This window comes from Pristis pectinata, chromosome 6 (assembly GCF_009764475.1).
Source record: "Pristis pectinata isolate sPriPec2 chromosome 6, sPriPec2.1.pri, whole genome shotgun sequence".
In the NCBI taxonomy this organism is placed as follows: domain Eukaryota; kingdom Metazoa; phylum Chordata; class Chondrichthyes; order Rhinopristiformes; family Pristidae; genus Pristis; species Pristis pectinata.
This window is the reverse complement of record NC_067410.1, coordinates 60307107-60379195: the sequence shown is the minus strand read 5'-3', so window position 1 is coordinate 60379195 and position 72089 is coordinate 60307107. Positions and strand designations below refer to the sequence as shown.

General features: G+C 42.6%; 2 protein-coding genes across 2 annotated transcripts; one reads left to right on the top strand and one right to left on the bottom strand.

Annotated features, from left to right (window-relative positions):
- Nucleotides 1-4045: 4045 nt before the first annotated feature.
- On the top strand, nt 4046-8411 carry dusp28 (dual specificity phosphatase 28). Its single transcript, XM_052018580.1, has 2 exons — nt 4046-4396; nt 8292-8411. Exons 1-2 carry the CDS (start codon nt 4052-4054, stop codon nt 8409-8411), a joined length of 465 nt encoding a protein of 154 aa, XP_051874540.1. The 5' UTR covers nt 4046-4051.
- A 10867-nt stretch (nt 8412-19278) lies between these two features.
- On the bottom strand, nt 19279-42987 carry LOC127571546 (claudin-15-like). The gene is made up of 5 exons (XM_052018019.1): nt 42543-42987; nt 31467-31631; nt 27892-27973; nt 24828-24932; nt 19279-23420 (listed from the first exon to the last, which is right to left on the bottom strand). The coding sequence occupies exons 1-5, from the start codon at nt 42757-42759 to the stop codon at nt 23339-23341; spliced, it is 651 nt and encodes a 216-aa protein (XP_051873979.1). The 5' UTR covers nt 42760-42987; the 3' UTR covers nt 19279-23338.
- Between the last annotated feature and the right edge of the window lie 29102 nt (nt 42988-72089).

The window sequence follows — 72089 nt, the reverse complement described above, 5'->3', positions numbered from 1 at the left end:
CTGCGAGAAATTACAGAGAGTTGTGGAGCCCAGTCCATCACACAAACCAGCCTCTCCTCCATTGACTCTGTCTTCACTTCCTGCTGCCTTGAGAAAGCAGCTAACATTATCAAAGATCCTTCCTACCTCGATCATTCTCTCTTCCCTCCCTTCCACCCAGCAGAAGATACAAAAGCTTGAAAACATGTACCACCAGGCTCAAGGACAGCTTCTATCCTGCTATTACAAGATTCTTGAACAGATCTCTCATATGATATGGATGAACTCTTAGTCTCTCAGTCTACATCGTCTTGGCCCTTACACTTTGTTTGTCTACCTGCCCTGCACTTTCTCTGTAACCGTAACACTATATTCTACAATCTATTATTGTTTTCCTTTTGTACTACCTCAATGTACTTACAGTATGTACGGAATGATCTGTATGGATGGCATGCAACCAAAAGCTTTTCATTATATCTCGGTACATGTGACAATAGTAAACCAATTATCAATTGGTCCCAACAAAGCAATCTTATAAGTTCCATTCCCCTATCCTACAGACCTGAAACTTAATCTCTCTCACTTCCATTTGACTCTTACCTGCATAACAGAGCAGATAATTAACCTACCAGCACATCTTTGAGACGTGGGAAGAAAACTGGAGCACCAAAAGGAAGCTGGCAAAGTCATAGAGTCACAGCACGGAAAACAGGCCCTTCAGCCCAACTTGTCCATGCCGACTGAGATGACTAACTAAGCTAGTCCCATTTACCTGTGTTTGGCCCATATCCCTCTAAACCTTTCCCATCCATGTATCTGTCCAAATGTCTTTCAAATGTCATAATTGTACCTGCATCTACTACTTCCTCTGGCAGCTCATTGCATATACCCACCACCCTCTGTGTGAAAAAGTTACCCCTCAGGTCCCTTTTAAATCTTTCCCCTCTCACTTTGGACCTATGCCCTCTAGCTTTGGACTCCCCTACCCTGGGGTTAAGGCTGTGGCTATTCACCTTAAATATGCCCCTTATGATTTTATAAACCTCTATAAGATCACCCCTCAGCCTCATATGCTCCAGGGAAAAAAGTCCCAGCCTATCCAGTCTCTCCTCATAAATCAAACCCTCTAGTCTCAGTAACATCCTCATAAATCTTTTTGTACCCTTTCCAGCTTAATGATATCCTTCCTATAGCAGGCTAACCAGAACTGTGCTCAATACTTCAAATGTGACCTTACCAACATCTTGTACAGCTGTAACGTGATGTCCCAACTCCTGTACTCAATGCCCTGACCAATGAAGACAAAATTGCCTAATGCCTTCTTCACCACAGGGAGAATGCACAAGCTCCATACAGACAGCATCCAAGGTCAGGATCGAACCCAGCACCACCATGTTGCCCTTTCAAAATTGCAAACATCAGGCTTCTTTCCTCTCCTTCAAATGGTCTTCTTAAACTCCTTTTCCACTGGAGGTCACATAGGGGAGGAGTTTCATGGATTTTTTTGTCACCAAGATTGAGGGTGTCCAGTCCTCTTGCTGTATGTAATTGCTGATGATCCCCCCCCAACTCAAGCTTGAGCTTGCATCTTTCTTTACATCATTTCCCATGCCTTCTCCAATCTCATCAATCTCATCAAGCTACTTCAACCCTAACTCTTGACTACCCAGTTTTTCTTCCACCAACCCATGGTGATATCATTAATGGCTCTCTCCACGTACTGTTGCTTTCACCCTCAAACCTGCTGTTATTACCCCTCTCCAACAAAAGTACTGACCAATCCCTCCTCTTCCACATTTGCAAACTTCCATTCCCCTTCATTGTCCTTGATTGTGTTGCAACTTGCTACAATCATGCTGATTGTACACAGAATTCATTGACTGAATTACCCCAACCATGCTTTTGTCCCGGTTGCATTACCAGAATGGCTTGTGTCCAAGCCACTAATGACATCCTGTGGGATTGTGAAGCTTATGTGCTCTTTGCTCATCCTTCTCAACTGCTCTACGACCTTTGGCATGGACAACCAACCCAGTTTTCTAGTTGGTTGGGAGCACACTCACTGGTTCTCCTCTTACCCTTTGAGAACAGTTTCTATCCCACGCTGTTACCTCTGATATCTGCTGATGAGCTATCCTGGCTCCCCAGTTACATGCTACCTTGTAGCAACTGGAAGTACAGCCTCACTTTCTACACATTTGCTGATGATAGCCAAATCTACCTCATCTTGTTTCCAGATTTCCAGACAGCTTATCCAATGTGCAGTACTGGAAGAGCAGAAATTTGAATAACTGAATGTTGCAAAGGCCGAGGCTGCCATGGATTCCTACTCTATCCCTCAGCTTTGTCTCCACCCTTATTCCGGGTACCTGTCTGAAAATGAAACAGAATGGTTGCAACCTTGGTGTTATCTTGGACCACACATTCACATCATTGCTCATATCTCCTATTCCACCTCCTTAGCAACCCGCATGGTGGTAGCCCTGCCTTGACTCATAAACTGCTGAAAACCTTATCTATTCTTTTGCTACATCTAGATTATTTCAACAGATTCCTCAGTGCCCTCCCTTATTCCAAGCCCAGTAATATCTAGGACAACCAGTACTCTGCTGCCTTATCCTAACTTGTATCATCCCATCACCCCTAGGTTTGGTAATTGGTCAATGGTTTATTATTGCCACATGTACTGAGATACAGTGAAAAGCTTTTGTTTTGCATGCCATCCAGACAGATCATTCCATATATAAGTAGATCAATGTAGTACAAATAGGAAAAACAGAATGCAGAATATAGTGTTAGTTACAGGGAAAGTGCAGTGCAAGTAGACAAATAAAGTGCAAGGGCCTTGACGAGGTCTACTAGGAGATCAAGAGTTCATCTTTATCATATAAGGGGTCCATTCAGGAGTCTTATAACAGTGGGAAAGAATCTGTCCTTGAGCTTGGTGGGTACGTATTCTTAAACTTATTAAAGAAAAATTTTTAAGACTAAAAATTCTATTACACTCAAAGCGGTGTGCAGGTTGGGCAATGATGGTCTTGCTCGTGGATCCTCAATGAAAGCTTTAGCTGTGCTCAAGGCTCACAGCCTCAGCACAGTGAGTGGCCCTTGTCCATCATTGGGATGTCGAGTACTCTCTAGGGAGGCTGGGATTAAAAATGGGGGGGGGGGGGTGGGAGTCAGTTGGCCAGTGGCTTGATTGGATCCTTACTGTGATCGAGGTGGTTAAAAGTCTGACAGGTAGGAAGGTGGGCGGGGTGGGGATAGGTTGGGACTGGCAGCTGGCAGGCTGGAGGGGATTGGAGGACCATTATTAGGGAGGGGGATTGGCAGTCCAACAGTTGAGCAGTTGTGTGTATGGACTGAGGACAGTATTTTCAATGCAGGGGGATTGTGGGTTGGGGATGGCAGATCGGGAGCTGTGGCTGGTTGGAGATCAAGGACTGTTGTGAAGATTGTGGATGAACTACAGGATGAAGGTAACTAATCCACTTGGGAAGACCAGGTTGTCCTGGGAATGCCCTACAACATGGTCTCCCAGGACAATGTGCTCCAAGTCCCCCTGAAATGTTCCAAAATTACATGGTGAATGACATCTTCCTGTGCAGAGGTCCCGTCTATGGTTAAAGGGAAGTACCAGGTCAAATGCATAGAGTGACATGCAATTAGCTGTCATTTATATCCCAGTCTCAGGAATATAAATAACAGCCAATTTTCAGTTGAACAACATAGAAAAAGAAAAGGTATCACGCAATTCAATTCCTCAGCAGCAACTTTTCTACCAATGCAATTTACTGTCCTGTCTGGAACACAGGAGGGGCATTAGGACCTGGTGGAATCCTTCCAAGCCATGACTTTGCTGTAAATATAGCAGCTTCATTACACATACTCACTTCAGTGGGAGTTCAAGGCAGCCTGCACAGTGAGGTACTTCAAGTGCAAGGAATGCCCTTGTTATTTGCTTGCTTGCCACAACATGGAGCATTGTTGGGACTGAGTCCTCCCTCAGGTAGACCCACCATTCTACGAGGCTTCACTTGTTATTGGTGGAGCCCGTGGGCTCTTTCTTCCAATGCTTCATCTGTGCAAGCTCACTGACTCATTGTTCATCAGCAACTCGCGGTCGGCTTGCGATGACAACCTCCTCTCAAGAGAGGGGGTGACGTTTTGCATCAACGTGTCGAAGCAGCAGCCCTTCCCGGGGCTGAAGGTGGGCACACTGCGCGTCCCCGTCTTCGACGACCCGGCCGAGAACCTCTACAAGTACTTCGACAGGTGCGCCGATGCGATTGAAGATGTCAGCCGGACTGGCGGCAGGACCCTGGTATACTGCAAGAATGGCCGCAGCCGCTCAGCGTCCATCTGCACTGCCTACCTCATGAAGTACAGGTGCCTCTCCCTCCGGGAAGCTTTCGAGGTGAGTCATGAAAATGGACAAGCGTCATTGAGTGAGGTCAGCTGGGAAATCCCAACAGATAAATCCGTTACTTAAATGGCTGGCGCAGCCTCCTATGTTCTGTTATCAAGGGTAACTGTGGGCCATTCAGCCTCTTACCCTCATGCTAATCCTCTGGGTAAGCTATCCAATTACCCATTGTTTCCCCATTCCTTTTCAACTATATATTCAATGCCTAAAGAATCTGTGATTCTATAGAATATAGAACAGTAAGCACAGGAACAGGCCCTTCAGCCTACAATATTATGTTGAACTGATTAAACTAATGATGCCTAATTTACAATAATCCTTTCTGCCTACATGTAGTCCATACTCCTCCATTCTCTGCACATTCATGTGCCTATCTAAGAGCCTCTTAAGCGCCTCTATTGTATTTGCCCCCACTACCACACCTGGCAGCACATTCCAGGCACCAACCACTCTCTGTGTTAAAAAACTTGCCCTGCACCTCTCCTTTGAACTTTCCCCCTCTCACCTTAAATGCATGCCCTCTAGTATTAGACATTTTGATTCTGGAAAAAAGATACTGGCTGTCTACAGCAATGCCTCTCATAACTTTATAAACTTCTATCAGGTCTTCTATCAGGTCTCCCCTCAGCCTCCATCACTCCAGAGAAAACAACCCAAGTTTGTCCAACCTCTCCTTAGAGCACCTGCCCTATAATCCAGACAGCATCTTGGTGAAACCTCTTCCATAATTCTATGAATCTATGATCTCCCCATTTGAAAGTTACTGCTGAATACATTTCCAAAAGTGCATTCCTAATCATAACACCTATGCAGAAAATAATCTCCTCATTTACTTCCCCTTGGTTCCTTTGTTAATTGTCTTTCTTTGCTGACCTTCCTGCCAAAAAAAGTAGTTTCTTTCCAAGTATTGGTATTGGTATTGGTTTATTATTGTCCCTTTTACCGAGGTACCATGAAAAACTTGTCTTGCGTACCAATTGTACAGGTCAATTCATTACACAATGCAGTTACATTGAGTTAGTACAGAGTGCATGGAGTACTTTATTAAGTCCCTGTATGATTGTGAATACTTTGATTAAGTTAATCTTTAACCTTCTCATTCTAAGGAGAACAATCCTATCTTTGCTTGTGTCTCCATAAGTTGCTTACACCTGGTACACACACATTCAAACACCAGCAATAGTCCTTGGATAATAATTAGGAGTGCAAACTCAGCTCTCCCACCCAACCCTGGGGCAGGGCAGCCAATCACAGAAGCCATGGGTGATCAACTTCATCGGCGTGTGCTGGCTTGCGGATGGTTGCTCTTCCCTCCTGTTAGCCTTGAGGACCGAAGATCAGTGGGTGATCTGACCCAGCTATTAAAAACTTCCACAGTGTAGTTTCTTTGGTGGGCATTCCAGGAGCAAAGGGACACGGTCTTAAAGTTGGAGTCAGGAAGCAGGAAAGTTTCTTTCTTGTCGAAGTGAAAGTGGCACCTTTTCCTCTAAAGGAGGGAGTTGACGGGCATGTGAGAGACAATGGACTACAGAGAAATAAATTGGCAAATTGGATTGATGGGATTGCTCTGAGAGTTGGCATAGACTCGAAAGCCAAATGGCCTCATCTGTGCAAGGAATTATGAAATATAAAAGCAAATGGGTGCTGGGAGCCAACCGGAGACAGCATAGAATCAGGCCCTTCAGCCCACTGAGTCTGAGCCAACCCTCAATGACCCACTTACACTAATTCAACAATAGCCCACTTTATTCTCCACACATTCCCACTGACTCCCTGCCAGATTCTACCACTCATCTACTCACAAGGGGCAATTTACAGTGGCCAATTAACCTACCATGTCTTTGGGATGTGGGAGGAATCCTGTGCACCCAAGGAATCACAGGGAGAGCATGCAAACTTCACACAGACAGCATTGGAGTTCAGGATTGAACCTGGGTCTCTGGAGTGGGAGGCAGCAGCTGCACCACTGTGCCTCTCTTATGGGGTAAAGATAGCAAGGGATGTGGAATGGACAGAGATGATGTACAAGTAGGTTACATTTTAAATTATTTATGGGTCTAAATGACCTCTTCCTATTCCAAGTACTCTAACATCTGCTGTCTAGGCCTGCTCATGAAAAAGGGGTGCTCGAGTGAGATGCTAATACAAGAGCAAGTTAATGGCAACTAGAAGCCAACATCTTTGAGACAGCTGGAGAAGATGTTAGTGAGGAACAATGGCAGCTGAGGAAACTCTCCCACAATGTAAATGTCACAGTTTCTACAGCAACAGGTAGTGACAGGTGTGATTGGTTTTGCTTCTGCATTATGGATAATGGACATCTGTCCTTCGCTATTTCAGAGTTTAATGTTTTCAGACATTATGTACTGAAGGGATGTAATGATATTGACTAAGGAGCTTTAACAGAAATCAATAAGGGTGAGTGATGACTGGTAAAATGGAAAAGTAGGAGGTTCCTCAATTAGTCCCATTAAACAAATTAAATCACTGCAAGGCTAGGTCTGACCTTTTCTTTCCTTATTGATGATTTATTTTATGTGCTGTTTTAAACTGTGATTACTGTGAACATGTCCATAGCGGTTAACACAAGGCTCTTTTTTTTAAATTTTGGTTTGTTGCTGATTGATGCTTAAATAAATCCTTTACCCTGATTAGACTCTGCTAACCAAACTATTGAGAAATCAGAAATAGCATTCTCTATCACGCTCTAAGAACGTATCACTTGATGAAGCGCAAAAAATCTAGGTAAGGTTGTCAAGAAGAAAAGCTTAATGATATCCAGCCAGGTTACCTGAATGAAGTAGTTCTCTGGTGCAGAGCAACGGCAAGATTATTGCCAACCCTCCAGCTCAGATTTAAGCCCTAAATTCTTGCAGCACTGGTTTTCAGTCTTCTCTGAGTCTGTAAGGTAGGTTCCCACTCCATTTAGATGGACATATACCTCCAGATTACATCCATTAATCAGTATGAATAATTAGTTTCAAGCAGTGCTCCTGTAGTTCAGTTAACCTGCAGGGCACCCTTGCAATTGTGAAATGCGGTGCACAGATGGCATAGGCTCCAGTTGGAAGAATAAGACCTGGGCCACTGTCAGGATGTGGGTGCTGAAGACCCATTGAGGTTAGGTCATTTCTGCTTCAGGTGAAATCATTCATACTCTCTCTTGGGTTCCAAGGGGACTCCAATCATCAGTAGCCCTGCTCTGGAAACCTATACCTGAGTGTCCACATCTCATTGACCTCTGGCCATAGTGTATATGCCTATGCCCATGACCTTCCCCTATCCCAAATGGTGCCCAGGTGGTCAAGTGGTGGATTTTGAAGGAGGGAGATAACTGAGGCAAAATTGTGTTTTGCAACAATGGGCCCACTGCACTGTTAGCATACACAAGACCCTCGTCATTGATGTAAATGAGAATGACATTTGGAACATTATATCATCATTCCCCTGAAATCTTACTTCCCAGCTTCACGTGCCACTTTGTGTGTTTTTCACAAACTGAAGAGCTTCCAAGTCCCTATCTCTTCCTGGTGATCCACAAAGCGATAGATTGAAAGACCAATGAAAACTAATGGAAAAGCTGTGAGAGGGTTAAACCACAAGCCATTCCTAATAAAAGTTCTTTTTACTTAAACAATAGGCTTTTAACAATCCTAATGTACATGCCGTGGTGATGTACGCAAACCTATTTAACAGCTGATAATGTTTATTGGATGTGGGCATCACAAACAGAATAAAGCACTGACTTTCCAATTCAAACAGAGTCAAACAAACAGATGGAAATTGAAAATCAGCCAATCCAGGTACCTTTCTGGTTGGAAAATCTCTGGTCACTTTCTGGTTGAACTAACTTATTTAACTGAGTTGCTGCATTTTATTTTTGCAGCATGTGAAGTCAGTAAGACCAACTGTGGAGCCTAATGAAGGTTTCTGGGTCCAACTTCAAAGGTACGAAGGTGAGCTTCAGTCTAGGCAAATCGGGACTAATTCTTCAGCCAGTGGATGAATACTTCAAGATGGACACCTGCCTCTGGATTGAGATAGTTTTTTGAGATCTGCTTTACTGATATAGCAAGTGTACACTAAGTTCCCAGTACTGCAAGGTAGTCAATTATGCAGCCTTATTTTGTTCACAGGTTCACTGTTTAAAAAAAATGTTAAGACTGTATCTGGCCATAGTAAGCCATGGTATTGTGGTTCTACCATTGTTTGTGGTCAGACCCCGTGGCCAACACAGAGCTATAGTAATGGAACATTTTTGTGGTTGGAAAGTTTGGACTAAAGGCTTGTCTTCAAAAAGTTGCAGAGCAAGAGAAGCAATGTATTTTTTTTTAATCACTATAAGTGCCACTCATGGGTACCTATATGGAACAATGGTTATCTTAGCAACCATTTGTTATGGTTCATTAATCATGAAAATAAAACTCAGGAAACACCCACTGTTACTTCCAGCTTCCAATTTTTATGTCTCCCTGTTGGAACCTTTCTTGTGTCTCTGCATTTGATCCATGTTAGTCAGCAGCAATGCTCTCTAAAGATTTTAATATACAGTACTCTAACCTTTTCCTCATTCATACATTGTCATGTGTTGTTTGTTCTTTAATACACAATCTTTTTGTGGGTTCCTAAACAGTTTGATCTCCATATCTTCTTTATTAGGTACAGTCCACAAGTATTTAAAACTCACACATTGTATTAATTAATCATTGCTTGTTGATCTAACCTCTGGTGAATTTTACCAGTCTCCTGCACTATGTACCTTGGCCTTTAGTTAGGTTCCACAATTAACATGACCTGCCTTTCTTAGAGAAGAAATGGCAACATTATTAAGGATCTATCTACCTTTCCTACTATGATCTGAGTTTTAAATGTAATTCTAGAATTATGGAAAGTTACAGCTTAGAAGGAGGCCATTTGACCCATCCTACTTGTGCTAGCTCTTTAGTATGGCTGTCTAAATAATTCTATCCTCTTGTTCTTTAACTCATGGCTTTGAAATTTTCTCTCCTTTAAGTACTTATTGATTTGTGTTTGGAAAATCTTTTAGGTAATGTGTTCCAGTGATACTAACTCCCTGTGTGAACAAAGTTTCCTCATCTTTTGTTTTTTTTTGCCAATTAAATCTATGTTCTCTATTCTCTGACCTGCCTGTTAATGTAAACTTTATTTTCTCTGCTAAAACCCTTCATGATCTTCTAATAATTTTTCTGTATCTGCTAAGGAGAAGAACCTCACCTTTTCTGCTTTTTCCACATTACTTAAATTCCTTACCCCTGATTTAATTGCAGTAAATGTCCATTGCACTCTCTTCAGTGCTTTGACATCATTCACAATTGGCATTGCCCCAAAAAGGCTTCAACTCTGGCAAGGTCCTAACCAGACTTAAACAGAGTGATGACAAGAGGGACTTCCAATGTTTAACCTCAAAAACTAGTCAACCAACAGACCTGGATCCACTTCCTTGCATAAATTATTATTCAAGTTGGCTTTTAAGTGGAGGCCCAGGAGAATAAATCAGACAGGTTTTTAAAATAGTTCAGAAGACTAAGAGAATGCTGGTCTTTATTACAAGGGCTGTGGCTTTATAAAAGTAGGGAAGCTTTTACACTACTAGTTTTGGTTTCCATCTTTAAGGAGTGACATGCTTCCATCAGAGGCAATGAAGAGAATGTTCACCGGGATGATTTCTGGGAAGAAGAGTTTGGTGCATGAAGAAAGATTGAGCAGGTCAGGTCTACACTCATTGAAGGTTAGGAAAATGAGCGGTGATCTTATTGAAACATATGAGATTCTGAGGGGGATTGACAGGGTGGATTTTGAGAGAATATTTCCCTAGAACTAAAGGGCAGAGTTTCACTCATTTCAGAAGAGATGAGGAGGGATTTCTCCTCTGAGAGAGTCAAGATTCTTTGGAATTCTGTATCCCGGAGAACTGTAGATGCTGTCAGTGGATACATTCAAGGTTGAGATCGACAGGTGTTAGAACTACATGGAAGTCAAGGAGTATGGGGGAAGTGAGAGAAAGTGGTGTTGAGGCCAAGACTGGATCAACAATGACCTCATTGAATGGCGGAGAAGGCTCGTGGGGCTGGCTGGCCTACTCCTGCTTCTAATGTTCTTATTTGCAAATTGGAACTCTTTTGACAAGGTTATGGGTGCAGATTTGTGATTGTGCCTTTGGTAAGCATGGAGAAGCTTAACAGATGATAATTAACAGGACCACCAGATGCCTGTCCGAAAAGGGATGATTTCTGCTCTTCATAAGGAAATTTATGGCATAAGGAGGTGCCAGCTTTGTGAAAGGTGGGTGGCACAGTGGGGCAGCTGGTAGAGATGCTGCCATACAGTGCCAGAGACCCCGGTTCAATCCTGACCTCAAGTGCTGTCTATGTGGAATTTACACATTTTCCCTGTGGGTTTCCCCCGGGTGCTCTGGTTTCCTCCCGCATCACAAAGAGGTGTGGGTTGCTGGGTTAGTTATCTGCTATAAATTGCCCGAGTATGTGGATGAGTGATGGAACCTGGGAGAATTTGATGAGGATATAGGGAGAATAGAATATGGGATTAATGTAGGATTATTGTAAATGGGTGGTTGATGGTTGCCATGGACTCAGTGGGCCAAAGGGCCTGTTTCTGCATTGTTTCTCTCTTGGACTATGAAACTCAAACCTTCTAGCCCATTCTTATCACCAACCAGACCCAATGGCATTGCCTCCCACAGCCCCTGTTATAGGCTACTGTCGGATAACATTCTATCAAAAGAAGAGTTGTCCAGTGGGCAGGAACATGCTGTCATTGGACACTTGCCACTGTAGCATTATTAATATTAAGCTTGTTTGGCACCGCAGTTGAAAGCCCGCTGTTTGTGGTGTCCAATGCGAGGGCATTGCAGAACGTAGTTAACAGGTGGCCCAGTCGAGTACAAGGAGAACGTGGAATGTGAGGGTGATTGACAGGCAAAAGCTGTGTGCTGCATCTCACTGGAAACATTCCTGAATAATCAGGCATTCAGAATAGTTACAAACTGGGGATTCAGGATGGCAGCTTTGTTAACGTGAGCCAGACCGAGTTCGCTGAGTGCCATGTCTTTGCTCTACACAGAATGCAGAGCTCAATGTCATTGGCTCGATCGGCTATTTTTAGCATATGAAGGACCCATGCCAAACATCCCATGATCCCAGAAGCAGAGCCAAATGCAGCAATGAAGGAATCATGGGATGTTTGGCCATGGGCCCTTTCTCTTCTAAAAATAGCCAATCAAGCCAATATCATTGAGCTCTGTAAGGATCCAAGTACTAAAGGAAGTGTGCCTTTCTGGTGGTGTTATGAATCCTTTATGGCCAGATAATCACAACATCATCCTCAGGTTTATATAAAAAGTCCATCACAGGGTCAGTCCTCCCCACCATTGACAGTATCTACAGGAGGCGCTACCTCAGGAAGATGGCATCTATCATCAAGGATCCCCACCATCTGGGTCAGGCCCTCATCTTGCTGCTATCATCGAGCAGGAGGTACAGGAGCCTGAGGTCCCACACCACCAGGTTCAGGAACAGCTACTTCCCTTCAACTATCAAGTTCTTGAACCAACTTGCACAACCTAATCCTACCTCAGTAATGGAACACTATGGAGCACCTCTTGCACTACCATGGACTTGTCTCTGATTATATTTCTTGCATTGATGTCTTGTTTTGCAGTCTGTTTTTTCTTCACTTTCTTGCATAATGTATATATAATTTATGTATAACATTTCTGTGTGCTGTTTTTTGAATCTATGTACCTGTGATGCTGCTGCAAGCAAAGTTTTTGTTGTACCTGAACCTCACCATACTTGTACAGATGACAATAAACTTGACGAAGTGAAAATGTTGGTGCCGTCACCCACCAGCCCTAGAAAGACAACTTTGCAGTTGTTTATGCTGCATTAGTCATCGCCAATAATGACCTGGGTTGGGGACTGGGTGATGAACTTGTGCCAGCAGACTGACTGCATGTTTCACTCTGTACCCTGCTTGCCCTTGCAGCAGTGGTAGGGCCAGTTTAAGAGCTGTGAACCATACACCATCCCTGTAACAAACATCACTCTTCAGGGGAATGTGAGTAAGTCAACAGGCTCTGTTGAAGCTCCAGGGACTTCCTTTTATGGGTGCTCAGCTGTTTCGATTTGTTGCCACTCATTGAGTTTCAGTAATAAGACAGACTGACACTTACTGCACTCAGTCCTAATGAGTGCAAGATTTACACCAGCTTAACTTGGCAGCAAAGTAATATCAGTTATCTGCTGGCACAAGTTCACCACCCAGCCCCCCAACCCAGGCTGTTATTGACAATGACCAATGCAGTGCAGGCAGCTGCAAAGTCATCTTTCCAGCGCTTGTGGGTGATGGCACCAACATTTTATATAAGTTGGGGAATGATGATGTTGTGATTACCTGGCGAGCTGGTGCTTAGATCCTGTGTCAGCACCTTTATTTCTGAGGCTTTTACCTTATTTCAGAAGACGGATCTAAGGCTCTATTAGGCTGGCAAATCTCGGGAATGTGCTGAAATGTTCCAATCAGTAATCCCACTCTGGTAACACAATGTAAAGGAGCAATGCTAATGTTACTGGTGGTATGTGCTGCCATTTTTAAAGCAGTTTTATAACCACATTGCTGAAGATGGATATACCAGCTAAGTTACTGAACTAGTAACTAGAGTTTGGGATTGGAGATACAAGATTGAATCCCAGTGCGGCACATGGGGAAATTAAATTAAAATAATTACATAAATCTAGAATTAATGCTATATTCAGTAAAATAACCATGGGACCACTGGATTAAAAACCCATCTTGTTCATCTATGACCTTCCTTCAGGGAAGGAAATCTGCCATCCTTATCCTGTTTGTCCCATATGTGACTCCAGACCCACTAATATGATTGACTCTTACCTGTCTCCTCGGTTCAGAGGCAATTAGGGATGGGCAATAAATGCTGGCGTCGTTAGCAAAGGCCTCATGCTGTGCATTGTTAAATAGAAATGAAATCTGCACATAGCTGTGTTACGAGTTGTTAAAGCTCGTACCTCGCAGATGGGAATGGACTGGACTCTGATCCACTTTGTACAACTGGCTTTGCCTACTCTGATTGGAGGATTCATCAGATGACTTGCTGCCTCTACCTCTGGCCAATCTCATACCAGCTGGAAAGCCAATAGGCTCTTTACTACACAAGTAGATGACTGCTATTCAAAAAGTGTTTAGACCATATCCAATGATTTTATAATTACAACACAAAAGTGCTTGAAGGAAATGGAAACATTTTTTTATTTGTGATTGCACATCTATCCAATTGCCAGTACATGAGCTCCCAGGATGATCTGAGAAAGTTAATAGCCCTAATAGTTGGTGGAAGCAAATCTTTCATACATACTGTGTGAGTCACCGTTTACAGTGTTGCAATTGCTTCCTACTAACAAACCCTGTTCACACTACTGAGAGATTCTAGGTGCATTGTAGAACCAGCAGCCCTGACTCAATGTAAGCCCTTTCATTTCTGAGTCATACTGTTATAGATTCCAGTCCTTCTCTGAGATGCAAACACGTTATCCAGCCTGGAATCTCCGGTGCAGTACTGAGTGAGTGTTGCACTGCCAGAATCTGTATATCTGAGAAAATAATAGACCAAGTGCACTTTTGCTCCCTTACAAGGGCATAAGTTTCTCAAGCCACAAATTCTCAGGAGCCAACAATTCTCACATGCATCCTGGTTGATATTTATTCTCTCCATCCAATATCATTAATGGATTTTCCTATTATTGTGGAGGAACATTTGCACCAATTCCTACCATCACAGCTGTGATAATACTTCAAAAGTATTTCATTGTTTGGACATTTGCTTTGGCAGGTCATGAGATCATGCAAATTCTTTCTTTCTTCAAGTGGGAAGAGTTCTGAAGCATGAAGTGGCAGAAAATCCATGAGCCAAAAGACTTATTAATGTGTTGTTATACAGAAATGGTCATGGGTGTACATTGGAACATTCAAAATATGTGCTCATATGCCCTTTGAGCCTCAACTAGCATTCAATTAGGTCATGAACATTGCTCTATTGCTAAATCAGATTACTCTGGTCTTCAAAACATATGAGGCCTATATTCTTGTTCTCACAATGGCAATGGATCTTTGGCAGATCACTACCTCCATCTGCCAATGAACCTTTGATTATATCTAAAATTGGTATATTTAAGTATTTCTAGCAGATTCGAGGAGCACAGCGGTGTTTAGTTGCACAGAGACCACCTGGCCAGATTGTGTTCCCAGGAAACCATCTGTAGAAGTTCTGAAAATAGATCAGTTGTTAAGAACAACACTTCCCAAAAACTGTCCATGTAGAAGTTACACTATATCCAAACCAGTAGTGCCCCCCCACACCACCACCAACCCCACCCTCTCTATAACGACCTTACATCTTCAAGGATGCAGATAGCAGGAAGTGTGTGGGGCTTGATATTTAATTGGAACTGAAGAGAAACTTGGGGAAGGTTTCCTGTATGAAGGAAAACAAGAGGCTGCAAGGAGTAATGGATACAGCCTCGTCCATCATGGGCACAGCCCTCCCCACCATTGACAGTATCTACATGAGACACTGCCTCAAGAAGGCAATATCTATCATCAAGGATACCTACCATCTGGCTCATGCCATCTTCTCACTGTTACCATCGGGCAGGAAGTGCAGAAACCTGAAGTCCCACACCACCACGTTCAGGAACAGCTACTTTCCTACAACCATTGGGTTCTTGCAACCATTGGGTTCTTGAACCGACCTGCACAACCTAATCCTACCTCAGCAATGGAACATTACAGACCACTATGTGCACTACCATGGACTTGTCTCTGATTGTGTTTTTTTGCACTAATGTCTTGTTTTGCACAGTCTTTTTTATGTACTACTTAGTATGTTCTGTGTGCTGTTCTTTGAATCTATGTGCCTGTGATGCTGCTGCAAGTTTTTCATTGTATCTGTACTTCACCGTCCTCATGCACATGACAATAAACTCAATGATTTGAAATTTAACACTTTAAAAGAGATAGGCTGATGGGTAGATTGGGCGGATTTCATGCAGAAAGCAGCCAGAGATTGGATGGTAGATCCAGAGATCAGGGGACAGCTTGGCCATTGGACATGATATTGGGCAATGGGAGTAATTGCTTAGTTCCTTCAAAGTGCTGGAGCTTTATGGCTGTTTTAAAGGAGTAGAGAAACTGATTTTAAAAAAATGTGTCCTTGGAAATAATCCCAACAGATAAGAATGAGGAGCCCTGTTTAGGTTAAAAGTTAATGGAGTAGGATTGTAAAGTACAGCACATTGAGTATGTGTTTAGACTGAGCCTTGATATGAAAGAATGTAAATGTTTCCAGCACCAAAAACGAAGGGGTCACATGGACAGAAGCTCATAGTGTCATATACCACAGAAACAGGCCCGTTAGCCCACCATGTCCATGCTCACCATCAAGTATCTATCTATGGAGGCACAAGAGACTGCAGATGCTGGTATCTGGAGCAGCAAACAATTTGCTGGATTACCTCCGTGGGTTGAGCAGCATCTGTGGTGAGGAAGGAATTGACGACATTTTGGGTCAAAACCCTGCATCAGGACCTACCTACAGATAAGTACCTATCTCCGTCAGTACTTGGGCTGTAGCCTACTATGCTTTGATGGTTCAAGTGCTCACCCAGAAGCTTCTTAAATGTTGTGAGATACCTGCCTCCACCACATTCTCAAGCACTGCATTCCAGATTCTAACCACCCTCTGGGTGAAAAATTTCCCTTTCAGATCCCCTCTAAAACTCCCACTTCTCACCGTAAACCTATGCACTCTAGCCTGACATTTGACAGTGAGCTGGAGCAGAGTGTCATGGGCTCTGTTTGACCTCTGAACGTTGTATTTACCCATGTATCCCCAAATCTACTGTAGTGCAGTGAGATTCAGCATTAGATTTCTTCTCCTCTATATCAACAAATGTGCTTTAAAACCAACCTGAGGTTAACCTTCTAAGGCTTCAATATGCTTGGTATACTTTCTACAATAAGCACCAGTTGTCTATAAATTAGGGTCAATAAGATTATGGGCAGGCATGGTAGCATAGGAGGGCAGGCACGGTAGCGTAGCGGTTAGCATAACGCTTTACGGTGCCAGCGACCCGGGTTCAAATCCGGCCACTGTCTGTAAGGAGTTTGTATGTTCTTCCCATGTCTGCATGGGTTTCCTCCAGGTGCTCTGGTTTCCTCCCACATTCCAAAAGACGTACAGGTTAGGAAGTTTTGGGCATGCTATGTTGGTGCCGGAAGCGTGGCGACACTTGGGGGCTGCCCCCAGAACACTGTGCAAATAGATGTATTTCACTGTGTGTTTTGATGTACATGTGACTAATAAAGATATCTTACCTTGTCTCTTATCTTATAACAATACTGCCTAGAAATTCATCCCAGTCAGTGGTGCTGATGTATTATGCAGCTGCATCTGTCCATTATATTCTGCTGACAAAATTAATTTAATTGAAGCCAGAATACAAATACATTGATACAACTCAAGAGGGCATGTGTGTTGGGTAAGGGGGAAGAGGTTTAGAGGAGATCTGAGTAAGCAATGATACGTGGAACACACACTCTGAGTGGATGCTGGGGGTAGGTACTCTCATAATAACTAAGAAGTATCTGGACAAGCACTGGAATTGCCAAGGCATAGAGGGCCAAGGACCAAGTGCAGGTAAATGGGATGAGTGAGGTAACTGATGGTCTGCATGAACATGGTGGGCTGAAGGGCCCATTTCTCTGTTGTATGACTCTATAGATGCATGATGCATTTAGTGCTATGTAAGAGGGATGAAATTCTCGGCACATGAATTTATATAACAGCTTTATCATAATAAAGCATCCATAGCCCTTCAGAGGGATATTATCACATTTTGACACTGGGCAACAAGGGGACATTGGGAGAGATTAGCAATTTGGTCAAAGAAGTATGTTTATATGTGGCTGAGAAATAGAGAGACAGAAGTCAGGGGATCGAATTTCAGATCTTAGGGCTTTGGTCATTGAAGATAATTACCAGCAGAGCAACACACAAAGAGCTGGAGGAACTCAGTGGGTCAGGCAGCATCTATGGAGGGAAATGGACAGTTGACGTTTCGGTTTGAGACCCTTCAACTGGACTGATCTGGTTGTTAGAGAGGTAGGAAGGGATGAGGGATGTGATGATTTGAAAGAGGGAATGACATTTAAGGGCGTCACCGTGAGGCTGTGTGTAATGCTGCTGCCTCACAGCTCCAGCAACCCGGTTTCACTCCTGACCTCAGGTGCTGTCTGTGTGGCTTTCGCGTGTTCTCCCTGTGACCATGTGGGGTGCTCCAGTTTCCTCACACATCCCAAAGACATGCGGGTTGTTAAGTTAATTGGCTGCTGTAAATTGCCGCTGGTGTGTGGGTGAGGGGGTAGAATCTGGAGGGAGTTGATGGGAATGTGGGGAGAGTCGGTTACAGGGAAAATTGGGGGAATGGATTGCTGTGTGAGCCAGCATAGACTCAATGGGCCAAATAGCCTCCTTCAATGCTGTAGCAAGTAAGTTAATGTCCAAGTGCTGTTCAACCAGGGGACGATATCGGTTGGAGGCTTGGGTTATGAGTGAACCCCCTGGTGTGGGTTAGGAAACTTAACCAAGCTTAAGTTTAGGTAGGGTGGGAATGGGTGAAAGCTCAGATGTGTATGGCAGTGGTCAGGTGCAGATGGAACAAATGAGTGGCTCGAGCAGCAGGCAGGTTGAATTGGAGGTGTGATCAGGCCATGTGGTGGAGATGTCAGTGATGCTCAAGGAAGTGAGAGCCAATGCTATGAAAAGTGAGGGTCATTTTCAGGCAGTCATGGGCAAGAGGGATGGATTTAATGTGTGGGACATGGAGTTCAAGGACAATGGCTTATCCTGGTCCAGTGTCAAACATTAAGCAATTCAGTGAGAAATTCTCTAGACTGTCTCCTTAATTGGCCAGTGTTGCCATCGATGTTGCATCCTCTTTCAGGAAGGTTACATGGCCCTAGACAAGAAAGGGATGTGAATAGCATGGTCCATGGTGTATCACAACTAAATGGAACAGGCTAGATGGGCAAGATAGCCTTATCCTTCAGTAAGGTAATTATGCAACTGCAATATGTTGTTGTTAAGAGCCAGTCCTCTGGGAAACCATGTACACATGCCTGGTATTTATCACCCTGCTGGTGCAGAGAGTTGACAACCATGCCCACACTCAGCACTCTCATGTAGTCCATGTTGTTCACTCCAAGTAGTTGAGTTTTGCATTTCTTTATTGCCTTGAGTTTTGAGGTTCCAGTTCACAGGATAGAAGAGGGACCAGCTCCCTGCGGGAGACTGGCATTCCACATTTAGCCAATGTGCTTCGGGATTACAGACAATGGCAGATTAAAGGTAACTTTCCAATATGCTGTTACTCTCAGTACTACATACTACACATGAGGAAGTTGGCACAGCAGTTGGTGCTGCTGCTTCACAGATCCAGTACCTAGGTTCAGTCCTGATCTCTGGAGTTGTCTGTGTGGAGTTTGCATGTTCTCCCTCTGACTGCTTGGGTTTTCCCCTAGATTTTCCAATTTCCTCCTACATCCCTAAGACATGTAGTAGGTTAATTGGTTGCTGTAAATTGCCCCTTAATATAGTTAAGAGGCAAAAGAATGAAATTGGAATTGATAAGCATGTGAGAGAGGGAATGAGCTGTGAGGATAATAGGGAAATATGAGGAGAGGGAATGGGACCAATGAGATAGCTCTGCCAGAGGGGCCAAATGGCCTCCTCAGTGATGCAATAACTAAATAAATCAATGTCCATTTATAATTTTATTAAAGTCTATGCTAAAGTCCAATAAGAACAAACCTTAAGTTCTGCTGAAGCATGTACTGAGATGTAATAATTGGCAACAGTTTTTATAAATCTTGTTAAAAACTACCAAATAGCAAGAAAAAAAAACAAATGCATACATAACAAAGAGAAACCTATAAAATTCAGCAATTCAAACCACATAAACTCTGGAAAAAAGTACATAAAAATGAATGGTAATCAAAGTGAACAGATTTAGAGTATTACGCACTTGCCTCTAATCCTAATCCTTGCCCATTGCTCGTCTTCCTCTACCCTGGCCCATGACAATTCAATTTTGAAAGGGTATTGCTGAGTTTTACAGGGTCATTGACCTGAAACATTAACGAGATCCACTACTCTGCCTGATCTGCTTTCAGCATTGCCTCTTTGTGTATTGCTGAAGTTCCTTTATCCCGTTCAATTTCAGTAAATGTCCTCTGCCCTTTCTTCAAGGTCTTGACATCATTCATAACACGTGATGCCCAGAAAGGGCTTCAACTCCAACAGGGTCCAAACCAGTGCTTAAAACAGAGTGATGAACTCTGGAGAGACTTCCTTCCTCTGAGCTGTGTTATTTAGTGTTGGTTCTGAGATACTATTTGCAATTGCATTTTGGTCTGGATCACCTAAAGCGCCTCAGACTTTATCTTCTATTTGCCCAATTGCCTGTTATAATATAGTTTCATTTCCCTTGAATTGTCAGACACTAGATATTAACACAACCAACCATGGCCTCTGATCTCTCCAGATTAGGAGATGATTGCTGGATCTAGACAAATGTCATAGTATTTGCTGCTTGTTTACTTCCCTTTTGATATAAAGTTTCATTGAAGACAATTAATAGCAGTAGTTTCTTTTTACATTGGAATACATGAAAATTATAACATAAATAACAGAAAAGCAAAAATATCAGTTTTTTTGGGTGTCCATGGCACTCCACATTATAAAATAAAGTTTGGCTAATTTTTTTTAGACCTGCACCTTGACTTTATTCAGTAGTTTTAGGGACTATACTCCTGATTTTGTCTTCAATGTTTTTATATTGATGCCCTCTTTTTGTCCCTGTTATTTGGTTCTGAGTGCTATTTCTGAGTGTCCCTAGTTACTATTGGTCTGCGTTCCTGATTTTGAGGGCCTGAATTGAGGGGTCAGGCATTGCAAAGCCAGAGTTTTTTGTTTCCCAGTGAATGCTTTATGAACTGCACAACTATGCCACAAATCCAACTGATCCAGGAGGTCTGCTTCCCAGGATAGAATTCCTAGGTTTGGCTTCACCGGGATTTGAAAGATCAAACATTATAAAATGCAGTGGACACTTTTAAAGAAGACTCAATGGGACTGAAAGGGATACCATTTCTAAACATTTACCAGATAAATACCTTCTGTTATTGAGTGAAGGGGTTGCCTTAATACTTATTAATATTTCTTTCACTTTCTCTTTCTTTGACCTGTTAAACCATATGGATTATCCTTTACAAGAAGTAAGGAAGGGTTAATTTTGTCAACTGCAGTGTAATTGCATATATTTTCCTGATAGCCTTTATGTATCTGGTGCTATAAGGCAGGTAACCCTGTCTCCCTGGGTTTAATGGTGGCAGTTATTGGTGTTACGGGCAGTGGAAAGAGTGGCAAAATTAATCAGCATTTCTTTGCAAAAGGATAATTAGGAAAAGTAGGGGTTAAAGTCTCCAGATAAGGGGTTGGCCATTAAGGAATAAGGGAAGAGGAATTTTTCCCCTTAGAAACTTGTAAATCTCTGGAATTGTCTGTCCCACAAAGTTGTGGCTGCTCAACCTCTAAGTATTTTTAAGGCTGCAATTGATGGATTGTTGATCATCAAGGGAATCAAGAGATATGGGATAGGACTGGAAAGTAAATTTAAGTTATATGGTCAGCTGTGAAATTTTAGCATGGTGGAGCAAGTTCAAGAGGCTGCTTGACTTTCTCCTGCAGTTGTTTCTGTTCTGCCAAACCTGCATTGTTGCGTCTCTGTAACGCATGTTAACAGGAGACAGAAGGTGTGTTATACAGCACGCACACAATCAGGTTAAATATATGAGGAGAGCTGTTTATTTTAGTTCAAACTGTCAAAACAAAGGCCGAAGCCACACTCCCTCCTGATGTGAAATAGGTTATTGACAGACTTCAGGATTCCTTCATTAGTTTTCATGGGAGACAATTCAAAGCTTTTAATATAATTGCACTTGGATTGCTCATGGTCAGGGAACCTAAATACTCTGTATTAACTTGGAGCCAAGCCAGTTTGAGACCTGCAAATCCTCAATAAGTTGGATTCTGCAGAGACTCCATTCATACAGTGGCTTGTGCAGAACTTAATCCTAGTGAGGCCTGTGCTGAGCTGAACCACAGGCATTCAAATTACATTTGAATGTAATTTGGACCATGTCGATCCAAATTACAGAGACCTGTGTGGATCCCAACCGCAGAGAAGCCAGGGTAGCTCCTAACAACAGAGAGGCTCAGATAAACCCCAGACACAAGAGAGTACATATTCTAAAATCTGGAGCAACAAACAATCTGCTGAGGGAACTCAGAGGGTTGAGTGGCATCTGTGGGGGGAAAGGAACTGTCGATGTTTCGGGTCAAAACCCTGCATCAAGACTAAGAGTGGAGAGGGGAGATATCCAGTATAAAGAGAAGAGCGGGATTGGAGAGACAGGGGCCAGCGGTGTTCGGTGGACCGAGGGGGTAGGTGAATGATGACGGGCAGATCGAGCCAGGTAGGGGAGGGGAAAGGATGGAGTTGGGAGACGGAGGCAGGTGGATGATAGATGGAAGCAGACAAGAAAAGAGGAAGATGGAGCCAGGAGGAAGAGGTGAAGGTTGAGACAGTTGCTGGAGGGTGATAAGCAGGAACACAAAGGCTACCAGTGCTGGAATCTAGATAAACCCTAACCATAGAATAGACCAGGATAGAGTCCAACAACAAAGACGTCCAAGATGGAGCCTTACCACAGAGAGGCCCAGGATAGAGACTAACTACAGAGAGGAGGCTACTTGTCATGCTGCTGCCAGCTTATTTGTCTCAAGTAAATTTAATGTCCTGAAGAAATGTTCGTGCTATGAGTGGGCATTCCTAGTGAGTAGTGAAGAGATTTCACAAGGACGTTATGAATCCTTGGACCTTGGTTTTCTATCCATTTAATGTAACAAAAGGCAAACCAGGAACTGCAAGACCTTCCCTCAGTCAGTGCTCCATGTGATCATCTCCCCTCACCAGGAAAGCATGCTTGGGGAAACCATTCCCATAAACACCGTCCCCATCGGAGATGGGATGGCAGGAATCTGTCGCTCACTGGTTCTGCATTGCATGACTTGCTCTCTGAAAGATGATCACTGCCTCTTTGGGACACTTTGGCTTCCAGCAGCAATTACCATCCTAATAGGCATTGCCTGCCTCTTTAAATCTTGGGATGACCAAACTTGTGGAGAACTTTTTGTGTTGGGTACCCTTGCAAACTCTTCTCTCCCTTCCCTCGCCTCATGGTGTTCATCTATTCTTAGTCCATTGACTCTCAGTAGAACCCAACCCGCTAAGATCACACTGAGGCAGAGGCAGTCCCCCAATGCTGGAGTAATTGAACATACACCCACTGCACAAATTGAAACAAAAAACTCTGGCATTGTCTCGAATAAACACTCAAGGCATTCGGCAGTACAGTGTAGAAATCTATCCGGAGCAACAAACACCTGCTGGAAGAACTCAGTAGGTCGAAATGAATTGTCAATGTTTTGGGTTGAAACCCTGCATCATGACCCAAAACATCGACAATTCCTTTCCTCCCACAGATGCTACTCAGCCTGCTGAGTTCCTCCAGCAGATTGTTTGTTGCTCCAGATTCCAGTGTCTGCAGTCTCTTGTGTCTGCAGAAATCTATCTTACTTATTTAAATGTTTCACAGAGTGCCATAATGATTGGACTGCAAACACATACTTTTCTTGAAAGACATTTGAAGACCTGAGTAACATAAACAAAAAAGCATTCTTCTTTGAAAGTCTCTGGTTTAGACGTAGGCTTTTGACTGAGCTGATTCTGTCTTTGTGTAGATCCGTTGCCCACCTTGAGCAGAAGCATACTTGTAGCCACTGTGAAAGGCAACATATGGTCATCAGTAATTGCGTAGGGACCTACCCAGTCTCCTCTCAGTTATTTCTATCGCTGTATAAGAGCTTTGCAAATGCTCTTGTCTCCTCTGTTTTCACACATTGAATATTTCATTTCCAACACTTCTCCCTCCTGTTCCTTTGAGAACAAAAGAGACAAGTGGCTCTTGAAGTAACACATGGAAAAGGAGCAGAACAAAATCGATCGGAAAGGCTCTTTTAGTGTGTCGTGGCAAGACTTCCGTTCCGAATAATGGATGAAACAGCTGCAACATGGACTGCCCTGGGAGCTGGCCCATCTGTTTGGGTCTATCTTGGGTAACAATGAACAATTATGTTGTCAAGAGGTGTTCCTTGCTAATGGAAAAGTGAAAGATTGGTAAGGATCCTACTCATTAAGCACAAATGGACCTTATATATAGTGAGGTCCATTTCAAGCCAACTCAAGAGTGGCACAGTATCACAGCTGGTAGAGCCGTTGCCTCACAGCCCAGAGACCCAGGTTTGATTCTGTCCTCTGATGCTGTCGGTGTGGAGTTTACACATTCGCCCTGTGACCTTGCAGGTCACCCCGCTCTGCTCTGGTTTCCTCCCATATGCCAAAGATGTGTGGGTTGGTCGGTTAATTGGCCACTGCAAATCGCTCCAAGTGTGTAGGTGAGTGGTAGAATCTGGGAGAGTTAATGGGAATGTGTGGAGAGTAACATGGGCTAATGTAAGATAAGCATAAAGGTAGGTCATTGATGGGCAGTACGGACTCAATGGGTCAAAGAGCTGTATGACTCTGTGACTCTATAACTCATCATAGGGCTTAGTGTGAGATCTGCAGGGATTTTACTAATTGTCCACATATTGAAGCATATATACATTTTACAGTGAGTCATACAGCATAAAAAGCATACATATAATGAAGCCTCCATTTAATGTGAGGCCATTACAGACCTCATTTATATCGGGGCCTGAACCATCCCTTCTTATACTGAGGTCTGCCTAGGGACTAATCAAATTGAAGCAGGATGCCTCAATATTAGGTGTTATTGGAGTGTTGATAGCTGACCATTTTATTTTGTTAAGTTAACTTTGTGATGGCAGATCCTGTCACTGAATTGACCATCGTGCACTGTAAACTTCAGAAGAATGTTGAAATTTAGAAGTGTGATCCATTGTCTTTATGTTGATGCAGGAGTTGACAGAATGCCTTCAATATTTTGGCCTCATTTGATGCCGTTCTTGGTGTGAAGAATTAAAAATTTTATCCATCTAGACTGAACTTCAACCATGCCTGAGTCAGGCAATATTTGGGGCTAAAATATATAATATATACTTTTAGGTGACTTCAACCACCAGATGACAGGTACAGAAATTTCCAATTAAAAAGAAAATACTTACCCATTTTTTTTGGCTCTTTTGCAGGAACAACACAAGAACGAACCTCCCAGGATAAGGAGAGCAGACCCAGCCCATCCAATGTAAAGGGCAGACCCGAGTTCATACCTGCGGGCAAAGAAGTCACTTGGCTCACACATTCTTAAATGTAATTATTTTCTGACCAATTACAACCAACTGCGTAAACTCTGATGATGTTCTGGTTGCCCCATTATAGGAAGGATGTGGAGGCTTTGGAGAGGGTGCAGAAGAGGTTTACCAGGATGCTGCCTGGATTAGACGGCATATGCTATGAGGAGAGGTTGGACAAACTTGGGTTGTTTCCTCTGGAGCAGCGGAGGTTGAAGGGAGACCTGATAGAAGTTTATCAGATTATGAGAGGCATAGATAGAGTAGACAGCCGGTATCTTTTTCCCAGGGTCAAAATGTCTAATACTCTCTTAAGGTGCGACTGGGCAAGTTCAAAGGAGATGTGTGGGGCAAGTTTTTTACACAGGGAGTGGTGGGTGCCTGGAATGCGCTGCCAGGTATGGTAGGGGAGGTAAATATGACCTTTAAGGTGTTTAAGAGGCTCTTAGGTAGGCACATGAATGTGCAGAGAATGGAGGGATGTGAACATTGTGCAGGCAGAAGAGGTTAGTTCAGTTAGACGTTTTAGTACTAGTTTAATTACTTTGGCACAACATAGTGGGCTGAAGGGCCTGTGCTGTGCTGTACTGTTCTATGTCCTATGTTATTAACTTGGCTGGGCTGTGAGAGTCATGGGTAGACTGCGAATCTCTGGATGATATAATTTGAGGTTCTATAGTTCCCTCTGGACAATGGGGAAAAAATCAGGTATATCACAGTTAAGTACACAATCATGAACAACATCAAATTCCACTTACACAATGCATTTGAGTAAAACACCTCAAAATGTTTCACAGGATGGAATCATATGGAAAATTCACATAAGGGAACTTTAGAAGAGAGTTTGGTCAGAGCTTGGTTTTGAGGGGCATCCTAGAGGTAGAGGGGCTCTGAGACAGATTTCCAGGGATTAAGATCCAGGTATGGAAGATGTGAGCATGAGGAAGAGAACCTTAGATGTAAGGCAGTGAGAATGAATGTAGTGCCTGTGACTCTGACTGCCTACCTTTGCACTACCTTTTCACCTAAATATTACTGCCTTGCCTCACACATGATCCTGGAGGATGGTCTGCACCTTGTTCAAATGATCATGTGTGACTCTAGGCAGTAATATTTAAGTGAACAGGTAGTGCATTGAAGGATGACCTTTGAATAAAAAAAATGATTTTCTGTATTTTACTATTTGAATTCACTGTCACAAAAATGTTAGAAGTTCAAACACACAAGGGGACATTGTTTTAGACTGGACTTTCCAAGGCAAGGCTACATTATTGGATAATAAATGAATGTAACACCACCAATTGTTCCATAATAATGCTCGAGATTCCAGCATCTGCAGAATCTTGTGTCTCTGTAACACCACCAAGGTCTATTTTAACTGGAATAAAGCTGATGGATTTATGGATATCATTTCTAGATCAAGTTTCAAAGCAACACTATTTTAATAACATAAGCTGGCAAACTAAGTGATGCAGTGTGCATCTATTTAGACCTTTTGACTGAATTTTACCACCTTATGGCAATTAGACACTTCAGAGCTTTGCATTGTCAACATTGTATCCAGAAACTTTGGATCAATTTCTCAGGCAGCAACTGATGACAGATTAATGACTCTGGTATTCCCAATTACACCTCCTTTGCACCTTCCTTTTGTTTCTTTACTTGTCCAATCACCACTCATTTTCTTTACTTCGATCATGTAAGCTTTCCCATCCCTCCATCGCCCACTATTTTCCCCATCCCTCACTTTTCCCTTGATCTGTATTTATTTGCAAGCTGTCACATCTATCTGCTGAATCTATCACATCTTCTGTTGTTGAAATCAGGTCAGTGGCTTGAAACATTGACTGGGTTTCCCGCTTCACAGATGCTACCTAACCTGCCGAGTGTTTCAAGCATGTTCTGTTTTTTTGAAGATGAACAAATTTAAGGTTTGCTACTGTGGGCACATTTTACCAGTTCCCATTCACAGTAGAAGTACTTGCTCCATCAAATTACTGATAACATAAGAAAATAAGAAACGAGGAGCAGGAGTAGGCCACTCGGCCCCTCAAGCCTGCTCTGCCATTCAATATGATCATGGCTGATCTGGCCCACCCCTCAACTCCTTGTCTGTGCCAGTTCCCCTTCACCCTCAATTCTCAGATTTTTCAAAAATGTATCTATTTCCTTTTAAATACTCCTGATGATCTTGCCACCTCAACGCTCCAGGCCAGAGGATTCTAGAGTATCGCCACCTTCTACAAAAAGACATTCTTTCATACCTCAGCTTAAAATAGTCATCCCCTAATGTATCTCCTAGTTTGAGATTCTCCCACTATCTTGACATCTGCCCTGTCATTCCCCCCACCCCCTCAGAATCTTAAAAGTTTAAATAATATCACTCCCCTCAACTCCTTGTGAACTCCAAACAACAAAGATCTAATTTATTTCGCTGCTTGAGATAGGACAGCCCTCTCATCCAAGGATTCACTCTCAAGGCATAGAGAAGATTAATGGCAAACAACATTTCCCCATGGTGTCTAAGACCAGAGTGCATGGTTTAAAATGAAGAGTAAGCGGTTTAGAGGGGACCTGTGCAAAGAATTTTTACCCAGAGGGTGGTTGCTGTCTGCAATGCCTGCAACACCTGAGAAGGTGGCGGAGGCAGATACTCTCAAAACAGTTAAGGAGCATCAGGACAAACACTTGAATCACTCAAGACATAGAAGAGTATTGACCAAGTGCTGGTAAGTGGGATTAATGCAGATGGGTACTTGATGGTTGGCATGGACATGGTGGGCTGAAGGTTCTGTTCTTGAGCTGTATGACTCTATGACAAGCCAGATCCATGCTGGGAAAACACACTCAAAAACCCCACAATTTGTTCTTTTGGGACTGTGGAAGTTTGATAGTTGGGGAAAAGCTACTTTCTTGGCTAAAAATGCTCCATACGTACTTAGTTCCACCGAAGATGGGGTTGTAGAACTCCATTGTAATGTTGTAGGCATACCAGGAAACTGGTACTATTCCACACAGACCTGCCAATAAAAAACATCGAGCAATTAATGGACAGCAACATATCTGATGATGAATATAAGTTCTCCAAAGTGTGAAATGTATTCTGAGAGGATTCAGTAGGGTGGATACAGAGATCCTCCGGTAGATGAATCGGTTGAGGATATTAATAAAGTTAACGCTCACATATTCTACACAAGGAACAAAGACACAGCAAGTGAAAAAAAGACTTGCATTTATATGGCACCTTTTTCAGCTTCAGGATATTCCAAAGTGGTCCACAGCCAATGAAGTGGAATTCTGGAAAATGGTTGGTGCTTTAATGCCGGAAACATGGTTGTCACTTTGTGCAGGGCAAGGGTTCCCCAAACAACAAAGCAATAATGAGAGTGCAGCATACTTCCTTAATGTTATAGAATGAGGTCAGATATTGGCTAAAGATACTGGGCAGAGCTCCCCTGCTTTTCCTTGAACCACCAGGCCTGGGGAGGGGGGAGGGTGTGCGAGAGGTTTTTTCCTGCTCCTAATTCATGGTTGTATGCCCATATAAGAAATAAAAGCAGGAGTAAGCCATTCATCTGCCTGAGAGCAGCCAAGGTGTTTAAAGTCTCATCCACTGGCATCTCTGATGTTTAGTGTTCTTTCATCCTAGTCTGAAGTGTTAGCCTAAAGGATAGTAGTCACCTAGAACTCTCACCCTGCAAAGGTTGTGGTTATTGGGACAAATGGAGTTTTGACAGAGGTCAATCAAATCTTGTTAGGTAAAGGTGTCAATGGGTATGGAACAATGATGAATAAATGATATTGATACAGATCTAAACAACCACCTCTAATGTCCTATATATTTAGGTTCGAACCTATTTAAGGATGGAGTTGGGGGCACAAATTATGAACTTGTTTGTTTATTGAAGCCAGTTCAGTTGGAATCACTTTGTTAGCATTAGACATAATGAACTCCATTCCACACTCAACCTCATTCTTTCCTGAAGGTGCAGACTCATGCTAGGGTATAGTTCCTTGGGCACCAGTCACATTTGGCTAATTGTTAGATTTGACCTTATAACCAGAATGGTACCAAGCTATACAGTATATCCACAAAGGGCATCCTTGCCAAGTTTATTCCTTCCCTCATCTGATGCCTGCACATAGCAACAGGAGTCTCTGGATTCTGACCAGGACTGAGAATCCCAATTTTACCTTCCCTGACCCAACACCCTTTATGTTTATTGTAGAGGTTATCACGGCCCTAGTTGTAACACCGTGATCAGGCCAGTGATGGGCCAAATCTTTTTCTGGTATTTTTGCCAGAATACACTACCAATAAGTGAGAGGATGAAATAAAATGGGTAAGCATGAATGGAGAGTTGAGGTTACAGTCGAATCAATCATGATCTAGTTGAATGGCAGAGCAGGTTTGAGGGACCAAGTCTACTCCTACTACCTCTTCAAATGTTCATTGGTTTGTATAAGAAATAGAAGCAGGAGAGGCCATTCAGACCCATGTGCCTGCTCTGCCATTCATTGATGATGTTTTACCTCGGAGAGACTTTCCTGCACTTATCCCATATCTCTTGATTCTCTTACTGTCTTAAAATCTATCCATCTTTGCCGACTGATGTTCACCAATGAATAAGCAGAAGCACACAATGAGACACGATTTCTTAAGAACATATTTGTGAACCTGTACATTAATCCTGTTGTGGGATTGGCACTTGAGCATCAAACTTTCCTACTGAAAATGGGCTGTGCAAAGAGAAAAGGTCAATGATTCGGGCCTATGACTCTTGTTTTGATGAAGGGTCTCAGAGCCGAAATGTTAACAGTTTCTCCTTCCACAGATGCTGTCTGACCTGCTGAGTGTTTTCATGATTGGTTGTTTCTATAACAGGTAAAGCTTTGTATGGTGGGGTCAGTTCACTAATCCTGGGCTCTCAACATGGTTTCTGGATTTGAGTGAAGCATACATTTCACTCGCCAGAACTTTGATACATCAGCTCCTCCTGACCTCACACTGTCACTGGTAGTGGTTAGAGGGAATGGGTCCAACACCTGATGCACTCAGTGCTAATGAAAGGGATGTGAAACAGTTGCTGAGCCTGGCTTCAACACATGTAGGCAACTTAATCCTGGCTTTAGGCAACCAAATAAAATCAACATCTATTGAATTGTGGTTACTTATGACGAGGGTTACATCTTCACAGGAGTTAATGTTTACTGAAACATCCAATAAAATCTCAATGTACTAACGATATTACTGCGGCATGTTAACAACTGCTTTTGGCCATAGCCTCAAGAGCCATTGTCGCTCAAAACAGAGATTGTTAGATTGTTAGAAACAAAAGATATGGGGTTAGTGAAGGAAAGCAGCATGGAGGTAGAAGATCCGCCATTGTCTTATTGAATGGCAGAGCAGACAGGAAGGGAGGAATGGCTTATTCCTGCTTCTATTTCTTATGTTCTCATCTTCTCGTGCTGTGTGATTGGCATTTGAAAAGCAGCCTGCACAGGGAAGAGGGAAAAGTTGAGTTCCACTTTTATCTCATACTTGGGACTTGGTTACTGTTAATGGTTAACAGGAACTCTTACTATCTGGAGAGAGCTACCTGAAAGGGCAGTGGAACCAGCTCTGGTATTTCTTTCAGAAAAAGAATAGGATACAAAATTCAAAGGGATAATTCTGTAAGGCTAAGGGGAAAAAATTGTAGTCCTTAAGTGCCCCTACCTGTTATAACGTGGGTCTATCGGGAAAGAGAGCAGGAATGGGACCAGTTGGATAGCCCTCCCAATAAGGTGAGCAGGCATGATAAGCTAAATAGCTGTATGATCTTACAATTTTGTCACCCTCGGTCAGTAGCACTAAAAGTTTGCTGTACTCGTCTTCCACACATTCAGTTCCATCAGTCAACAGAACCAAGGTAGACAAATTCTCAACAGTACCAGAGGCCAAAGAACAAATTCTCCTCTTAAGCAGGTTTCAAGATGAAAAACTCAGTAAAGCTACCAGTGATATACTGTAATTGTCTTTATTACAATTGGAACTGTTTTGCACAGGGACCTGATGTGATTTGGATATCTGATGGAGTTTGCTGATGGTCTTAACCAGCAGCTGTCATGCAAGGGTACAGCTTTAAACCTTGAAGCTAAAGGGTATCCTGGACCATTAATCTGAGCACAAAATTCAGCAGGCCCCACTCCAGTACTAAGGGATTGCTACACAATCACATAGTACTTGGCTTAGACCAAATCTACTCTCTTAGGAAGACAATTCAAGGCACTATTTCAAAGAGGTGCAAGAAACTGCTTAGAGTCCCAGCCAATATTTTCTCCCAACTCAACGTGAAAAGCACTGTATAAATTATTTTACATGGGGGTGCATTGGCAGTGCACGTTGTCGATCTGCAGCCAATAATTTTCCTGTTTGTCCGTAGCTCCATTCCTTGAGAAACATTGTTGGCCACAGCCATTTGTTCAGTATATCGACTGTTCTTTGGTTGGATAGCCCATTAATTTACTAACCTGCAAGGATGAAGATAATGCCACCTGTCACCGCAATCTTCCCTTTGACTGCCTCATCCATGTTCCCAACGTTGGTGCATTTCAGGCCAAATAGTGTCAGCACTGAGGAGATAACTCCCAGAATGATGGCAATAATCATCAGAGCGCGGCATGCTTGGACATAAGCTGCAAGGGGTAAATAAAGACATTTTAGTTTCGACATTAGACTAAGCCAAGTATGGTGGGGAAACCATTCCCCCAGTGAACATGAATAGTTCTGGACGATGGGCTGTGAGTTTGTTTTACATGCTGAGGACTTCCCATCTGCACCATCTTCCCAGGTCTAGCCTCCCTGCTACTACAGGCGTCTCATCTGAAGAGTTTGGATAAAAAATCAGAACAGGAGTAAGCCATTCAGTCCTTTGAGTATGCTCCCACCACAGAATACAATTATAGCTGATCACCTATCTTAATATCTTATTCCCAATCTTCCTCCCATATGCTTTCTTGCATTTGGAAATCCATCTATCTCCTTCTTAAATATATCCAGCAACTTGCCCTCCAGCAGCCTTGTCTGTTGGGAAATTCCACACATTCACTTCCCTCTGAGTGAAGATGTTTCTCCTAATCTCAGACCTAAACTTTTGTCTCTATAATCTAAGATTGTAACCCCATGTTCCAGACATTACAGCCAGGGGAAATATCTTCCCAGCATCCAATCTGTCCAGCCCCATCAAAATGTATGTTTAGATTCATTGGCCAATCTGATCTTGTGGGCTCGTGTGCCAGGTTAGTTGCCAAACTCTCAAGGTTATGGCAAGGATGATTGATCAAAGGATTACAATAGGGATTGATGTTCTTGTGGGAAAAGACTCATCTTGTTCAGTGGAATGGAAAGTCTTTTACTCTTAACCATATGGTGCTCTGTGCATGCTGGAACTGGGTCACATTCACACTGCCTTCTCTCATCTCCTGATCAGCAGCTATAAAAATTGGTGACAGTCCTATTGACTTGGTTAAGGGACTGATTTTTCCTCAAAGGTACCATGGATGATTGGTAGAACTGAGCCCAAGTGCCAGAAATAGGAACATCTTCCATTCTCAAGATGCCCAAGCATGGGGGCAGCACAGTGGTGCAGCAAGTAGAGCTGCTGCCTTACAACACCAAGGTCCCATGTTCAATCTTGACCTCGGGTGCTGTCTATGTGGAATTTGTACCTTTTCTCTGTGACAGTGTGGGTTTCCTCTGGGTGCTCAGGTTTCCTGCCACATCCCAATGATTGGTAAGTTAATTGGCTTCTGTAAATTGGGCCTAGTATGTAGGTGAGTGGTAGAATCTGAGGGGAGTAGATGGGAATGTCAGAGAATAATAAATGGGATTAACGTAGGATTGGTGTATATGGGTGGTTGATAGTCCGTGAAGACTCAATGGGCCAAAGGGCCTGTTTCCATGCTGTATCTCTCCATGATTCTAATTACCAGATCAGGCAGACTGAGAGTTGAGGCTTGGAGCAGTAGGGCTTCTGAGGGCCATGGTGAGATGAAGGTTTCCCCTGGTAGACTGTCCTGCCTACTATGAGTCCCACAGATCTTGGCATATTTCCTCTGTATGTAGAATCCATCTGAGTGCTCTCATGTCAAAGAAAGTGGAAGAAGCTATTCAAACTGTTTGTCACCTACACTTTGTCTAAATTTGATGCCTTCCCAGCAACAGATTGCATAGTTGCAGGAATAACTTGGTGTGTTTCTCTTTAATAGACTGTACTAATATTTAATTGCTAGCCTTGACAGTGATGGTAAGCCAAAGGTCAAATTCAGTGACACTATACTTCCTATGTTGAGCCTTGTTCAAAGGGACCATAAATCAGAGGATTAGAGTTGGGTAGCTCCAGCGTCTCTCAATGCAGACAATGAAAGATTACTGAATTAACCAGACTAGTGTTTTACAAAGTCCACAAATATCCTGTCGTAACAGAAAGTACCTCCCCATTAAAACACCTGGACTTTTGAAGTGGATTCATCATACTTTCTGAAATTGCAGGAGGTTCTAGATATACCCTTGAAAAAGAAAAAGACAAATACAGGAATCTTGCGAAAGGGTGGTTTGAGGAATGGGACTAATCAGATTCATCCTTGAAAATGCTGGCACAGGCACAATTAATCAAATTTTTCTTTCCTTGCTGTAAGGTTCTGTTATAACACAATAATTTGTTTAATCTGAACCATGTACCAAGCCTTACAACATACAAAATTCAGTCTTTAAACTTAGAGGAAACAAGCAGAAATAAAACCAGTTGCATCATAGGTTTACACAGTGGCGATGTTTTAGAGAGTATTATGGATGAGGATGTTTCCTGATTGTTACAGGAAATTGTTTAGATAGGAATTTCCCCATTAACAGAGCCTAGAATCGAAGGAAATAGTACATCTTTTCACAAAAAGACATTGCAAAATGTGATTCAGCCAAGTGCTCACCAACAGGGTTATTAGATTTTGGATTGATTGGCAGAACTAGTTGATAAAGACTTGTTAAATATCTACCTAAATATTATTAGATAACAAGAGTGCTGGTAGTTGACACTCCATTTCTGTAGCATCACTGTTTGTCTGATAGGATCATAGAAACATAGAAAAATGGGAGCAGGAGTGGACCTTTGGCCCCACATACCATCTCCACCATTCAATATGACCTTGGCTGACTTCTTTCTCATTGCTATATTCCTGATCTCTCCCCAAACCCCTGGATGTCTGTCCCTAGAAACTTCCTTCTTAACTATATTCAGTGACTTGGCCTCCACAACCTCTGTGGTTGAGAATTCCATAGACTCACCAGCCTTTGAGTGAATTCATTTCTTCTCATCTCAGTTCTAAATGCCTTATCCCAATCCTGAGTCTGTGACCTCTTGTTCTGGATGTCCCATTCACACAAAACACCCTCCCAACTCTATCTGTCTAATACAGTATACCAAAATGTGTAAATTTCAGTAAGATCTGCTTTCATTCTTCTGAATACAGGCTTAAAGGCCCCAATATCTCCTCAAGTGACAGTCCTGCCCTCCTAGAATCAGTCTGGTAACCCTTTACTGCATTCCCTCTATGGCAAGTATATTCCTTTCTTCAATAAGGAGATTAAATCTGCACACAATACTCCAGGTGTAGTGTGCTGTGTCTCTTATATTAGTGCCAAGGAGGCTTTCTTGGAATATAGAAAATGCTTTTACATGACTCTAAAGGATGCAGGTAAGGGATTTTAAACTCTGGGCATAGATGTAAAACTGTCACTGAAATTGGGTGCCATTATAGAAGACGTCCTTACCATGGTTTTCACTGGACATTAAAATTGGTCAGAGGTGACTTGTGGGTGTTGGGAATGCATTGGGTTTGGAAGAAGTGTTTCTGCAACACAAATGATCTAGGACAATACTAATTAATAAACATCATTAATTTTGACCCACCCTTGGAGTAAGTATGTCCTCAAAGCTGAGATCTGCCTATTACCTGCCTTGCTGTATTTTTTGTTACCTGCTTATCAGCTGCCTTGTTGTTATTCTTATAATCAGTACTAAGAACTCTTTATTGCAATTGTAGAATTCTTTGGCTCCATCGCTCCATCAGCTTCTCTTCCTTCTTGTAATTTAAAACCTCAGCTTGGTGTCATCTGATCATTATGTTGAAAGTGTTACAAATAAATATCAGTTGTTCCTCTTTAAGTGCAGTCTTAATAGGATAATTTAAATCTGTCCCACAATGATAGATCTCAGGCACTATTACAGTTAGATGTTTGTAGTTTAATGCCAATTACAAAGAAAACTAGTGAATTAAGTCACCAATTTGCCTACTTTGGCTAATTTTTCATCAAATTCCATGGTGTCATTAATTCATAATCATTGTTCTGGAAAAGGGAAAAACAAGGAAACAGATTTCTTAATGATCATCCAAAGGCAAATTACTATAGCTGCAGGAAATCTGAAATAAAGACAAAGAAGGCTGAAAATACACAGCAGGTCAGGCAGCAGCTATGGAGAGGGAAGGAAAGTTAGCATTCTCTTTCTCTCCATAGATGATGACTGACCTGTTAAACATTCCCAAAATTTTCTGCCTTTATTCCTTCATGACCATCTCTTGTTTCACTTGTATCGTCTTATTTCTCAAATGAACTTGTTAGGATTTATTATTAGTCTATTGACTACAATGTCTCATCATTTATGATAAAACATTTTGAAAAGTAGCATGCGTATCTGTGAATTAAATATGTTTCCAGATATGTATGTGTAATTATGTACGTGTTCGTGTGTGTATGTGTACATTAGGATGAAAATTGACCAGAAAATATTGTTATATTATTATAAATGAGTAACAAAGTCCAACTATAAATACATATTGAGGACAGCTGGAACAATGGGTGTTACTGATGATGACTTATCTGCAGATCTTAAAAAATTCCAGTCTATTTACAGTTAATGTCACACTGTGGCTGCATTGCAAAAGTACTTCATTGACGTAAATCATTTTGAGATTTCCTGGGAACAGGGAAGGTGCTATATAAATGCCATTTCTACCTTCTTTTCCTTTTTCCTTCTTTCTTCGTGGAGGCTGGATCATAGGGAGCATTTAAAGAGGAAGTGGATAAATGTTTGAATGTTCAGGGAATTGAGGAACTGGCACAGAATAGGAGTTGAGGCCTGGGGTTGATCAGCCATGATCATAAGGAATGGCAGGGCAGGCTTCAAGGGACCGAGTGGCCTACTTCTGCTCCTGTTTTTTCATATTCTTATCTTTCTTTTTCTCTTTCTCTCCTCTCTTTCTCTCTTTGTTTCTCTCTTCCTTTCTACCCTTCCTTCCTTTCTTTCCCTCCTCTCTTCCTTCCTCCTTCCTTTCTTTTTTCTTTTCCACTCTTCCTTTCCTTCCTTCCTTTCTTCCATTTTCACCTTTAACTATCAGCAACATTTGCAGAGCGCTCTGAATCTGCTGCACCTTGTTGTCAATGTTTACCATTGAAGGGACAGGAACCAAGGTTGGAAAAGGTAGACAATTGCACCAATAGTGGTCAGATGACACTGGGAGGAAAGGAAACTGACGGTCTGATGGAGTCAAAGAATTCTACAATGGCAATAAAGAGTTCATCAGAAGGATTTGATGCATTAAACCTCATCCATTCTTTGACAATTACTAGAACCCAAAAGTGTTTGACTACCAATACCAGCTGTGTCTCTGAATCATTACAATATCAGTACTGACTATCCTTTGAGTAAGGACATTACGTGTAAAACTAATTTTGGGTGGATCATGGCAAATCAATAAGCAACTTTACGCTCATGCATTTTATGCTTCTGCTCAAATCAAGTTTCACTTCTATTCTTTGCTCATTTGATCTCCTGTCAGTCCCTGAGCTCACCAAGTGAGTCCAAGGGCAGTTTCTAATTATTGAATGGAGGAACCAGATGCACATTCTAGCTGGCCTTTTAGCTTCACACCAGTCATTGTTGGCGTGCAAATGTTGACCCTAATGGGTCATCGATCTTCACTAAACATCCAGGCAAATTAGTTACTTTTATTTTCATGAATTTATTTCAAATTTGCATAAATTGAATGTGTTTTCAAATTAACTTTTTTCTTTTTTATATACTTCTTATAGCTCAAAGTTATTTCAATGTATTTCCAGTTTGAAAACATCTCTGATGATCAAGGGATGTCCAGAAACAGTGGAAAAGGTTTTCACATTGTGATCATTGAGAGGGCAGCAGGGGGCAGGGCTTCCGTTTACACAACCAGCGAATGAGTCACTGCTCAAGGCCCACTCCATCCTGTCAAATGGTTGCAACTGTGAGAGCACTGGGAGTCATCAAGTCTTACAGCATGGAAACAGGCCCTTCGGCCCACCCAATCCATTCTGGCCGCCAAACACCCATTTGCACTAATCCTTCTTTAACCCCTTTTATTCTCCCCACATTCCCATCATCTCCCCTCAGATTCTACCATTCACCTGCACATTGGGAATCATAAAAATGTACAGCATAGAAAAGGGCCCTTACAACCCACCTCGTCCATGGGGACCAGCATGTCCATCTATACCAATCCCATTTGCCTGCATTAGGCCCATATCTCTGTACTCTTTTCCTATTCAAGTACCTGTCTAAGTGCCTCTTAAACATTGTAATTATATCTGCCTCCACTACCTCTCCTGGCAGCGTGTCCCAAATATTCACTACCCTCTGCATGAAAAACTTACCGCTCAGATCTCCTTTAAATATTTCCCCTCTCACCTTAACCCTGTGCCCTCTAGTTCAAGACTAATCTGCCCTGGGAAAAAGATTCTATCTATCCTATCTATACCTCTTGTAACTTTGTAAATCTCTATGAGGTCATCCCTCAGACTTCTATGTTCCGTGAGAATAATCCTAGCCTATCCAATCTCTCCTTATAACTACACCCCTCCAGTCCAGGCAATCTCCTGTTGAATCCCTTCTGCTTCTAGGGGTGATTTACAGCGGCCAGTTAACCTACCGACCCAGAGGAAACTCATGTGGTCGCAGGGAGAATGTGTAAACTCCACACAGACAGCACCTGAGGTCAGGATTGAACCTGGGTCTTTGGAGTAGTGAGGCAGCTGCTCCACTATATGTGGCACTATGCCACCCCATGTGACCAGGGAAGAGCAACGTGAAAACATACAGCACAGAAAAGGACCCTTACAACCCACCTCGTCCATGCCGACCATGACACCCATCTACACTAATCCCATTTGCTCGCATTAGGCCCATATCTCTCTACTCTTTTCCTATCCAAGTATCTAACCACCTCTTAAACATTGGAATTGTAACTGTCTCCACTACTTCCTCACTTGCAGGATGATCAGAGCCAAGAATAGGTTAAACAGACAGGTAAAATACACAAAGGGATCTGGAAACATGGCAGGGCCATGAATTTAACACAAAAATCACATGAATGGAAAGTGCCATCATTGATGGGATGCCTATTATTGGGCAAGTAAACAGACTTATTCATAAACAACACTCTGGATTTATCTAATTTATTCCATTTGGTATTTTCGACACCTTGCTAAATTTCCTCTATGTGTTTTGCAGAGAGGATGTGAAAAATGAAGAGATACAGGCAGAAGGTCTCTCAAGCCACATTTGAATTACTTAGAAAGAACAAAGGAAGGAGTGACTCCCTAGTGTCGCACTATCTTTTTGGGAGGTGGTCACCTTCAACATAATCATGGGTGCTACATGTGAGCTATACTCACGAGCAGTCCAGTTCATTCCTGCTTTGTGCAAAGCTTCCCACAGGGAGCATGAGAGCACAGACTAATCCCTCATATAATCAGCTCAAATTCTGAGATTTTGCTGAGAACCCAAATTAGATTATTTCCAATGACCAGTTTGTGGTGTCCATTTGCCTCTGGAGACTCTGTCACATCCTGTTTCACCCTGTATTTAGCAAGCTTCATTCTTATACTCCAAACTCCACCATCTCATAACCAATCAGAACATGATTTCAATTTTCGGAACATTGTTTTGGTTTTCATAGAGTCCAAGCAAAATACAGCACAAAAAACAGGGTCCATCAAGTCTGTGCCGACCATTGACTACCCATTTACACAAATCCTACACTAACCCACTTTATTCTCCCCACATTCCCATTGACTTCGCCCCGATTCTTCCACTTAACTACACACTAGGTGAATTAACAAGGACCGATTAACCTATCAACCTGCATGTATTTGGGAAACTTAAGGACCTAAAGGAAATCCAAGCAGTCACAGGGAACATGTAAACTCTACAAACAAAGCACCGGAGGTCAGAATCAAACCCGGGTCTCTGGTACTGATGCAGCAGCACTACCCACTGCACCGTTGTGCCAACCAAACTGCTGAAACTACTTCGTGCAAAGTGGCATTTTGAATGCTGCTGGGCACTTACACTTAGAAGTTTCAGCGAGGCACAAGATCTGGTAGATTGTGACCACAACATCCAGTTAGGAATTCCAAGTGCCAAAATTTCCACATGTCTAAAATTGCCAGAGCTTTCAAATGATCTCCTTTAATCCTATTAACCTCAATGATTTTGTAGTAATATTATGATTTTATCTTTTCAGTACTACTTGATATCCCACATAATTTCACAAGGCCCCTTGATTACCTATTCTTTCAATGCTTGACCTCACAACTTTCTTCACCTCACTTACATGTTCTTGTTCTATTTGCAGCATAATTAGAACAGCACACAGGACTCTGATCGCAATTAATGGTGGATTGTTGGCTAAAATCCCTTTAGAGTTGTATCTCCTACATTCTCAGTTTCTATTTGCTTTTTAATTGGATTCATCTTCTTGCTTGAACATGATATTGAACAGTGAAAAGTAAAATTAATGTCAGCTACCCTGACTAAGCTAGACTGAAGAGAGGGTAGGATTGGGGTTGGGGGCTGTGTGGAGCCTGTCTTGTCCACTAGCACTGACTACTGGAAGAGTATTGGCCATTGGTCACACTCACTCCTGTCACTGAACCAGCACACCAGAACTAATAACTGCCACCCACCAATACACCAACATGCATTTGGTATTAATGAAAAACCCTCCTCTTACAAGAACACACAAGGGCACAAGAAAATAGTCGCAGGAGTAGATCACCTGGCCCCACAAGCCTGCCCCACCATTCTATATGATCCTGGCTGATCTACGCTGGCCTCAATTCCTCTTCTGTGCTAATTCTGCTTAGCTTACAGTTCCCCAATCTTTGAAAAAATTATCTGCCTCCACATTAACTACTTCTAATGATTTCACAAGAAATTTCAACCAGTGAAGATTACAGAAGGACTTAAAGTAATCCAGACAAATTCGTACAGAGAAAATTAAGGAGAGTGCATTATCTTAATCAGATGTCTGTAACTCTTGCCCACCCATAGTATGTACAGATTCAAGCTTTACGAGCTCAGTTTGTAACTAGTGGACTGTATAAGTGTTCAATCAATAGGTTAATTATGAGAGTTTTTGACAGTGTAAGTGAGGAAATATAAGAGTTGGTGTCAGAAACCAGAAGGAACAGATTTAAGATAATTGGCATAGTGATAATGGAATTTTTTTTAAATGCGGTGATCTTTAATGATCTGCATCTTTGCTTCAAAGTATGCAAGCAAATTCATTCATACCTTTCAAGAAGAGTGGGACATATTGACGAAAAAGAAGGTAAGTTATTGGGCCAAAGAGAAAGAGAATGGGTATAGGAAGAATAAATAATACTTCCTCCAGCACTGGATAAGCTTCACATTGAACAAACAGTGGCATGGTCTCCTTCACCTGTGTAAGACTCGGTGATTATTTCTGTGCATGAAAAGCATATATGGTAACATAGCTGAAGTGTATTCAGTGTTTTTATGGGAATTTGGCCAATTGTAAGTTATTTCTTTAATGCAGCAAAAAATGGAAAGCTGCTCAGAGATACTTGGTAAAATGCCATTGTCTTTCAAAATGGGTTTAATCACAGTTCCATAGGTCAGCTGAACCGCAGGGTCCTAACATGAGAATTCGCATGATGCTCGAAGGTTAATTAAATGAAAATTAAATCTGAACAAGAGATGTCTAAGAAGGAATTAATCTGTGGTCAATGAATATATACCAAACTAATTTAAAAGATTTGAGCAAAGATTAAGAATATGTCAAAATACATAAAACTCCATTTGAAACCTGAGGCTTCTAATTTGACAAATATGATCACAGTATTTTACATTATCTCCAACACATATTTAACTTCTTCCATAAGATTTTCATTCACATCTACAATAATGTTCAGGCTTTCTTTGGCTTCCATTTTGATAATGAGGTTTCAGGCCTCCTGTGAGTCTCTGCTGAGACTCATGATCAAAATGGAGGTTTAGAGCTATCGAGCGACATTTTGTCCATCTTGTAAGTAACCTGAAGCTTCAATGGTGGGTTCAATAAGTCTTTCTCCTGCAAATAATATTGCAATCAATAAGTTTGTTCCTTCTAAGATTGCAAGTGATTTCTTTCAAAAATTGGTTATAATAGTTGAGACTATGGTTACCTTGTGATAGTAAATGCCAGCATTGCCATTTACTTGTCTTCTAATGCACTTTTAAATCAGGTAATTTGTCCTAAATGACAAACAATAGATTGGCTACTTAACAGTAGCAAAATGCCAATATTATTGATTGGAATTAATCCGGTAAAAGTAAGCATTGTCTTTTTTACATTAACTGTTTGTCTAGTCCTGATCTATAGCATTCTGGACATCCCAGCCTTTAACAAGGTTTTCACTTGATATATAAATCAATGACTCCCATAATAAGATGTAACCACTGACACTGTATTGGTTGGGTTACAGAAGATGCACTAAAACATTTGTTGGAGAAGTTGAAGAAAACTTACACACCGTACTTGTATATTTGGATTTAAAGTGACTTGATAACTTGTAAACTATTTCTAAGATTAACAATAACAATAACTAGAAATAAATAGAAATTGTAATCTCTTTTTAAACCTAGATTTGTAAACTATCTTTGGTGAAAAATTCAGTGGAAGATTTCAAGACGGCAAGAAGAGTCAGAACTTTCATTTCATTGCAACTGTTCTCCAATAGCTTTATCTTTCTTAATATCTTTCCTTCAACTGTTTAAATTTGAATAAAATGTTTTAATTTATCATTGATCGAAAAGCAGCATAATTTCTTTAAGTGAAGAGTATTACCTCTCAGTACAAAAATGCAGAAGACAATAAAAACATAGAAAATGTAAAGCAAGATTCTTGAGGTTTCACCTTTAACTTGAAAGGAAGTCTATCGAAGTAGAGAATTTTCCTGTACAGTTACTAATTACTTTTAACTTTCTTGCTCCCTTTGGCTGGCTTTTTGGCCACAGATATTCTTTGCTTTAAATTGCCAGTTAACATGGACTGATTCATTGAGATTAAATAATGGCCCCAAATAAATCACATTTTATGAAGTTACAAAGCTGGTACTTTGTAGGCCGCCATTTTGTTTTCTTAATCATGGTCAATGAAAATAGTACATAACTTAATGGTCTTTCAACTCAAGCATCAAAAAATTACAATTTAATGTAAGTATTAAGAATAAATAACCTGGAAGACCGAGCATTGTCTCAAACATTCGACAGTTGAAGACGCCAGTACTGTCCTGGGCACAGCTTTTCCATAGATTTTCATACAATCTTGAGCTTGTGATTACGCTCCCATAAACAGTAGAAATCTTCCAGTAATTGTTTGCCAATGTTGATCCAGTAAGCATCCACCCTGCCAGCCCCATCAAGAAGCCAGTAATCTCAAAAGCTGCTGACATGGTCAATTTGAATAGTAAGGTATTCTCCCACAAAGGAATTCACAGGAAAAAAAGATCTTCTATTGTCGCAAGCTGGAGCACTGGGGAACCTCTCACACCAAGCTTAGATGCTGTCTCCCTCTCCCCTCCTCTGTGTGCTTCATAAAGGCAGCCCAACCTTCGGTCTCTTGCTCAAAGGCCGTAAAATGATAAGGTGGCACGTAACTGGCAATAACTGGGTGTGACCTTGGGTGGATCTGTTAATTACTAGGAGATGGATTCTTGGTCAGGATGGTATCGATGTTACTATAGTGTTAAAAAACTGTCAGCAAAAAACATGCAAATGTTAACAAATGTACATAATTCTGTATGTGATATGGACAGTTAATGGTTGCACTGTGGTACTATGAACTCTTTGAAGGATGATACCATTTGCCTTGTCGTTCAGGTGAAGTTTAGGAGCCATCTGCTTTCACAATTTATATTTTTAGTTGAAATTATGCTTTGACTTTTATATAAAATGTTGTTCTTCTATGTCAATTCCACCAATGCGGAACAATGATCTGCTCATAGTTTCATCAATTTGAGAGAATCTCTGTCTCCATTAGTTTCAGTACGTTGGAACTCTTGAGTCAGACAGTTAAGTTCAGTTAATGTTTGACAAGATATTGATCAGCAGTATCAATATCACATGGGACTTTCAGTGAAACTCAATGTCAAGAATGATACTATGGGGTGAGGAGATGAATCATTTTGGGAATGTACCGGTTTTGAACCTACTTCAATGTTATAATGAATGGTAAACAATGTATTCATTTATAAATAGCACAGAAAAAGAATGAGAAAACCATGTCAAAAGTTTAATGAATGAAATGTACAATGATATGGAAATGGAATGGAATTGTGGATTCAAAAGTCGGAAATACACAGCTGGTCAGGCTGCATCTGTGAAGAGTGAAGCAGAATTAACATTTCCGTTCTGACAAAGGATCTTTGGACTGAAATGTTAAAGCTGTTTCGTTCTCCATGGAAGCTGCCTGACCTCTTGTGTACTCCCAGCATTTTCTGCTTTTATTTTAGACTCCCAGCATCTGAAGTTCAATTTTGATAGATTTTTATTGTATTGGATCTTAATCTCATCCAGTTTGTGACACAAAGTGTGAAAGATTTCATTCTGAAAGCAGCTGACACCTCCTCCATGTTAAAGGTTTGGGTATACTTAAACCAGTCCCAACTAAGGAAAAGTTTACATATTGGTAGTGGCTTTGGAATGGTTGATGCAAGAAGTTCCTTTGTTACCATGAAGTAATGTAGCATCTGTTGAAACTCAGGTCAAACCAAAATTGTAGACTTCATTTTTATTAAATCTGGAAGTGCTTGAGCCTAACACAGGGTGGCAAAATAGAAGAAAGATAAAATACTTTGGGCAGCATCGTGAACCACACGGACCTCACAGCTCCAGCGACCCTGGTTGGATTCTGATGCGATTCTGACCATGGTTGGCGATGGGGAGGCACATAAGAGTGAAATAGATTGGCTGGTTGAGTGGTGTTGCAACAACAACCTTGTACTCAACGTCAACTAGACCAAGGAATTGGTTGTGGACTTCAGGAAGGGGAAGTTAGGAGAATACACACCAGGTCTCATTGAGGGGTCAGTGGTGGAAAGGGTGAGCAGCTTCAAGTTCCTGGGTGTCAACATCTCGAAGGATCTATCCTGAGCCCGACACATTGATGCAATCATGTAGAAGGCACGGCAGTGGCTCTACTTGGTTCGGGGTTTGATAGAGATTTGGTATGTCACCAAAGACTCTTGCAAATTTCTACAGATATACGGTGGAGAGCATTCTGACTGATTGCATCACAGCCTGGTATGGAGGCTCTGATGCGCAGGATTGAAATAGGCAGCACAGGGTTGTAGACTCAGCCAGCTCCATCATGAACACGACCCTCTCTGCCATCAAGAACATCTTCAAGAGGCAGTGCCTCTAGGTGGCATCCATCATTAAGGACCCTCAGCACCCGGGACATGCCCTCTTCATGTTACTACCATCGGGAAGGAGGTACATGAGCCTGAAGACCCACAATGTTTCAGGAACAGCTTCTTCCCCTCCGCCATCAGATTTCTGAACGGTCCATGAACCCATGGGCACTACCTCATTATTCCTCTTTTGCACTATTTATTTATTTTTGTAATATCGTAAATTTTATGTCTTTATGTCTTGCACTGTACTGCTGCCAGAAAACAACAAATTTCATGACATGTCAGCAATAATAAACCTGATTCTGATTCTGATTCTGATTTCGGGTGCTGCTTGCGTGGAGTTTATTCAGGCCCCACATGCTGTGAGCCAGTGGGTTTCCCCTGGGTGCTCCAGTTTCCTCCCACGTCCCAAAGATGTGCAGGTTTGTAGGTTAATTGACTGCCAGTGTAGGTGAGTGTCAGAATCTGGGGGAAGTTGAAGGTAATTTTGGAGAATAAAATGGATTGGTGTAGATTAATGGGTGCTTGGTAGGTTGAAAGGCATGTTTCTGTGCTATATGACTCCATGATTCTCTATTAACCTTCCTAGTTGAATGAATTTGAAGTACCTTCCTCAAATAATAAATAAATATAAAGAACAGGGATCTCCCAGTGGGCAGATATTGAATGCTATGAACAATCCAAAAAAACAATATTCAACCCCAAGTCTGTGTTATGTTTGATGACCTCATTAGTGCAGTCATGTGGGTATCACACTTGTCCCAGGGTTAAAGACACTTAACCACTGACTAACGGCTGCTTCTGAAATGTGTGTGTATGAGGAGGCAGTGGGTGAGATAGAATCTTGGCCAGATAATCTGCTGGCACACACTGCCTTGGCTCTCTACAGGGCAGCTGATGACCATAGACTGGAGCCCTGAAACATTTCTCAAAGAAAATTGGAACTAATGAGTTTGGGGTGACTTTGTCTTCAGTCCCAATGCACCACTAAACTGAAGTGTACCAGGGAATGCAAGAACTCACCTAGATTTGTACCCTTGCTGCCAGGCATGTGAAGTGACTGAGACTAACTTCAGAACCTCTGCAATGGTCTGACTTATTCAGGCCCTACTGGATTGTCAGGGTGTAAGAGGTCCTCCAAGTAAGCTCCTGATAGCACTCTAATTGCCCTTCACTGAAAAGGTTTGAACAACTCTTTCCTTTTGCCTTAAGTTGCGTCAACTGTTCCCTTACTTGAAGTTAGATCCTTGTTAATGAGCTCTATGTTGTCTGTGTATTTGAGTACTTTTGATTGCCAGATCAGACAGGAGCAGCTGTTCCCAAAGCAGCTGTGTTTTCCATTTAGCATGTGCTGCCTGGATCACATATCACATGCTGATTACCCTTCAGGATTCCGTGTTTTAGGGATAGGGATGGGAATTCATGCTGGTGAATATAAGGGGTAACCACTTCAAGGCCGGGTGGATTAGGGAGGTGACAAGCAACACCCCACACCAGCTTAGTGGGAGCGAAGACCCAGTGAGCATACAGAAAATGGAGTCTGTGTCATCCTTGGAAGTTAGCAAAGGCAGAGTAATTTGGCCTGACATGTTCTGGAATTCAGAAATGTTGAAAACTAATAGTTTTAAAGTATCCAATGAAGGACATGGGGAACCACTCAAGTAGATTGATTGTCATAGAGTCATAGAATTATACAGCATGGAAACAGGCCCTTTGGCCCAACTCACCCATGCCGACCAAGATGTCTACCTGAGCCAGTCCCATTGTAAGAAGAGAGGATTGTGCAGGAGCTCAATGCATCTGCAAAGTGTGCTGAGCATATCAGGCTATTGACTCTGAGGAGTCAGTCAGGAATTAAATCTTAGCTTAGAACTCAGATGATGGAAGAATGGATGATGAAATTTTGCAGAATGAATGACTGTTCAAAGGAGGAAATGCAGATGATGTTGGCACTCATTATATGGAGTTGAAATATTTGAGGGAAAGGACTAGGCACCTGGGATCTACAGCAGCAGTCAGACGTCAGCAGTGTCCTGAACTATGCAGTAGTAGCAGCAATTAAAGGGACTCATATTAAAGGTAGAAGAGAACATTCTGAGGCTCAGGATTTCTCTGCCTCCTGTTTTGAAGCATTGGGCATGTACGATGAGGCTTTGGATCTTTGGATGTTGAGAGTGTTATCAATGGAGTCAAAGCGACCTGCTGAGTGAGAGGGAGGCTAGCAAAGAAAGTCTGTGGGTAGTGAGCTTGGAGGATATAATCTCTGCTGGAGTTTGCCTGGTTTCCTGCTGCACCTTTGAAGGAAGATTGTTAGAATGCCTGCAGACATGGTGCAAATGTATATTGCACATTCCTCTGACCTTCCATTGAGATTATGGCTAAAGTGAGAAGAATCCCGCGAAAATGCTGCTCCAAATCCCATATGCATAAGATCTCCCTGCTCAGTATGACTCAGTGCACTACTGGGCATGGCAATGCAAAAGTAGGTCTTATGAGGTAGCTGGCTGTCTTGTGGAGCAACAGGTAATTGATTTTCCTTTGCATGGTGCAAGTGAATGGTAATTTTTCCCTCTTTAGCATGTGTTCTATTATGGAGTAATAGGTAATGTAATGATCGCTCATATATTATTTACATGTCTTAGTCTGGAAGCTGCCATAAGTGGTGCTTAATGGGCTGGTGAGGACTCCCTCCTAATCATGTTCAAATAGACTGTTAACCCATTTATTTTAGATGTGCCGGTTGTGTACACACATGCACGTGCATGGACATACACGAACGTGCTCACAAATATAAACACACAGACAAACAGACCTACATATAGAAAGAAACATACAGATACATATAAATATAAATGTGCACACAAACAAACAGCACATGGATACACAGACACACAGACACACAGACAGACAGACAGACAGACAGACACACACACACACACACACACACACAGACTCACACACAAACACACATACACACACACACACGCTCATGCATATGTACACACACACAAACCCCTATTGCAGTTTAATTTCCATTAAAGGATGAGAAAATAAAGTATGAAGTGAAGTGGAAGACCAAAATGGCTGAGAATCAGGTGCACTGGCCTTGCTAATGACCATCTGAAGTTCTCATCAGGTGTTAGTCTGCCCCAGACAGTTGAACAGGAAACATTTCACATTACGGAAACTTGCCCTTACGGAATTCATAAATCACTACTCAGAAACTTGGGATACGGAATAAAATTCACTCTGATGGAATTTATGTGGCGGACAAAGGTAAATAAATAAACATAAATTGCGAGAGGAACACCAAATTTTGCCTATTTTAATTTTTCTCAATGCGTATCTCTTGATGTTTGTGCAGATAATGTGGTGGGTTTTAGTGTGGTGTTCATTCTACGATCCAGCAGTCTTTTTTTCCAAGAGGTTTCTGTATAATTTACCCTCAGGATGTCTGAAAAAGGCCTAGCAAGTTTAAGTGCAAGTTGTAAACCTAAACAACCACTGTTATTTGTTGTGAGTTATACCATTAAAACAATCTTACCTTTATTTAATATGTTTAGAAGTAAATGTCTCCATTCAAACTGTAAGCTGGAAGGTGATAAGCATCTGCCGTCACTCTTATCTCCAAACACAGTTGCTGGACACTTAAGAGATTTGCTTTGGAAACTGACAAGGCAATCTCTTAAGTGGCGCTCCACTGTGAACCAGTGGCTGCGGTACTCATCATTGCTATTGAGAGGAATACGTCCCTTGGAAAAGCATCTCCACATGGGAGTCAATGATAAATATGGTTTGCATTACGGCAAATTGTGATACAGATGGTTTTCTAGGAATGCAACACCACCATAACATGGGGGTCACCTGTATTTCACTTTGCACAGTTATTCTTGTCCCTGATTCCCTGCCCAACTCTGACCATAAGGCTCTTCTGCCATCTTCTTGACTGCCTGACATGATTCATTGAACACTTACCAGGATTCATCTCCTTCCAACCCCTCACTCCTTAAGTTCCAGATACACTGTCCCACTGGATTCAAGTGGAAGGCTGACTGGATTTGCTCTGTTCCAGTAATCTCATGAATTAAGATCTCCAGGCCATCCACTACAGAGATTCACTCTGTAATGTCCCTGCACCGTGTGCATCTGGAGTTAAAATCAAGACTACATTTCAGAATCAGAATCAGAATCAGAATCAGAATCAGATTTATTATCACTGGCTTATATGAGGTGATATTTGTTGCTTTGCGGCAGCAGTACAGTGCAAAGACATAAAGTTACTATAAATTACAAAAATAAATAAATAGTGCAAAATAAAGGAATAACGAATGGGTTCATAGACCATTCAGAAATCTGAAGGTGGAGAGGAAGAAACTGTTTCTGAATCATTGAGTGCGGGTCTTCAGGCTCCTCTACCTCCTCCCCAGTGGTACCAACAAGAAGAGGGCATGTCCCAAATGGTGAGAGTCCTTCTTGAGGTACCACCTCTTGAAGATGTCATCAATGTTGGGACTGTTGTGCCCGTGATGGAGCTGGCTGAGTCTACAACCCTCTGCAACCTCTTGCAATCCTGTGCATTGGAGCCTCCATACCAGGCTGTAATGCAACCAGTCAGAATGTTCTCCACCGTACATCTGTCGAAATTGTAAGTCTTTGGTGACATACCAAATCTCCTCAAACTCCTAACAAAGTAGAGCCACTGTAGCGCCTTCTTCATGATTGCATCAATGTGTTGGGCCCAGGATAGATCCTCTGAGATGTTGACTCCGGGATCCTGAAACTGCTCACACTTTCCATCACTGATCCCTCAATGAGGACTGGTGTGTGTTCTCCTGACTTCCCCTTCCTGGAGTCCACAATCAATCAGAAGGGAATTTAGTCTGCCTATCTGATCTAACGCAGAATCAATAGTCTACTTTGCCAAATAGTGTCTTTAATACCTGACTAGACAATATGTTAATTGCTTATCACAGATATTCAATGTACTTGGTTCCAATTGTGAAACAGGTTATTTTAAGACATTTGGCATAGAACTAAGGTCCATAAAGGCAAAGGTGAAGTCTGATTTTAGCAAACAAACGTTAAGCCTGTATGATGTGCAGGGTCTGTGCAGAGTGTGGAATTGATGGCAGTCCTTTTATAGCGAATGTTTACATTTCAGAGGAGGAATTCAGATAATGGCTGCCTTTAATGTTGGTGTTTCAATGTAAATGGCTGTGAGGAACTGGCACAGAGGAGGAGTTGAGGCCAGTATAGATCAGCCATGATCATATTGAATGGTCAGGCAGGCCTGAGGGGCCTGGTGACCTCCCGTTGCTCTTTTCTTTCATGTGTTCTTGTATGTGAACGGGGAAGTAAAAATGAAAGAAAATTAGCCTTTTGTTTGTAATTGGTTAGACTTGACCATCCAATTGAACCACACCTTCTGCATTTTCTCTGCAAACCCCATATTTGGTGATGAACTATCACCATTGCCATCCCTTGGTGACCTATGAACATGTCAATGCGCAAAGTTTAGTTACCCTCTCCTCCCCTTTGTACCACCCAGAAGTGCATAGATTTTAACCCATTCATATATCCTTTGTTAGTCGCCTCTGAACTATTTTGTCCAATTTATTGCCCCAGGATACAAGATGGACCATTTCACCCAGAATAGACTTGGTAAGAATGAACTAATCTGTATGGGTGAAAGTCTGATAGATAAAACCATAGAACCATAGAACCATAGAACAATACAGCACAATACAGGCCCTTCGGCCCACCATGTTGTGCCACCCTTCAAACCAAACCTAAGACTATCTAACCCCTTCCTCCCACATATCCCTCTATCTTAAATTCCTCCATATGCTTATCTAACAATCTCTTGAACTTGACCAACATATCAGCCTCCATCACCACCCCAGGCAGCACATTCCATGCACCAACCACTCTCTGGGTGAAAAACCACCCTCTGACATCTCCCTTGAACTTCCCATGAACTCCCTTGAACTTCACAATTAGTACTCTAATTGTGGCCTAACCAGAGTTTTGTAAAGCCGCATCATTACTTTGCGGCTCTTAAACTGGATCCCACGACTTATGAAAGCTAACATCCCATAAGCTTTCTTAACTACCCTATCCACCTGTGAGGCAACTTTCAGTGATCTGTGGATATGAACCCCCAGATCCCTCTGCTCCTCTACACTGCCCAGAATCCTGCCATTTACCTTGTACTCCGCCTTGGAGTTTGTCCTTCCAAAGTGTACTACCTCACACTTCTCTGGATTGAACTCCATCTGCCACTTGTCAGCCCAGCTCTGCATCCTATCAATATCCCTCTGTAAGCTTCGACAGCCCTCCACACTATCCACAACACCACTGATCTTTGTGTCATCTGCAAACTTGCTAACCCAGCCTTCCACCCCCTCATCTAAGTCATTTATAAATATCACAAGAAGTAGTGGTCCCAGAACTGATCCCTGTGGGACACCATTAGTCACAGCCCTCCAATCCAAATGCACTCCCTCCACCACAACTCTCTGCTTTCTACAGGCAAGCCAATTTTGAATCCACACAGCCAAGCCTCCCTGGATCCCTTGGCCTCTGACCTTCTGAAGAAGCCTACCATGCGGAACATTATCAAATGCCTTACTAAGTTCCATGTAGACCACATCCACTGCACTACCCTCATCAATCTTCCTGGTCACCTCCTCAAAGAACCCTATCAGGCTTGTGAGGCAAGATCTTCCCTTCACAAAGCCATGCTGGCTGTCCCTAATCAGTCCATGATTCTCTAAATGCTCATAGATCCTATCTCTTAGAATCCTTTCTAGCAGCCTACCCACCACAGATGTAAGGCTCACTGGTCTGTAATTCCCTGGACTATCCCTACTACCTTTTTTGAATAAGGGGACAACATTCGCCACCCTCCAATCCTCCGGTACCAATAAACAGTATAGTTATTCAGTAAACCTGCTGCAAGTTGTCTCCTAAAGATTTAAAACATGAGGCTTGGCTTAATAATTATCTGAAGGAATATCTTCTTTCCTTCACAAAGGGACTACCCTCCAAGTTTAACAGGTCCTCCAATTTTTTGAGAACTTACCCTTAACTCAGGACCAATCATCAAGCCCAATGCTTTCTCTCTACTGAAGTACTGATAGGGGAGATGTTACCAATCAGTCAAGGCCCACATGACACACCAAACTTTATTGCATAGTTGCCCCTTGTGGGCTTAGAGCAAAACAGTGATGCTGGGGCAAAAGATCAGCCATGATCTTATTGAATGGCAGAGCAACTACAATGGACTGAATAGCCTCCTCTTGCTTCTGTTTCTTATCTTGCCAGTCATTAAGTTTTGTCAACATGTTGACAGCGTTTGCAGAATTCAGTCCGCTAAGTGTGGATGAAAATCCCCAAGAAACCATCCAATGCACTAAAGTTCCAATAATCTGGCATCCAATTATTCAGAAATCCCAATAGTCCAGCATCTGGCTCACTCATAAGTCTGGAATGTGAGCCATGGTCCAGAGTACAAGTGGGTTGTGTGGCTGGAGCCAGGGTCTAGAGGGAGTGCCTCACTCCCTTTAAACTCACCAGGTTCACTGGAAAATTTATCATACCACTGTGTAACCTGAAAAAAAGTGAAACAGAAGTGCCTCACAACACCAGCAACCCGGTTTCAATCCTGCCAATTGGTGCTATCTGTGTGCAGTTTGTATGTTGGCCCTGTGACTTTGTGGGATTCGTCCAAATGCTCCGGTTTCCTCCCACATCCCAAAGACATTCGGATTGGTGGGTCCATTGTCTGCTGTATATGCCCCTAGTGCATAGATGGGTGGTAGCATCCAGCGGGGAATTGAGGGGAATGTGGGGAGAATAAAATGGGATGGGGCAAAATTAGTGCAAAAGCAGAGGCTTGATGAATGGTGACATGGTGGGCTGAAGGGCCTGTTTCTGTGCTGCTCTATAATTCCGTGAAAAGTGTGTTTGGGTATTGACACGAGTAATATCCAATAGTCTGGAAAATCTGCTGGTCCACTACCACTAAAGTTTCAAAGATTTTCTCTAGAATTAGAGCTTTACTCGCAGATCAATTGCCCTGATGCCACACCCTTCAATGTATAATCACTTTTATTGTTGTATAGCAATGGATATAACATTTACTGGGAGCATCTCTTGCTAGTCAGTGTGTCCTCATCAGAGTAATCCTCTCAGAACCCTGCTGGCATTCAGATAAGGTTTGGTCAGGAAGTGGATAAGGTCAATTCTCCTTAATTTTTTTAAATGACAGTTCAGGAGAAGCTGCCACTTGAAGGGTAAGGAAAGCATAGACTGATAGTAAATACATTTGCTGTTGTCAAACCATTGGCAATATAAGTTTCCCAGACACCATCAGGGAATCAACTAGCAATAATCAATATAGCAGACATGCTTGAAATCCACTACTCATTAGAAGCTATGGAAACAGAGTCTAGGATTGGCCCCAGTGCTGCTGGAAATGGAAGACCATCACTTGGATACCTGGCTGTTGCTGAATTGAGTTGACAAAGAAACCTGAAGCTCCTCAACTGCAGAGAAACAAGCAGAGTAAGAGAAGGTTATCTGCTTAAATTAAAGTTTCTGCCACTGAGTTTGGGAGATGCATTCCAAGCTGAATGGAAGTAGCATTTATTTGACCAGGAGGCTGTAAAGTTGCAGGACATGTGAAGATAGAAGTTGGGATGAAAACTGAGAGTATACTTACATGATTGTGTAGCTTCTCTAGAGAATATAAATAAATGCAAATTGTGTTTACATAATAACTGGTGGAAGCAAGGTAACAACTTTAGAATCCTGTGCAATTGAATGCTTTGCACAGTAATATTTTTACATGGCGCAAAATACCTTTCCTGGTTTCAGAATCGGTAATTTTTGATAAAAAGTATACTTTAACTTCTCCCTCTCATACCAACACAGGAATAAACATTGCCTGCTGAGTGATCCTTCCCTCATCTCTGACTTCCAACTGTTTTCCCTGTTGCCTTTCTGTTTCAACAATATCATTGCTATTGTTTCTCTATATTTACTTTTGCAACACACCATCCCATAAGTGCCTCTCTCCATATATCCTCACCAATTTTCATCTAATTCCAGTCTCAGGACTGCAGAAATAAAGAACATTTTTCATCTTATCATTCTACTACAAACCTCAGGCTTGGAGTACCTAAGCTCACAACCACTTAACCATTAGTTCTTGACTTGTCGCATTCACTCTCTTATTCCTTTCAAATGCAGGGAGACCATATTGAACTTCTATAAAACAGTGGTTCAACCACAACCTGAGTTTTGTCATAGAGCTATAGAGTCACCAAATAAGGATGTGAAAGCACAAGCAATGATTTAGTGGGATGCTTCTGGAGAGGTGGGAATTCAGTTACCTGACATTTTTATTATTGTCCTTACTCCAGAAAAGGTTGAGGGGTGAAATGAGAGTTTTTAAAATTTCACAGTGAAAGGAGAAACTATTCCATTCAGCAGTAAGGTTAAGAACCAGAAGACACATATTTTGAGTGATTAGTAGCAAGGCCAGAGCTTCAGGAGACATTACTTTTCAATGTGTAGTCATGATCTGGATTTCACTGTGTGAAAGGGTGGTGGAAACAAATTCAATTGTTGCTTTCAAGAAGCAATGGGACAGATTGTTAGCAGAGAACCTTGGAGCTGAAGATGAGCTCTGCCATGGTTCTCCCAGGAACTCAGAGGTGACTTGATAATCTGATCCAATGGGATAGTTAATTTGAGGGAATAAAGAATTTCAGGATCAAGGGGAAAGATCTGGAGCTTGGAATTGAGTGTTTTGCTCTTCCAGAGAGCTGGAACAATCATGAAGCACCAAATGATTTATAATATTATGAGTGAAGTGCTCCACCATGTACAGTACTGTGTAGTATGGTAACAGGCTCTTCAGCTCACCAAGTCCATTCTGATCATCAAGTATCCATCTACATTAATTCTATTTTAATCTCCTCACATTCTCATCAACTCTCACCAGAGTCTACCACTCGCCTATACACCAGGGACAGTTTACAGTGGTTGATTAAACTACCAACCTGGACATCTTTGGGACATGAGATGAAACTGGAGCATCCGGAGGAAACCCACACGATCACAGTGAGAACATGCAAACTCCACACAGAGAGCACCCAAGGTCAGGATTGAACCCAGGTCTGTGAGGCAGCGGGTTTACCAGCTGTGCCACTGTGCTACTCTAGAGCTTAGAGTTTTTACCTCAATTTCCTTTCTAAGATGATAATCAGCTTCCATTTGCTCAAGCTCAGTACTTTGGTGAGGAGGCACCCACAGTGTGGATTCTGAACCAGTTATAATGAAATAAGGAGACTGCATTTTTGTAACCATTAAGTGAGCAGCAAAGAATATTTTTATTAGAATAATTTAGGTTCCCCCTCATCCTGCTGGCTTTTTATACCTATCTGGAGATGCATCTTTAATAGAATGCACTTTTTCTCTGCAAGCATGTGTACCAAGTCTTTCTCCCTGCAAAGTACATACTATGTGCTTTATGGCAATCTCTTCACAATGCATTAGATGTCTTGAGGGAGCCGGATGTAAAATAAATGGGGACAAAGTGAGCTCCGAAAATTCCCCTAAGATCCCATGTTCAACATTGGCTGTAAAATGCAAATTCTTTCATTTTTAACAGTCCAATTAACCAAGCAGAACCTCCTTTGTTTTACAGTTTCTGGCTGCAGTAGCAGAGTGTATTGCATTATAATTTGCAAAATGATGCATTATCCTGCATAATGTTCTTACCGATCACAGATGGCTCAAACCAGAGTTAATCCATCCTGAAGCCAGTGTAAATACATCCTGCCTTTGTTGCATTGTAATAATGAGCTTTCGGGGAGCTAACAGGAGAGACAAGAGACTGCAGATGCTGGAATCTGGAGCAACAAACAATCTGCTGGAGGAACTCAGCAGATCAAGCAGCATATGTGGGAGGAGAGGAATTGTCAACGTTTTGGGTTGAAACTGTGCGCTAAGACTGGGGCAAGGTGTCCTGATGCAGGGTTTCAGCCCGAAATATCAACAGTTCCTTTCCTCCCACAGATGCTGGTCGACCCGCTGAGTTCCTCCAGCAGATTGTTCATTGCTCCAGGGAGCTGACAGGTGGTTAGATCATATAAGGGAATAAGCCAAGAGATGTGGCATAGTTTTTCTTTCCTTGAGGAATGAAAATAGAAGTACACAAGGTATGTGCATTGGGTTGGAAATCCTTTTAAGTAGGCTGTTTTTGCAATGGAATTTAATCAAGAACTGATTGCTAAATGTGAATAGTTGCATGGCCTGTTAAAATTGTTCTAAGTCTTCTGAATTTAATGCTTTGATGTACAGTGGCATCAAATGGCATGGAATAGCTCTGATCATTTAAAGGCTGATCAATTAATGATTATTCCCCTGCCTTTGGTTTTTGTCCTACTTTTGTACAACATGGAAAGAGGCCATTCTGCCCATTAAGTCTATGCCAGCTCTCAGAGCAATCCTATCAATCTCATTCTACCAATTATTACCCTGTAACTTATTCTTTCTCATATCCCATCCATCAACTGACTCTTCTATTACCCAACTACACTATGGGCAATTTACAGTAACCAATTAAACTACCAAACCTCACGTCTTTTGGCGGGAAACCCAGCAAGAATATGTAAACTCCACCTGCTGCCACAGTGCCACCACTGTATCCTTTTCCAGTCCTACTTTGTCTCCTCCGTGTCATCAGGGGGAAGGAAGAACTAAAACTAATACTGTGCCTTTCACACCCTAGAGACTAGATCCCAGTGCTCAGTGTGGGAATGTGTAGCAGCAGAGGTTGTGGCAGCAATCAATAGTCTGCAGAGGAGATTCACCAGGATGTTGCCTGGAATGGAGGGTTCTAGTTATAAGGAGAGACTGGATAGGCTGGGTTTAATTCACTGAAATATAAAAGGCTAATGGGTGCTCTTATAGAGGTTTATAAAATTATGAGGGGCACAGGTGGAATAGATAGGACAGGGGAATCTAGAATTAGAAGGCACAGGTTTAAGGTGAGAAAAGGAGAAATTTAAAGGAGATCTGAGGGATAAGCTTTTCACACTGAGGGTGGGGGTTATCTGGAACAAGCCAACAGAGGGGGTAGTGAAGGCAGATACAATGACAACAGTTGCAAAAGGAGTTTGGGCAGGTACTTGGACAGGAAAGGTGCAGAGGGATACAGGTCTATTGCAGGCAGATGGGATGAGTGTAGATAGGCATCATGTTTGGCAAGGGTGAGCGGGGCAGAAAGGATCCGTCTCAGTGCTGTATGATTCTGTGACTCTGTGAATGGAAGGATAACCATAGGTTCTACATGCGTTGGTTATCAGGAAGCATGCATGCAGCATATTCACAGAGGAAAATTGGTGCAAACCACCACCTGGCTCTTTAAGCGAAACTGGAAAGCCAGGAGAACTAATGGATCCCAGTGTGAGGAAACCCAGAGCTGGAGCGGAACGGGAAACAGAGAACAGGAAACAGAGTGGCACATTGGAACGGCTAGTTAAGCCACTGTCTCACAGCTCCAGCCCAGGTTTGATCCTAACCTCTGGTACTGTCTTTGTAGAGTTTGCATGTTCTCTCTGTGACCACATGGGTTTCCTCCGGGTGCTCTGGTTTCCTGCCACATCCCAAAGTTGTGCAGGTTGGTAGGTTAATTGGCCATTGTAAATTGCCCCAAGTCTGTGGGTGAATGGTGGAATGTAGGGGCATTGGTGGGAATATGGAGGAATAAAATGGGAACAACATACAAAGGACCTGGAGGAATTCAGCAGGTCAGGCAGCATCTATAGAGGGAACTAGCCAGTTGACATTTCAGTCGGGTCCCTTCATTGTGACTCAAAATAGAATGGGATTAGTGTAGGATAAGTGTAAATAGGTGGTTGATGGTCAGTGTGCTCTCTTTGGGACTAAAGGACCTGTTTCTACACTGTATTACTCTATGATTCTATGGTTCCACGTGACTCTATGGCGATCATCTGGACAGAAGAGAGGATGAGACGTTGGGAATGTTGTACTCCTGAAGAATGCAGCTGCCCACATAAAGGGGTAACATTTCCCTGGACGTTTCTTGTTGAGGAGTTGAGGAAACATTAAGCAGAAGATCCGGTGGATAATTTGGGAGCAGAGAGGAAGATGAGCTTCACAGTGTGATTGATGCTGGGAATTCAGAGGCAAAAGGAGATCAAGTCACCAGAAAAGTGGAATAAAGTAAAGGTACAAAGATAAAGAAGAATTCAACCAATATCCATCATTAATTAGGCCAATATATGTAAATGTGGTAGGTACAGGGTCAAATTTTGTCCTTGAATTATGAAATATCTTGCATTGTGAAAGTGATTTGTTGAGTGAAGTTAAAGGACATAAGGTTAATCCAATGGCCTATATTGAGAAATTTCCTTTCACTCTGAAATGTCTGGTCACTCCTCAAGGATGTAATGGACAAACAGTTCGAAAGACACAGTGCAAGAATGAGAGGTCACAGTTAGAGGAAGGCCAGTCACAAGAAGAGGGAGGAGGCAGATGCAGTTGAGAGTGGATTGAAATTTGAAATTGTGAATTGATAAAAGGAACACAGTAAACGGATGGAATTGTACACAGAAGATGGAGTTTCAGAAATTCTGATGCACATTGGGACCGCTTGCCTTTTCTGGTCTTAATTTACAATCAATGTCAGAGGCAAGGTACTAGCATGGAAGAAGATTGGCTGACTGGCAGAAGTCAGAGAGTGGGGATAAAGGGGTCCTTTTCACAATCCGTTAATTAAAGATGGATCTTGGTTGAATTCTTCTTTGTACCTTTATTCCACCTCTGGTGAATTGATCTCCTTTTGCTTCTGAATTCCCAGTGGAGTTCCGCAGGGGTCAGAGTGGGGACTGCAACGTCTCACTTCATACATTAATGATCTGGATGAAGGAACTGATGGCATTGTGGCCAAGTTTGTAGATGATACCAAGGTAGATGGAGGGACAAGTAGTGTTGCAGAGGCAGGGAATCTGCAGAAGCACTTGGACAGGTTGGGAGGGTGGGTAAAGAAGTCGCAGATGGAATACGTTTGGATTATTGAGAGCAACCTTGGGCCCTGTACCTAAGGAAAGAGGAAAGAATCCAGAGGAATTTCACAAGAGTGATCCCAGGAATGAAAGGCTTGAAACGTTTGATGCCTCTGGGCTTGTACTCGATGGAGGTCAGAAGGGTGAGGAGGAATCTCATTGAAATGTGCCAGATGCTGAAAGGCCTGGATAGAGTGGGCGTGGAGGGGATGTTTCCATTAGCAGGAGAGTCTGGGATCTAAGGGCACAGCCTCAAAATAAAGGGACGTCCCTGTAAAACTGAGATGAGGAGGAATTTCTTCAGCAGGAGGAATTCATCGCCACAGAGGGCTGTAGAGTCCAAGTCATTGGGTGTACTTAAGGCAGAGATTGACAGGTTCTTGATTAGTAAGGGGGTTAAGAGTTAGTGGGAGAATGGGGTTGAAAATAAAATCATCCATGATTGAATGGCGGAGCAGACTCGATGGGCTGAATAGCCTAATTCTGCCTCAATATCTTATGGTCTTATGGTCCAATGCTATTCTGTATTAGACTCTTGCAATGAATTTTGTCCACTCTCAGGTATCAGTTTTCTGAGATTTCTGATGAATTGTCAACAACAAATCTACTCATTGGTGTTTGTGAACCATTCTGTATACAAATTAGTTGCCATTCTGCTTGCATTCCAGTAAAAAAAACATTCCTTAGAGGCACAAGCAATTGCAGGATTTGGACCCAAAACTTTAACAATTCCTTTCCCTCCACCGATGCTGCTCGACCCACTGAGTTCCTCCAGCTGATTGTTTGTTGCTACAGAAAAATTGTTTAATGCACTGTAAAGAATTTTGCAGGATCCCGAGTTTGTGAGTACTTTTTAGAATAATAGTCAATGGCTAAACAAATCATTCAACAATGATAAGTATTCCTCCAAATTTAATCCATTGTTAAAAGTATGGTTAAGGGAATGAAGATGTGTTGATCAATGTTCCTCGGTTATCCACAGTGTACAGGAATTGGCATACAATAACATTCATTCAAGCATGAATGTCTAGGAATCAGATATAACAGGCAAATTCTACATCCACTAATTTGTTGAGGAAATCTCCCTCATTTACATTACAGGCTGTTTCATAAGTCAGCAAGTAGGTAGTGGACTAGAGAAGATAGCAGGATAAAAATTCCTACCACATTGCTTATGGCATGCAGTAGGAGCACTATGATGAGACTATCAGTTCCTGCAATGGGAATGTGTAATTTTTGATTACTGCTCATATCCAGAGAATCAATATTCCATGGAGCTCTAACTACCTACAGAAATAATCTGCACTTGGGAATTCAAGGTTTGCTCATTTTGCCATGTTGCTAACACATTGCATGCAGAAGCAATCTTCCTTCATGGAGTTGGATGGTGGGGTATGGTGTAAATTTTAACCTCTTACCTCCCTGGGCTAATGAGGAGCAAAATCCTCCTTTGGTTACCTTTGTTAAATGAAGCATATGTACATTTGCAAAGAATAGTGTTGGGTTTAGCAAAGAACACGTGTTGGAATAGCCAGACGGCTGTGACCAGTTGGTCTCAAATGTAAAAGAAACGTCACTCACCTTGAGTTCCTCACTCACAGAAACAATGCATTTATAGATTTAGCATCCATTGAGATAGACTGTCAATTAGATCTTCAAGGTCAATGCTAATTGTGGAAACGTGTTTGCCGATACTTTAGTTTTTATTCAGGCCCTAAGGTACGAGTGCTAATCTGCATTCCCTGTCCGGTGCACACACCTCACAAAAAGACTAATCATTATCTTCAATTATCAATGGTTGGACTCCAAAGTACCAGAAGAATCGGGTGGATAACGTAGAAGGATCCTCTCTAGAGTCAGTATGGGTGGAAGTTAGGAACAAGAAAGGAGCAGTTACTCTACTGGGAGTATTCTATAGGCCCCCCGGTAGCAGCAGGGATACTGCCCACCTTCCCCAGAAGAGATCCTAATGATCCAAAAATCTAAAACCTTCCCTCCTGCACTAACTCCTCAGCCACGCATTCATTTGCCATCTCCTCCTGTTCCTACCTTCACTATCACATGGCACTGGCAGCAATCCTGAGATCACTACCCTTGAGGTCCTGTTCTCAGCCTTCTGCCTAGCTCCCTAAACTCACTTTTCAGGACCTCATCCCTCTTCCTACCTATGTCGTTGGTACCAACATGTACCATGACTTCTGGCTGTTCTCCCTCCAGCTCAAGAATCCTGTGGACCCGATCAGAGACATCCCGGACCCTGGCACCTAGGAGACAACATACCATCTGGGATTCATGCTCACTTCCACAGAACCTCCTATCTGTTTCCCTGACTATTGAGGCCCCCATCACTACTGCCCTCCTCTTCTCCTCCCTTCCCTTCTGAGCAGCAGGACCGGTCCCAGCGCCAGAGACCTGGATACTGCTGCTTGATCCCTGCAGGTCATCCCCCTCAACAGCTTCCAAAGCCGAAAACCTGTTTTTGAGGGGAACAGCTTACGGGGTCCTCTCCACTATCTGCCTATTCGTTTTCTTTTTCCTTTTCTCTCCCTTGACAGTCACCCTTCTATCTACTTCCTGGACCCCAGAAGTACCTGCTCTAAGGGGGGTGACTGTCTCACGATGCACAGTATCTACATAACTCTCTCCCTCCCTGATGCTCCGCAGTGTTTGAAGCTGCGACTCCAGCTCATCAACTCTGAGCTGGAGTTCCTCCAGCCTCAAGCACTTACCGCAGACGTGGTCACCGTGCACCACAGCAGGGTCCACTAGCTCCCACATCAAGAAGCTGCAGCACACCACCATGTCCTCCATCTTTTTTTTAAAATTTTTAAATTTTTAAAAAATTTTTATTTAGAGCGTGGTAACAGGCCCTTCCGGCCCAACGAGTCCGCGCTGCCCATTTTTAAACCCAAATTAACCTACCTGTACGTCTTTGTAATGTGGGAGGAAACCGGAGCACCCGGAGGAAACCCAGATTCTTTCCCTACCTAGTTTTATCCTACTTAAAAATTTATAGCAGGTAACAGGTAAACCTTACCTTTACCTACCAGCTACTCACCCGCCTCGCCCCTTTACGCCTAAGCCCGTTGAGCCAAAGCCCAAACACTCTGCTCCCTCTCACTCCGCTGCCCACACTGATGCTGCCCGCTAGATATGGCAGTCTTCTCTTTAAACTGTTCACGCGCTACCGACTGACGTCACGCGCCTGTGCAGTTACTCATCGATATCTCCGAACCGAAAGAAAAAAACATCTGGTCAGAACTCCTCGGCTGCTTCCGCTCGCTCCAAGTCGAAAACGCCGATGACTTTCCTTCACTTTTTAAACTGTTCACGTGCTACTGACTGACTTCATGTGCCTGCGCAGTTACTCCCCGCTATCCCCAAACCGTTAGAAAAAAAACTTACCTGTTCAGAACTCCTCGGCTGCTTCCGCTTGCTCGCCTCTCGCTTACGGTGAGGCAGGGAAAGAATGGCAGGGTGAAGGAACCATGGGTGACAAGAGAGGTGGAATAACTAGTTAGGAAGAAGGCAGCATACATAAGGTGTAAGCAGCAAGGATCAGATAGGGCTTGTGAGGAATATGGAGTAGCAAGGAAGGAACTTAAGAAGGGGCTGAGGAGAGCAAGAAGGGGACATGAAAAGGCCTTGGCGAGTAGGGTTAAGGAGAATCCCAAGGCTTCTTTCTCGTACGTGAAGAGCAGAAGGATGGCTAGAGTAAAGGTAGGGCCGATTAAAGACAAGTTCAAGAGATTGTTAGATAAGCATATGGAGGAATTTAAAATAGGGGGATATGTGGGAGGAAGGGGTTAGTTAGTCTTAGGCATGGTTTAAAGGTCAGCACAACATGGTGGGCAGAAGGGCCGGTATTGTTCTATGGTTTCTATGGTTCTAGAATCTTCTGATCATTGCCAACACAGTGTGCATGGCATGGCTTGCAATCAATGCTGGAATAGGACTCAACGAGATGAGTAGAATATTGCATCTCAATTGACAAAGTGGAAGTGAATCATAGAGAAGAGTAAGGTCCTGAGTTTGATTCCAGATCTGACCTGAGGTGGGAGTTGAGGTACAGTCATTGAGCTCAGTGTCTTTGCTGTGGGAGAGGGAAGACATGAGGGGAGGAATCGTGTAGGGTTTCTATTCCTGATTGTTATCCAGTGGGCCACGACTGGAAAGAATTTGCATATGAATGTCACAAGCTGACTAGACAAGCTCATCATAATCAAGTAACCTGCTGACAGCAAAACACAATTTTTTTAACTGGAGCTGTTTTGACACCTACCAAGGGAATGACTCTAAGGTCAGTCCGAAATTCAGGGCCTTACTTACCAAGTTGTATTATCATTGAACAATTTTCAGACTGTAGTCATTGCTGGGAAGACCAGCATTTATTGCTCATCCCTAATTGCCTTTGAGAAGGTGGTGGTGAGCCGCCTTCTTGAACTGCTGCAGTCCTTGTGGCGAATGTGCCTCCACAGTACTGTTGCAGTGGGAGACCCAGGATTTAGACCTAGTGAGGGTTAAGTACCCATGGCTAAGTGATGGACATCAACCTGACCTGACAGATGCTTGGGTTCACCAGAATCCGATCGATACGGTGTACTTAGTCATAGTTCATCCATGTCCTTAACTAAAACATAAATAGATTCATATCATCTAATACTTCCAAGTCAGAACAGTGTGTAGGTTGTTGTGTTCACATCTGCCTGCTGCCCTTATCCTTTGCAATAGCAGTCACAGGCTGAGGTGGTGCTGTGGGAGTAGTCGAGGCAAGTAACAGCAGTGCATCTTGTAGGTGGTACACCTAGCAGCCACACTGTGCCTGTGGTGGAGGGAGTGTGTGTTTAGGGTGGTGGGTAGTGGTTTGGCAAAGATTGCTTCGACCTTGATGGTGTTGAGCTCCACGAATATTGTTGGAGCAGCACTCATCCAGGCAAGTGGAGAGTATTCCTGATTTGGGCTTTAGGGTTGGTGAAAAAGCTGTGGAGAGTCCGAACGTGTGTTGCTCACTGCAGGATACACAATCTCTCACTTTCTATCTTAGATGATGAGTGCCGCTCTATTTCAGCAGGAGCTAGCAGCACGGCAGGAAACAATGTCGAGGTGTAATGTTAACAAGGTGCTCCATCTACCTCCGCAAGCTCAGGTTGAGTAAATGTAATGTTAAAGACCAGGCAAGGGTTTTAAGTGAATATCCATGAGCTCGGTAAATGGCAGCTGCGATAAATTAAATGCTCCCCATCTATCTCCATTAATGAGGAGTTGGATGCACTTCAGGTAGAGTCAGGCTGGCTCAGCAATGCATGAAATATTTAGTTGCTACTAAAGCATAAGTAAGGAGCAAACCCAATGTATCAAGAGTGTCTCCTCAAGGTTACAAGTAGGAAGGCAATGTTAGTGGATTCTCAACTGATTTTGTTGAAATAAATCCTTCCCAAAATCCCAGAATTCAATTGTAAAGGTGAATTTGTCCCTGGGAAGGCCTTCTTAAAGAACCATGAGATGGGTATATCACAAGCAAATAATTATTTATTGTTTGTTACAAATTGTTTGAAGAATGTTCAGAGTCGATGAAGTGAAATGAAGCCAGAGTCACATCTGGAATTGTTTGGGTGGGTAGGCCATTTAACATCCCTGAAGAACCTTTTTTATAGCTGCCAGTTTAAAATCAATGGAACTTTCTTCCACTGGCAAATATTAAAAGTCATTAAAACCATGGAAAAGGGCGTGGGGGTTACATGAAGATTCTGGTGCAATTAAGCAAGTTATGCAAATCAAGGAGGTGTAAGTATGTGTGTGGTAAGGCAGTTGTACTTATTCTGTCCAAAGTGGGCACATTGAGAGAAGGAGGTACACTGGACCTCCTTTTAGGAAATGAGGCTGAACAAGTCCTTGATGTGTCAATGAGGAAGCACTTTGGGACCAGTGACCATAATTCTATTAATTTGAAGATAGTTATGGAAAGAGATAGGATGGTCCTCAGGTTAAAGTCCTAAATTGGGGGAAGGCTAATTTCGATCGAATCAGACAGCAACTCCCAAAAATTGATTGGGAGAGGCCGTTTGCAGATAAAGGGATGTCTGACAAGTGGGAGGATTTTCAAAGTGAGATAGGAAGAGTTCAAGGCCAGCATGTTTCTATCAGAGAGAAGGGCAAGGCTGACAAGATGAGGAAATCTTTGACGCGGGATATTGAGGGTCTGGTCAGGAAAAAGGAGGCATATGTCAGGTATAGGCAGCTGTGAGAGGACAGCCAGTGTCTATTTCCCATAGTAAGGGTGTCTAAAACTAGAGAGCCTAGGTTTAAGGTGAGGGGGAGGAAATTCAAAGGGAATCTGAGGAGTAAATTTTTCACACAAAGAGTAGTTGGTATCTGGAATGAGCTGCCAGAGGAGGTGGTTGAGGCGGATACGACTGGAACATTTAAGAGGAATCTGGACAGGTCCTTGAATGAGCAGGGCATAGAGAGGTATGGAATTAATGCAGGCATTTGGGATTAGTATAGATAGGCATGATGGTCAGCATAGACGTGGTGGGCCGTAGATCCTGTTTCTGTGCTGTAGAACTCTATGACTCTATGACATCTGCCAGACTCGAGATGCTCAGCTACAGCACAATCACAAAGTTCTAATGTCCAACAAGCTTGTTGCCATGGTTTCATCCATGTTCATAATAAAAGCACAAGTACATGTTTTATAATGATGTGAGGCTTAATTTTCTCTCTCTGTAAACAATGTGATTTACTTTATGAGTTTTTATGAGGACTTGTCTCACCTCACAATTTGTTAAGTGCTATGCTGAGCAAATAATTGTTCTCTCTGACTTAGGGTGTTGCAAAAAACTTTGTCATTTTTTCCTCTGCTTCCCTCTTCCACTCTCCCTCCATCCCTCGCTCTTTCCTGCTCTGGCTTTCTTTCTTCACTGTATCCCTTGGTACCTCAGCAGTTGCCTCTGTACCCTGAGGTTGAATGACAGAGTCTGTGGAGAAGGGCAAAGAGGGGAGTGTCCATGAATAAACTATAGACAGAGGGAGAAGTTCAGAGTGAGCTGTGGAAAATGAGGCTGGATGAAGAAAATAGTGTATACAGTCATAGAGACATACAGCACTGAAATAGGCCCTTCAGCGCATTGAGTCCATGTCAGCGATCAAGCACTCATTTACATTAATCTGTACTAATGTCATTCTCCCCACAATCCCATAACCTGCCCCTCCTCCCAGATTCTACCACTCACCTTGGGGCAATTTACAGTGGCCAATTAACCTACCAACCAACATACCTTTGGGATGTGGCAGGTAATAAGAGTACCCGGAGGAAACCCAATGGTCACAGGGAGAACATGTTTTTATTTTCAATTATATATCCGATTCCCTTCTAAACTGTGTTATATTCTGCACGCAGTTGCAGAATTGGCCCTACCTTTAATATCTTCATCACCTTGAAAACTTTTAATTGATTATTAAATGTTTTAGCAAAGAAACTTTTTCTTCTACTTTGGTCATTCCCATTATATTTTTATGTTAGAAAATTTCTGCATTGGTTATGTTGTTGTTGTGGGTGCTTCAGCTAGGATACATTGGACTAAGATTAAAGGAATTGAGATACGATAGGTCCATGATGTACAGTGTTGTGTTGAGCTCTGTCCAGCCTGTATGTGCTGGCTGCTTTGCAAATGAGAATCAAAAACTTGCAGATGATGAAAATCTGGAATAAAAACAGAAAATGCCCGAAACACTCAGCAGGCCAGGCAGCATCTGTGGAAAGAGAGACAGTTAATGTTTTAGGTCCACAACCATTCTTCAGAGCTGGGAAAGAGAAAAAACAAGCGAGTTAGCAGAGAAGGTGGGGGAGAGGTAAGTAGAACAGATTGAATATCTCTGACAGGGTGTGTTAAATGGGTTAATGCGTCTCTTCACAAGGGCCTAATGCTCATGGAGTTAACATTCACATGTCGATTGATTAGAAGAAAGGTTTTCATTTGAGTAGTCCAATCAGAAGGGGAGATTCCAGTATTGTGAAACAATGCTTTACAAAACCGACCTCCAACCTCCACCAGGGCCTAGTTCCACCCTCTGTTAAATGTTGATTGGACTGTTCAAATAATGCCCTATCTCCTGACTATAAGGAAGCTAGGATACATTTAAAAAAATTTTGGAGATAGAGGTGATTGGCAATGTAGGGAGAGAGAAGAAAGAAGCCGAAGAGATGGACTGGTGTTGCATTGTATCGTTTTAATAATTGATATTCAGTTTAATTTGTAAAGCTGTCAATATTTAAAATCTAACAAACTGTTAATAAATTCTGACATCTCTGTCATTATAAACAAGACTAAAAATATATCTGGTTCATTATAGTTAAAATGAAACAACACACACAAGAAGTGCTGAAAGAACTCAGCAGGTCAGGCAGCATCCATGGAGGGAAACAAACAGTCAACGTTTCAGGTCGAGACCCTTCATCAGGACTGGAAAGGAAAATGGCAGAAGCCAGAATAAGAAGGTTGGAGGGGGAAGAGCGGACACAGGCAGGTGATAGATGAGTTCAGGTGACAGGTGAGTCCAGGTGAAAGGGGGAAGGTCGGTGGGTGGGGGGAGGGGGGAGATGTAAGAAGCTAAGAGGTGATAGGTAGAAGAGGCAGAGGACTGAAGAAGAAGGAATCCAGTCGGAGAGGGCAGTAGACCATGGAATAAAGGGAAAGAGATGGGAAATAGATGGGCAGGTGATGAGGGCGGAGAGGGGGAAGGAGAAGGGGAGAGGGGGCCACAGGAATGAGGAAAGACAAAGGAGGAGGGAAGGAGTGAGAAAAAAGGGGAGAGAAGGGGGGTTACTGGGAGTTAGAGAAATCGATGTTGAGGCCATCAAGTTGGAGACTACCAAGGTGGAATACGAGATGTTGTTCCTCCAACCTGCGTCTGGCCTCTATGTGGCAGTAGAGGAGGCCGTGGATAGACATGTCAGTATGGGAGTGGGATGTGGAATTGAAGTGGCTGGCCACGAGGAGATCCTTGCTTTTCCGGCGGACGGAGTGAAGGTGCTCGATGAAGCGGTCACCCAATCTGTGTCAGGTCTCACCGACGTGGAGGAGGCCGTACCAGGAGCACCGAATGCAATAAATGACACCCTCGGATTCACAGGTGAAGCACTGCCTCACCTGGAAGGACTGTCTAGGGTCCTGACTGGTGGTGAGGGAGGAGGTGTAGGGACAGATGTAGCACTTTCCACAGTTGCAGGGATAACCACGTTTATTGAAAAAGGAGGACATCTCAGATGTCCTGGAGTGGAAAGCCTCATCGTGGGAACAGATGTGGCAGAGGCAGAGGAACTGGGAGAAGGGGATGACATCCTTGCAAGTGACTGGGTGGGAAGAGGTGCAGTCAAGGTAACTGTGGGAGTCAGTGGGTTTGCAAATGTCGGCTGTTTATTTCTCTCCATAGGTGCTGCCTGACCTGTTGAGTTCCTCCAGCACTTTTTGTGTGTGTTGCTCCAGATTCCAGCATCTGCAGAATCTCTTGAGTCTCTAAAATAAAACAATGTTTCTTGTAAGTTGCCTGAGAGTTGTTTGGGATTGCCAATCTGGCCTTTCTGCAGAAAGGTTGTGTACCACTGCTCTAAATTATCACTTCCAGCTCCCACTGTGTTCTGTTTAATCTATCACCCTCTCCTGTGATGAATATAAAGCAAGTTTCATGTTCCCTTCATTGCAATAGTGACTACATGCCATTCACTGTGAACCATGAGGATTTTACAATCTTCTATTTACTGCAAAAATATCTAATCATTTTCATATTGTGTTTTTATAAGTGAATAAGGCCATTCAGTCCATTGAGTCTCTGCCAGGTCTCAGAGCAATCCGATAAATCCCATTCCCCCACTAATTTCCACAGAACCTATTCTCTCTCACTTGCTCTTCAACTCCCTCCAATTCTCCTGCCACCCACCTCCACTGGAGGCAATTTATGTTAGTCAATTAACTTACCACCTACACGTCTTTGGGATATGGGAGGAAACCAGAACAGCTGGGGGAAACATGTGGTCACAGCAAGAACCTGCAAACTCCACACAGACAACAAAAGTGATTTCAAAGATGACAACAAACACACAGAATGCTATGCTCCCCAGTGAATGCTATTGTGCCAAAAATGGAGCCCAGTTAGATCTTTGAAGGAAATTTGTGAATGTATACATGTTCACTTAATTGTTGTGTTCCACATATAACATGAGGTAGAAGGAGAAAATGTATTAACGTGGGTTTATTAAACACATTAATGTGGGCTCCTTCATCCAGTTTATATTCACACCATGGAAGACCTAATAACTGTCTGTCAGAGCTGCTTCTTAGGTTGCACATTGCTTCCGCTGCCAGAACCTCTCACAGAAAGGGCAAAAGGAAGGAAAATGTTTATTGTGTAGGTTCCCTGTCGCCAGGAAGGGCAAGGTGAGCTTCATCCCTTCATCCAGCTCACCACTTTAGATGGGGAATCCAAAATGCTACTGATTAACTCAATCAATTCGTTATTTTTGAAGTAATTTAAACTCCAGGTCATAATTTTGTTCGTCAACAGGAACCTTGATTTCAGCGAACAAGTTTATGCAGAGCTCCTGAAATGCAAGAAGACATTTCAAAGCACCTTAATTCAAGGAAGACCAAAGTGTGACACTGACCTATTGGGAATGGGAAAGGATCAGAAGGGGTAGGTTTCTATTGAACTAATTGAAGTTTTGTGTTCACAAGCCACTCCACAAAATTTCCCATAAATAGAAAATATATTGTCATCTCTGATGGTTTCACGTTGGCCTCCTTGAGGCAATAAAATGGAGATTGCTGAGATGGGAGAGGATACAATGCAGTTAATATTTAACAGCAAGGAGATCTGCTCCTCCCTTTCTGATCAAAGTCTGAACATGAATGACAATTTCCCAGCACAAGGCATAATGCTGCTTATCAGTACCAAGAACCAGCTCAGTGACATCAGTGACCTGAGGCTGGATTAATATTTACCCTCGACAACATGTTTTGCTTTACATTCTGTTTGGAACTTGGGGGCAGTTAAGTCTGATCTGTTAGCATTAGGAATAGGATAGTTTGGGGAAGGAATTGATTACCTTTTGGCCCTCGTTCAGGTGCAAGATGGTTGCAGAGCATACGAGTTTAGCAGTGCTCAGTCTGGGCAAGAATTGATTCCGCAGTAAATTCTTACAACATATTTCTTTTAGAATACCTAAAGCTGGAGTTAGAACCCTTGAACGTATCAGTGAGGGGAAGTACTCCCTCTGCAACGGGCTTGGGAACAGATTTTTGAAAATAGACAAACTGTTTCTCTTTGCCCTACTCCATAGAATCATAGAGTTCTAGTGTTATACAGAATGAAAACAGGGCCTTCAGCCCAACTCATCCATGCTCACGAAGATGCTTACCTCAGCTAGTCCCATTTGCCTGCATTTAGCCCATATCCCTCTGAACCTTTCCTCTCCAAAGGTATCCAAACCTGTTTAAATACCCTTTAAATGTTGCAATTGTTCCCACCTCTATCACTTCCTCTGGCAGCTCTTTCCACATATCCACGATCTTCTGTGTGAAGAAGTTACCCCTCCGGTCCCCTTTAAATCTTTTCCTTCTCAACTTAAACCTTCGCCCTCTTGTTTTAGACTCCCCTACCCTGGGACATAGACTGTGACTATTAACCTTATCAATGCCCCTCACCCTTCAGCCTCCTACACTCCAGGGAAAACAGCCCCAGCCTATCCACCACTTTAAACACTTCTCCCTTGCAATCTGTGTTGCTTTACAGATAAAGGGGCAAACTTTCCATGGTCTTCTTTCCAATAGAATAGCAGATGATAGCGGATGGTCACAGTAGTGTAGGGGTTAGCGTAACGCTATTGCAGTGCCAGCGACCCAGGTTCAGTTCCAGCTGCTGTCTGTAAGGAGTTTGTGCGTTCTCCCCGTGTCTGTGTGGGTTTCCTCCGGGTGCTCCGGTTTCCTTCCACATTCCAAAGACGTATGGGTTAGGAGCTGTGGGCATGCTATGTTGGTGCCGGAGGCATGGCAACACTTGTGGGCTGCACCCAGAACATTCTACGCAAAAGGTGCATTTCACTGTGTGTTTCGATGTAGATGTGACTTATAAAGATATCTTATCTTATCTTAATTGATCTGATTGGAGGCCCCAAGGAATGTTAACTCCTTTGGATCACGAAGATGGCCCAGACCATTGAGTTGGGCTGTAGTTTTTCAACAAATTATCCCTTTCCCATTATAAGTAATCTCATGGTTATTGTCGCCTGCCTAATCCTTGCACCATTATTAACCACAGGATTTAACATGTGATGAATCACAGGTTACAGCTTCAGGTGCTTTGGTTTCCTCCCATATCCCAAAGACATGCCGTTTGGTAGATTAACTGTCAACTACCCCAAGTGTGTAGGTGCGTGGTAGAACCGGGGGGAAGTTGATGGGAAGTAGGGAGAATAAAATGGGATTAGTGTAAATGGGTGGCTGATGTAGGTATTGTCTTGATTCCTGCGTGTATCGCCTTATGGCTTTGAATGTCATAAAGCTCATACAGCATGGAAACAGGCCCTTCGGCCCACCGAGTCTGTGGCAAGCATCAAACACCCATTCACACTAATTTTACACTAATCTCATCGTATTCTCACCACGTTCTCATCAACTCCATCCAGATTATCCACTCACCCACACACTTGAGGCAATTTACAGTGACCAATTGACCAACCAATCAGCGAGTCTTTGAAATATGGGAGGGCACTGGAGCACCCGGGGAAAATCCACCTGGTCACAGGGAGAATGTGCAAACTCTGCACAGACAGCACCTGAGGTCAGGATTGAACGTGGTTCACAGGTAGTAGAGGGTCTACTCACTGCACTGCATCACTGTGCTGCCCAATGCCCTTTAATTGCCGAGTTCAAGGGAGTAATAAAGCCAGGAACACAGTTCTGCTTGATTACCACTCCTTTTTTTAGAACGTTGTAAAGTCTCTCCTAGGTGCTCCTCACTTCATGTCCTCATCTAACAAAAGTCTATTGATCTTAGCAACAAATATTTCAATTAATGCGGCCTCAGGAAGAGAGTTTCATATAAAAGAAGAAAAGAAGCAGAGGGGAATGCTAGTTTACTGAAAGACTGAGACAGGAATTGGTGAGTAAACAGCCTACAGAAAGGGAGACGGTTGAACAGAAAATTAGAGAGAATAATAACACAAGAAATAGTGTCAGAAAGGAATAGGTAGAGAAGGAGGGTAATAATTTG

What these genes read in the sequence shown, in the direction of transcription:
- dusp28 (XM_052018580.1), top strand. Translation starts at nt 4,052, where the DNA reads ATGCTTCATCTGTGCAAGCTCACTGACTCATTGTTCATCAGCAACTCG. An exon ending in CCCTCCGGGAAGCTTTCGAG is followed by an intron (nt 4,397 to 8,291) that starts GTGAGTCATGAA and finishes TTATTTTTGCAG; the next exon opens with CATGTGAAGTCAGTAAGACC.
- LOC127571546 (XM_052018019.1), bottom strand. Translation starts at nt 42,759, where the DNA reads ATGTCAGCAGCTTTTGAGATTACTGGCTTCTTGATGGGGCTGGCAGGG. An exon ending in GACAATGCTCGGTCTTCCAG is followed by an intron (nt 31,632 to 42,542) that starts GTTATTTATTCT and finishes TACCCCTTGCAG; the next exon opens with CTTATGTCCAAGCATGCCGC. An exon ending in CCCATCTTCGGTGGAACTAA is followed by an intron (nt 24,933 to 27,891) that starts GTACGTATGGAG and finishes CTTTGCCCGCAG; the next exon opens with GTATGAACTCGGGTCTGCCC.